The following is a 72089-nucleotide window of genomic DNA, read 5'->3' as shown; positions in this document are numbered from 1 at the left end:
CTGAAAATAATATTTCTGATTGTAAGTAATTTATAAATAATGTTTACACATTATAGAAAAATTGCCAAAATATAGAATTAAGAAAAAAAGGATTTACATATCTTAAATAATCACTGTTAATATTTTTGTGCATTCACTTTATATTCTTCTTTTTATTTTGCTAGCATTTTTGAATAATTAAACTAATACTTTTATCTAATTTGTAACCTTTTCTTTTTACTTAACTGAACATAGAAGTTTTCAATCACATTAAAATCATAAGTTTAAGTTAGTGCTTGATTTTCTAATAGGTCTATAAGACTTCAATATCTAAATATACCTTAATTGTGGACATGTGAAACATTTTTTCTAAATAATATTATAGTAAATATCTTTGTCTATACAATATTTTCTCTTTTTCACTGTCTTTCCCTTGTATAATTTCTATGCATGTAATTTTTGAGGCCAAAGGCAAGAACACTTTGGCTTATATTACCAATTGCACCAATGTATACAGCATTGCATGGGAGGCAATCCTTACTCTGTGATTGAGCTGGTATTGGTTATAATTTTAATTTTTTAATAATATGTAAGGCTTTAAAAGTTTCTATTCAATTTTTGTTCATTCTTGATTATATTGAAATTGACAATTTCATGTGTAATGTATTTTTTTGCATAATGTCAACTATTTTCTTTTGATGATTTACTCTTTTTTGTTATCTGTTGTGCTTTTTATATAGGAAGGCTAATGATTTTTGTCACTTTTTAAACTTTATTTCTTTATCTGATAGTAAGTATGTTATTCTAACCATGCACATATTATCTCTTTGTTTAGATTATTTTTTAGCTGTTAAAAATTGAAAGTGATCTATTTAAGTTTCCATCCACGGGTCTGTTTTTATTACTCATAGCATTGATAATAATGCTGCTGCTGATGGCTGGCATGTATGTAGCACTTTCTGTGTGTTTAATACTGTTTGACATACTTACTATATTAGATATTTGATCCTCACAAAAATCCAATGAGGAAGGCTCTACTATTAAATCCACTTTTCAGATGAGAAAATAGAGGCACTTGCTCAGTGTTACTCATCAGAATTCTAACCCAGGCAGTATTGCCCTAGAGTCCATGTTTTTGCTTATGGAATTTTAATACTATTACATTCAGTATCTAAAGGTTTATTAGTCCATTTTCATTATATATGGAATCTTGAATCAATTTAACTTTACTCTATATTACAGTTGAAACCAGTTTAGGGTGATGAAACAGGCTAAACTCTGTGAAGTACTAATAAGTACATATTCCATTTTCTCCTATCATTGACTTCAGCCATGCTCTATTGAATCTCCCCTTTTCTTTTCTTGCTGACACTTAATATTATTATCTCAAATGGATCCCATAGCAGTCCCAGAAAGATTACTTCTGGTTATTGTGATATTAAAAAGCCCACCCACTGCACAGGCTATTGATATAAGAGAGGTGTATTAACTCAAATTCTTCCAAATCTCCCTCCTCTCTCTACTGTCCTCTCTCAGTATATCCCACGGACTCTTGCTGCTGAGCTCTGTAGCCCAGTAGATGGCTCAGTCCGTGCTACCTCTGTTCTGTCCATTGGACTTGCTGCAAACTCACACATTCTTTCTCCAGACACCAGGTGGATGTGCAGGGCTGTTCTGTTGCATCTCCCTGTTCTGCTCTCTGCCTCCGAGTTTCTTTCAATCAAATTCTTTCCCCTTTGTTCTATGTCTGTCTGACTCTTGCTCTCTCACCCTCCTTCCCTCACTTCCTCTCTGGCTTTTGTTTTTACAGACTGACAAACTGAGGAATGGACCAGGTTGGATAATAGTTGAGGACAGCAAATCAGTTTCACTGCCTCTCATAATAAGCCCTAGAAATAATGTCTGTCTGAAGCTATTCACTTTGCTCTTTTTGGAATGTGATATATGTATTATCTCTCTGCTTTGGCTTTGGGTTCTAATTGTCAGTTTTGGGTTAACCAGAGAAGTCCTGTTACACATTTACTCATTTTTTGTCAGAAGCCTAGTTTGATTTTATTTTTTGCCAGCCCCGAATATTTCTGTATTTTATTAGTGTGGTTCATTGGTATATGCCCAAATTTTACTTAACTTTTTAAAGGTATGTTTCTTATAAACAAGTAAGGTTTATTTTGTAAGTCAGCTGAAACACTTTGCCTTTTATGGATCAACAAGGTAAATGACATGCCTAGAGTAATACCATTAGTGAGAAAAGATATTGGCATTCTATTCTAGGCATCCTCTAATCACTACATTTCTTATTTTTCTCCAGTAATGTGGAAAATATCATCTGGATCTCAATTTCACTGATTATTGTAATGTTTTTCAAAATTCACTGCTGAAGCTTTAATTATCTAATTTGAGGATAATACCATACGTTTTGATTAGATGAGAATACTAATATACTTCATTTCCTGCCAATTCTGCCCACACCGTTCCCAGGCTCTCTTGATCTTTGCTTTGCTAATTGGTTTAGTGGTTAAACTCATGAGTCTTAGAGTCAAAGAAGCTCCGGTTTAAATTTCAGATGTGACACAATGTCATCTGAAAATGAGGATTAAAGACCAAAACCACCAAAGTAGAAATTATAGTGTGTCTTGTATTGGCCAATTGATGGAATTTAAACACTTTTGCCATGCCTGGAAAACTGGTAACACAAGTCTAATGAAAGTCTATTTGCATTTTGAGGCTAAAGATGCTTCTGGGAAAGAACTTGACCTGCACCACTGGGGTTTACCCTTACCTGGATATCTAATAGTGATATTTATAGTTGGTGATTGAGTCTAACACATTTTTATCTACATGCATGGGACATGTTGTTTACCTCTTTGGGGAACAGCTGGAGTTGACCTAAAATAAGGCCCAATGATTGTGATGTTGAGTATAGGCTGGTGCTCTTATTCATACCTTGTTTTAGCTCAGTCTGCTGAGAATATTTGATCCTGGAGAAAGGGCTGAGGAGCTGTTTTGGGAAACTGAATTTTGGAGCACAAGGAACACTATTTTTGATCTCTTAAAATATACCTCTTGTGTTCTTGATGATAGCCATTATGAATGTTTTAAAGTGAAAGTCAGCTCATGTCCTTCCTCTATCCAAATCCTCCAGATGGTTCCCAATCTCATTCAGAGTAATTGACAGTTCTTACAATGAGTTATAAGACTTTATATGATTTGCTTTCTCTTCATAATCTCTCTGACCTCACCACTTATGATTATATTAATATATAATATGCAACATGTCACATGTAATAGTTACTATATATTATGATGCAGACCACATGCAAGATATACCTAATAGGGTTGTTAAGAGTATTATATAAATTAATACATATAAAATGCTTAGAAGAGTATCTGATACACAGTAAATGCTCAATAAGTTTAACTTATACCTACTACTGCATCCTTTTAGTAACCAGGAAAGTGGAATCATTGCAAAAAAAAAAAAAGGTCCCCTAATTAGGGATTAATAATAGCTCAAGAAAATTGAGAAACTTGCTGAGAGCCATTGCTAGAATGTGGTAGACCAGAGAGCCTATCTCACATCTCTTGACTAACTCAGCTCCCCCTCTCTCTTTTCAAAAAATAATTATTAATATCCACTTTAGAAAATGATGCACCAACTTCATCTTTTATTTCACATTTTCACTTTCCAGAATAAGGATATTGAAATAGTCCTTAATTGCATTTACCCAATATTTCTTACTGTTATATACCTGTGCTCATATATTTGTAAATAAATGCTTCCATGTCTCCTAAATATTAGACTCTTTGAGACAAAGTACTAGGAAATTGTAATTTTTGATTCCATAAGATTATAAATTCAGGTCCAAGAAAATAAATCAACAGATACAGAGCATTGTTGATGAGTATTAATATATACAGGTATTGATCTATGAATATTGTTTTAAATATACTGACCAATAACCTAACTTGAAATCAGTTTCCTATAATTTGTCTTTTGTCATTATTTCTCTTTGTTTCCCTGCAGGTTGTTTGTGGATCTTTTTGAGTTGTGATTCACATTTAGTTATACTATAACACCGTATCAAACAAATTCCTGGACTTTACATTAAAATTTGCATCTCACAAAAGTGTAGTTATTTCTTTCACAGCTTGACATTCATATGAGTAAAAAAAACTTAAAACCACTAACTCAGTTTAAGAGCTGTGTTCAAACTAATAAAAACAAGATTTATATACTTTTTGGCTCAAACTGTTTCTCAACTGCTAGAAATTAGAATAAAACACCACTAGCAAATAGAACCAAAGTGATCAACTCAATGTAAGCAACTCTTAGGAGCAAGTCTATTTAGAAAGTCCACTCCAGTTACCTATATACCTTTGAGTGTGCTGCAGTATTAAGCAGGCATTTGCATTAATTTAAAAACACTGGTGTGCTGGTAGGTTGGGATTACAGTATTACAGTGCCCCTTTCTCCTCAGTTTTAAATTTGCTATATTCAGTGACCTAGCTATAAGGGATAATGATTATGTTAGTTAAGGTGAGTGACTATTTTTCAAGGGATGAACGTTTGCATTTTTTTCACTGAGAGCATCACAGATTAAACTGTAAAGGCCTTTGCTGGCTGCTCCTGATTGCCAGTCAGAGGCACTGTGACAGAGCATGGATGACGAGAAGGAGAACAGGTATAGGTTGGTGCTGTGTTTTTCTCCGGGGTTCCTCCATGCCAACACAAGTAGTTATAGCCTCAGGTTTCAAGAGATTAGAATATTATTATACTTTCATTTGTTTGCTTAAGTCCAGACAATGCTTTATTTCTGTCCTGCCTAAATGGCAGAGAAGAATTTTTACCTCCAGAATCTTAAATGGTAGGGGAAGGTTTTGCCTAAGATTGTCTCATGTCTGAAGATCTGAATAGCATGGGAGATTTTATGATTTTAAATTATTAGAAATATCTTCCATCAAGAACACATCAGACAGTTATACCATGGTAAGTCTAAAGTAGCAGATTTTTTTTTTTTGTAAAAATATTTTCATTTGTGTAAAAATAAAATTATTTTCAGTTGCTTATCTTCCACCAGCATTTACCCTAAAACATTAAAAATCACTTTTCTCCATTATGTTTTCCACCCAATTTTGAGACATCCCACAATCTCTATCTATCATTGCCTCTAACTTTTCTTTCCATGGTCTATTTATCACATATCATTAGTTAGTATCAATTATTTCTCAGACCTTCTATGCTTTGGTCTCTATCTCTTCCAGTACCCAAATTATTAATTTGCTGTGATTTTTAATGTATTCCTAACTGCCAAAAGGGTAAGAAAAATATCCAGCCTCAATTTTTGAAGGTTAAAAATTTACACCATCTCCCATTAGAGGCTCCTTTAGAGTAACCAAGTAGACAAATGATCTCTGTGGAAAATCCCAGGTTTTTTATTTTATGGTTTTTGCTATAAGTTCCTTGAAGTTTCTTGAAGTATGTGCCCATTTGACTGTAGTGATTAAAATCAGTTTGCATTTATCACTTCGGAATTGATGTGACATTGGGAAGGAGGCAATGGTGAGCAAAAATATGCTGCTTCATCAATTTCATGTTGAAACAATGTGACAGCTACTTTCCCAGAGACTTGCAGGTACTTGTGGGTGGAGTATGCCTTAAATGTGTGACAGACTGATATTGGGAAGGGCTTTACAAATTTAAATATGGAAATTGTAGCCAAACTAACCTGTTGGGAAGTTTACACGTATATCTATCCTAGAAGTTAATTTTATAAGGCTAGGTTTTACTTTTTTTTTCTGCTTACCATCATCCTGAAGGCATATTTTCTTCCTCTTATTATAATGTTTGGAAAAGTAGTCCTTGATATTTTTGTTAAAGTTAAAATAAATATATTTATGAATATAATGTAATATAATATAATCTATAATAATAAAAGGGGTAATATGCTAATTAGACCAGACATCTTCTGGACATCATTCCAGACATCTTTCCTGACAAAGCTGAGGCTGGAGGGAAGCCAGCCCAGGTCCCGGGTGCGTGTGGGCGGCCGGAAGAGGGAAGCAGCCTGGGTCCCAGGTGCTGGAGGGAAGCCGGTGCTGGCAGCCAGAGGAAGGAAGGCCTACTCTTGCATGAATTATTGTGCACCAGGCCTCTAGTCCTATATAATAAAAGGGTAATATGCAAATAGACCAAATGGCAGAACAACCAAACAACCAATCAAAGCATAATATGCTAATGATATGCTAAGGCTGCTCAACCACTCACTATGACGTGCACTGACCACCAGGGGGCAGATGCTCTGACTGGTAGGTTAGTTTGCTGCTGGGGTCCGGCCGATCAGGACTTAGTGAGATGAGCCAGACATGCCCTGGAGCCCTCCCGCTGTCCCTCCCTGGCCTGATAGTGCACCGGTGGGATCCCTCAACCTGGCCTGCACCCTCTCACAATCAGGGACCCCTCGGGGAATGTCAGAGAGCTGGTTTCAGCATGATCCTACAGGCCACTCCCCTTGGGAGGGCGCCAGACGCAGGGCTCATGGCTGGCGAGCACTGCTGTGGCAGCATGACCCTCTACCAATCGGGACTGATTGGGTGTGAGCCCGCAGCAGGTACAGTGGGGCCGGGATGAGCAGGAGTGGCAGGTAGGAGCTGCAGGTGGCATTGGACTGCAGGTTTTGGCCTGATCCTTGCAGGCCACCCAGAGGGACCCCTCCCATGCACGAATTTGTGCACTGGGCCTCTAGTATAATATGATATGATATGATATGATATGATATGATATGATATGATATGATATGATATATTGTGATATCAGGAACCCAGAATTCTAAACAATTGATTCTATTCTGTGACTGTCACTCACACCCTCATGACACTTGAGAGACAGAAGTAGGTTAGGTCACATTTTATTACTATTATGCTTCAAACTTGATCTTAGACAAGGCCAGTGGAAGGGCTCAATTAAACTAACATGTGGAAAGTTTTACTCTATTATTTTTCCCCAAGTTCATATTTAAGACTGGGGTTTAACATTTCAATTGTGATAAAAAATAAGCTTAGACAGCTGGCAAGAAGAGGAGTTCAAAAGCATTAGAGCTGGATGAAAACAGATGGTAGACCTCATTTAATGACAACTTAGCCCAGTGATGGCGAACCTATGACACGCGTGTCAGCACTGACACGCGTAGCCATTTCTGATGCTGAGGATGAAACATTTGCTGCTCCTGAGGATGAAACATTTGCGAAATAATGTTTTTTCCTCAAAGTGACACACTACCCTAGTTATGCTCAGTTTTTTGGCGAAGTTTGACACACCAAGCTCAAAAGGTTGACCATCACTGACCTAGCCTATACCCAGTCTTCCTTCTGTAGCTTTATGGAAGGAGGTATATACAAAGAGAATGTCAGCCATGTAGAGTCTGACCTTCACTTGGTATCATCAAAATTTCCTTTCTCACCCACCCTTGCCCCTTGGAATTGTGATCCAATAAAATATCAGCATATGTTACCTATTTCTCATATCTCTCCCCATCTGTGTGAGCAAAAGAGTGAATTTAAAAAACTCCTGTTTAGGCTAATGAGGTATATTGAATTAGTCAGTATAGAGTTTCTTTTATTTTATCTTGGGTACAACTTAAAAAAATTAACTCTTAAAACAAATTTCTCAAAATTCAAGCAACTGATAGGAATCCTAGGATTTGACCTTTAGAACTAATGATCAGGACAGATTTTGGGAGATAATTACCAATGATATAATTTCATTAGGAGAATTAGACAGAGCTTGGTTGTCTATTAATATTGGGAAGCTTCTTTTTCTCAGATTTACAATCTTAAGCAATCACTTCTAACCTTGTAGATACTATGTTCATTTTAGGCAGGGATCAGTAACTCTTTTTTTCCTAACTCATCTGAAAAATACAGCTGAACTTATAAAAAATGAATTAGGTTAAGACCATTGTCCACTGATTTTGATTGATGATCTCTAATTATAGTAAACTGCTTTACTTAGTATTTCCAAGTATATTCTTTTTGGAATGGACTGAAACTTGAAAGTGCTTTATTTTTATAAAGGTCAAATCTTTATTGCATCAAAATTACAGACCTGTTTCTGATTATTTTTAAACTAGTAGAATTTGTGCACCAGTGGGGTCCCTCTGCCTGGCCTGCGGGATTGGGCTGAAACTGGCTCTCTGACATCCCCCAAGGGGTCCCGGATTGCAAGAAAGCACAGGCCCGGCCGAGGGACCCCACCAGTGGACAGTCGGGGCCAGGGAGAGACCACAGGAGGGCTCCAGGGTGTGTCAGGTCAGTCTCACTCAGTCCTGATCAGCGGGACCCCAGCAGCAAGCTAACCTACTGGTCAGAGTGTCTGCCCCCTGGTGGCCAGTGCACGTCATAGTGAGCAGTTGAGCAACCTTACCATATCATTAGTATACTAGAGGCCTGGTGCATGAAATTCATGCACGGGGGTGTGTGTCCCTCCGCCCAGCCTGCACCCTCTCCAATCTGGGACCCCTCGAGGGATGTCTGACTGCCCGTTTACACCTGATCCTGGTAGGATTGGGCCTAAATGGCAGTCGGACATCCCTCTCACAATCCAGGACTGCTGGCTCCCTCCTGCTCGCCTGCCTGCCTTCTTGATTGCCCCTAACTGTTTCTGTCTGCCAGCTAGTTTGCCCCTAAGTGCCCTCTCCTGCAGGCCTGGTCACCCCTACCTACCCTCCCCTGCAGGCCTGGTCACCCCTAACTGCCCTCCACTGCAGGCCTGGTCACCCCCAACTGCTCTCCCCTGCAGGCCTGGGTACCCCCCAACTGCCCTTCCCTTCAGGCCCAGTTGCCTCCAACTTCCCTCCTCTGCTGGCCTGGTCACCCCTAACTGCCCTCCCCTGCAGGCTTGATCGCCCCCAACTGCCCTCCCTTACAGGCCTGGTTCCTCCCAACTGCCCTCTCCTGTTGGCCTGGTCCCTCACAACTGCCCTCCCTTGCAGGCCTGGTCCCTCCCAATTGCCTTCCCCTGCTGGCCATCTTGTGGTGGCCATCTTGTGTCCACATGGGGGCAGCCATCTTTGAACACATGGGGGCAGCCATCTTGTGTGTGGAGTGATGGTCAATTTGCATATTACTCTTTTATTAGATAGGATAGAGGCCTGGTGCGTGGGTGGGGGCCAGCTGTTTTGCCTTGAAGGGTGTCCCAGATCAGGGTGAGGGTTCCCTTGGGGCATGGTGCAGCCTGGGTGAGGGGCCTGTGGTGGTTTGAAGGCCAGCCACACCCCCGGTGACCCAAGCAGAGGCCCTGGTATATGGGATTTATTTATCTTCTATAATTGATACTTTGTAGCCTTGAGCAGAGGAGGCCAAGGCAGGCCAGGGCTGCGGGAGTTTGGCTTCCTCCATCACCTGGGGCAACCCAAGGCTCCTGCTCTCTCCAGTTCCATGGCTGCCGCCATTTTTGTTGGGATTTATTTATCTTCTATAATTGAAACTTTGTAGCCTTGAGTGGAGGCCTGGGCCCACCAGGGTGTGTTGAAAGCTTGGCTCCTTCTATTGCTGGGGAAACCCAAGCCTCCTGCTAGCTCCATGGCCGCAGCCATCTTGGTTGGGTTAATTTGCATACTTGTTCCTGATTGGCTGATGGGTGTGGCTTGTGGATGTAACGGAGTGACGGTTAATTTGCATATTACTCTTTTATTAGATAGGATTACACTTTGATTGGTTGAATGGCCAACCAGTCAACCTGACACAGCATATTAGGTTTTTATTATATAGAATAATACCTGGGAATTTCAAATCTGGATGATTTGATAGAAAATCAAGTGAAGGGTATGCAATCCATCTGCTCTTATTGGGATTCCAAATTCTGTTGTTAAGCTGGAGCACCAGGATATGCATCCATGTACTATGTAAGCTTAGCTCATCATAGAATAATATTTACCAATTTGCATTTTATCATTATACTGCTGGCCTTTACAAAACATTGCATATAGGCTACAGCCCAATTTGTGTGTTCACCAGGTGCTACTTCCTTTTCTTCCTGGAACACAGCTGGCCTTTTCTACTTATTTTCTATTTAGTTGGTTATCTGACTGGATTCTGGCTAAATAGAGTATGGGCAAAAGTGATGTGTTCCTAGGCCTGGTCCAATCTCAGGCTTTTCCTCTCCCCTTCTCTGCCAGTCATATGTAGGGGATTCCATGGAAACCCTAGGGATCCTTGAATAGGTAGACAGAAGTAGCTGATGCCCCTAATGATTGTGTGGAACACAAAGTATCCCAAGCTCTACAACATTTTTTTAGACAGTTACATAAGTGAGAAATAAAATGGGAGGAGTGAAAACAAGAGAAAGTCATGAATATAAGAGCAGTTCACGAAATAAAAGCCAACGTTCCTGTGATGTGAGACCAAAAGCTATATAAGAAACATGATCTGAACTAGCTAGCCACTAAAAATATATCTAAATCAGGAGTGTAAAAGAAAAAAAAAACCTCAAATAAGATATTTTTTAATTGTTAGTTTTGAGGGGAGAGATAGAAGTGAGAGATGTTGGAATAAAGGTGGTATTTCTGAAGCTTTGGTTTGAGACTGGTAATATTCTGTTAGGGAGGAAGGTACCGAGGGGCAAATGGGTTATATCAGAGTGGCTGGCTAGGTTTTGCTTTGTAGAATTCAGTATGTAGTTATCTTGGATAGCAGAGTTAAAGCTGTATAATAAGGTGGCCAACTAATTTGTTATCCAAATGGTAACCTTTGAGAGTAAAAAAACTTACTAAATTATCCTGGGAAATTCAACATAAAACTGTCCCAGGCAAACAAAATGGGTGTATTAGAGTTTTCCAGAGAAATAGAACCAATAGAAGGTATATCTATGTCTATGTCTATGTATATGTCTATGTCTATGTCTATGTCTATGTCTATGTCTATGTCTATATCCATGTGTGTATCTATACATTCAAAAAATGCAGAAATAGAAAAATTAAAAACCACCATATCAGTAAATGGTATTTAGTAAGATTTTATTGTATATATAAGAGTAAGAGTTTATTGTATATAGAATAGTTTATTGTGTATGTAACTACTTCATCTGCTCCAGGGAGTTCGCAGCTATTTTAGAGGGGGACCCATGTTCCTAACACAAGTATTTAGAATAAGTAACCTACTACACTGAACACTTAATTTACCTGGGAGACTTTGACAATAAAAGCAATAAAAGGGAAGTCTTTCTTTTTGTAGTGTTCATTGTCCAAGGAAAGCCATCTTATTTGTTTATCTTGCCTGTAGCTATACTTCTATAGCAATTTTAATGGACTATATAATAGAAGCTCTAAGATAACTCATCTGGAAAAATAAAAGTATTGACTAGTTCTCTTTTAAATTGGCATTCATTTTTTTTTTATTCTAATGGAGACCTTTATAAGAAAGGTGAATGGAAATGCATCTGTGTGTTATAGGGAAAATATGGCTGCTAACGTTTTGACAGTCTAAAATTTCTTAATAATGAGATTCACAATTGATCTGTGGTGCATTTCCTTAGCCATATATGTGAGCAAATATGAACTTATTTTTATGGGCCACTGCTTTCTGTGACCCTGTTCTAACACCCTTTTAAGAAGGTTCTTTTGGATTGGCAGAAAATATAAAGTACTTTAGAAATGCATACAAGAGATTGTGTTCGGATATTAGCTATTCGGTTGAGCTAAATGTATGACTTTCTACCTGTCAAAAGCTTCCAGGGGAGAATGCCTTATATGGGAGATATTTCTAAGGTCTAGCGAAGTTGGGCTCTTTCATTTTCCTATTCATTATTTTCTGTTCTCTTGGGATTTAGTACAAAATCCATTTCTTCTTAACAGCTTGTGGTTGATTAACTCCCAAGCAAGAAGGAATGCAACAGTAGTAGGGAAAGATAGTAGAGACTTCAGGGAAGCCCCATGTCTCTTGGGTGTCTTTCAGTGGAAAGCCCACAGAATGGTGTGAGTAGATAAGCATGGCGTCTTTTGTGCCCTTAACTTAAGGACGAAACGAGAGACAGGAGGTGTGTGCAGCATGAGAGGGCACAATGGTACAACAACTGGGCCTCAGCTTGGCCTCAGCCTAGGTCTGATTGCTACAGAAAAGAAGGCATTCTTCTCATTTTAGGCATGGAACACTGGCTTCAACATAAGTGATGACTAAAACACCATAGAGTTTAGAATTTTGGCATTGGCAGATATTTTCTGCTTTAGGGTGCACTAGAAGAATATGAACCCCAAATGTGGAGTGTTTGAATCTGAGTTCATTGTCTCGTGAAACTGAAGAATGAAGTTGCAGAAAAAAATATGGACTGAAACTTGAGAGTGCAGATTTATTGAGAGTAGCCAGTCCTGGAAAAGGTGCAGCTGGGGTTCTAAAAGCAGGCCATTGTCCTGAGCTTCCATTCCATTTTGCAGTCAGGTGTAGTTCAGCATCCCAGTTAAAGTCCATTAGTATATGTGTAGAGTCCTACATGGCGATAAGGCACATGGACACTGGGGAGTGCATCATCCGCTACAGGAACATCTCTCCCTGGCCCACAAATCTCACTGTGGGCCAGGGAGAGAGACAGAGAGGAAGCATGCATTTTTAAATCTAGGGGTGGATAGATACATGTCTGCTAGCAGCTCCTGATTGGTTCTTTCAAAGAATTCTGCCTTGCCCTAGCCGGCTTGGCTCAGTGGATAGAGCATCGGCCTGCTGACTGAAGGGTGGCAGGTTTGATTCTGGTCAGGGGCATATGCTTGGGTTGCAGGCTCAATCCCCAGTGGGGGGTGTGTAGGAGGCAGCTGATCAATGATTCTCCTCATCATTGATGTTTCTATCTCTCTCCCTCTCCCTTCCTATCTGAAATCAATAAAACTATATTTTTTTTAAAAAAGAATTCTGCCTTAATAACATTCTTGAGTTTGGTTTATATGCCTCACTGCCTTGTTATTGGTTATTTGCAAGCTGCCTGTCTTAGCAACACCCATCTATTTTAAAGCTCTCTTCTCCCATGCACATCCTTTTTTTCCTGTCCAGGTTGGGTTGTCTTAGTAACTCTGCCTAGTTGGGTTCCCCAATTCTACTTCCTCCTCCCTCATGGTCGTGTCCCTGTCTACCTTGCTTCCTTCTGTCTCCTCAAAAGTCCTGGCCAGGGGGGCAATGAGAGTGGCCTTGACGCCTTATGCCACTGATGGTGTAAGTCAGTTGGCCAAAACAGATGCTAAATAGAGGCTTCCTGGGAGTGGTCCACTTGTGATGTGTGTGTGTGTGTGTGGTGTATGTGTGTGTGTGTGTGTGTGTGTGTGTGTGTGTGTGTGTACACGCGCACTTGTGTGTGTGTTGGTGAGGGCAATTGGGGAGCACTTTATAAGAAACCTAATTTCTGTAATTAAATAAGATGTAAAGCAGGATCAGGATAATTTGGGTTCCAGAAGACTACTTTTATTTTGACAAGATTGTTGACTTAAAAAATCTAATTTCCCAATAGTACACTAATTTCCTCATCACTACACTAATTCTGATCATCTCTGAATCAAAGAAGTTTTCACAATCACTCAGTACATGGCTGAAATTTTACCACCAAATAAAAATTATTTCAAGTACTCTACTTTCACTTTATATATGGTATTTAATTTTTATTTCATATACAGTAAAATTTTCTCTTTTTTAGGTGTTAACAAATATATATACTAATATATATAAATATATATGTAAATATACATATATATATAAATATATATGTAAATATACATATATATATATATTATACATATGTATAAATATATATATATAGAGGCCCAATGCATGAATTCGTGATGGGTGGGGTCCCTTGGCCTGGCCATCAATCAGGGCCGATCTGGGCTGACTGGCTGGGGAAGTAGGGGCTGTGGGAGGTTGTCCAACCACAGGAGGTTGACTGTGGGAGCGCACTGATCACCAGGGGGCAGCTCCTGCATTGAATGTCTGCCCCCTGGTGGTCAGTGAGCGTCATAGCAACTGGTCAACTGGTCATTCCGGTCGTTCTGGTCATTCAGTCATAATGGTTGCTTAGGCCATTTTTAACATAATTAACAAGCAGAACCCCCAAATTTTCTGGAGTTTCCTCTTTGTAGACACCCATCCCCCACTGCTTCCCCTCTGAATTACAAATGAAACAGTTCTCCAGATTTTCTGAAAAGTAACTTCTTAACTAAGAGAAATAATAAAATAATAGTCTTCTGGCTGATTACCTCTGATTCCTTTGCTATGACTCTTTTGTTTAATAAGCAAGAGTCTTTTGCATTTTTAACACAAACTGGCCAGAGTTCTAAGAGTAATTTCACCTTTAAAAAGCTCAGTCACTGCTCTTCAGGAAGAGGAAGTTTAACTTTAGATATATATGTAAATATATATATAGAGTGTAAATGAAGGTTTCTTAAAGCTTTGTGAATCTCTGCTCAAACAACCATACATATCTCTTCTTAATTAATAAGACTTTCAGTGGGTAGGTATTTAGATGCTGTGCTGCTTCTTAAGCCATTTAGGAGTTATTATAACAAGCTCTGCCTCCTTTTTTGTGCCTCAGACTACACCATTGTAAAATCCTTCAGAAAAAGAAAAACAGCTGACACTTCTGCAGGAGTCCTTGGTATTATTCTTATTAGCATAACTGGATTCAAAGCTTTTACTTATTTTCTTTTTTTAAAGTTAAGTCAAAATAGTGTATTCTTTCATTTTTTAAAATTACTTCTCCCTATTCTTCTCCTTGTTGTTGTTGTTCTTCTTTTCTTTCTTCTTCTTCTGTTCTTTTTTCTTTTCTTTCCCAGACATCTTTCCAGTTTCCAATGAAATGATGTTTTACCCTTTGGATATAAAATATTAAATAAATTGGAAGTTTCAGGCAGATTATTTATTCTTTTTTCTTTCTTGACTTGGGTCTTAAAAGCTTGCTGTGGAACTTACTCGTAGGATTGCCTTTCTTATAGTAAAGTATCACAGTATAGTTAGCCAGATTTTTGCTTTTCTAGGAAATTGTTCAGCTATATAGTGAATAACAACTTCGTAGTTGTAACTTATGAAAAGAATTAATAGAAATTGACCATTTTTTGCAAGCTATTTAAAATTTTCTTCTCCATCTTATCTTATGTTTTAAAATTGTTTCCTCATGAGGGTGCCTTTTTCTTCACATCCCTGCCAGCACTTGTCCTTTGTTGATGACAGCTATTCTGACAGGTGTGAGATGGTACCTCATTGTTCTTTTGATTTGCATCTCTCAGATGATTAGTGACTTTGAGCATGTTTTCATAGTCTCTCAGCCTTCTGTATGTCCTCTTTTGAAAAGTGTCTATTTAGGTCCTTTGCCCATTTTTTGATTGGATTGTTTATCTTCCCTTTGTTAAGTTGTATAAGTTCCCTATAAATTTTGGAGATTAAACCCTTATCTGCGATAGCATTGACAAATATGTTCTCCATGCGGTGGGCTTTCTTGTTGTTTTGTTGATGGTTTCTTTTGCTGTGCAGAAGCACACTGCTGGTGGGAATGCAGACTGGTGCAGGCACTGTGGAAAACAGTATGGAGATTCCTCAAAAAATTAAAAATGAAACTCCCATTTGACCCAGTAATCCCACTTCTGGTAATATATCCCAAGAACCAGAAACACCAATCAGAAAGTACATATGCACCCCTATGTTCATAGCAGCAGCCTTTATATATAATAGCTAAGATTTGGAAACAGCCTAAGTGCCCATCAGCAGATGAATAGATTAAAAAACTGTGGTATATCTACACAATGGAATACTATGCTGCTCAAAAAAAGAAGGAACTTTTACCGATTGCAACAGCATGGATGGACCTGGAGAGCATTATGCTAAGCAAAATAAGCCAGTTGGAGAAAGATAAATATCACATGATCTCACTCATCTGTGGGATATAATGAACAACATATAGTGATGAACAAAAAGAGATCCAGAGACAAAGAAACACTGAACAGGCTGTCCAACCTCAGAGAGAAGGCAGGGGAGGGGGGTAAGAGATGAACCAAAGAACTTGTATGCATGCATATTTGCATAACCAATGGACATGGACACTGGGGTGATGGGGGCTTGTCCAGGGGGGCTGGTGTCGTGGGGAGGGGTCAATTGGGGGGAAAAAACATATGTAATACTTTAAACAATAAAGAAAAGTAAAAAATAAAATTGTTTCCTCAAAGAGAATAACTTTTTTAAAAATAACGATTTATCTGTTTATCCTTGGAGATGTTTTCTAACTATGCTATGCTTAAGCAATTTTGGAGGTGGGGCAGTTATGCCAGTGCACTGTACTTATAGGTAATAGCATTTTACATATTGTCAAAGCATTTTGCTGTATATTAAATCCCTTGAAAATAAAAATTTAAATTTTGGCCTTAAATATAAACACAGATTTTTCAAGATCTCCTAATTTAGAAATTTAGATTCTATTGATATCAATTGCTAAAGACCCTGCTTATCTGTTCACACTTGCACATAGATAAAATAACTGAGAATTATAGTAAAAACTGTACATTTCACTTTTCATGGAGTAATTCTCTGTGTAGGAAAGATGAACTGAATCAGAGGCAATGAGAACCAATAGGAATCTTCTGCTAAGAGATTAAATAAGAAACCTGATTATGGATTGAAAATGCTGAATTCATCTCCATAACATTTATATTTCAGCCACCTACCTGGGAAAAGGAAAATAGGGAGAGCTTTGTATTATGCTGCATTTTTGTGAATTATGTCTATTCTAGAAAGAACTTGTACTAAGCTACAGGTTAGTAATAATAAAGCTATAATAATAATGATTTCAATTTTCCAAAGTGGAGATTGAATTCATATAACCCCATAAAGAAAAGTCCTCCACAGGTATTGTGTAGAGGGAGAGATTAATAAACACATTTTATGGGTATGAGAAGCATTTAATGCAGTTGCTCTATTCCCAATGGGAGTAGTCACAAGATGGAGCCTCGGGGAATTTTCTTCATAGCTGATGTAAATCTGTGCTTTCTATTTCTGTACTTGTTCCAAAACTGGATCCATTTTTTTCTGTTCATCTTTAGATCCATGTTTCAGCAAATGACCCCACTGTCTGTCCATTTTTCTCCTCTTTTCATATCTAATCTCTCCTTTGTTTTTCTACTCAAATATTCATTCAGAACCTCAGCATTTCTTGCCCCAATTGTTTTCCTCAAATATTTTCTTAATATTCCCCTCCCCTCACTGCAATTTGGGTACATTTCCAAATTATAAATATAATCATGGCATAACTTTCATTCATTTTTGGTTCATTTATTCCATAAATATTTGCACCTATTATTTATTATTTCATAAATATATAATATTCAATACATAGTGTTCACTTATATATACCATTCTGTGTGCAGCGAATAGAATTGTGAACAAAGGAGCTAAGTTGCCTGTTCCCAAAAATCTTTCTGTGAGAGAGTATCCTATATAGTAAAACCCTAATATGCAAATTGATTGAATGGCAGAATGACTGGCGAAACCATCAGTCACTGTGATGCGTACTGACCACCAGGTGGCAGATGCTCAATGCAGGAGCTGCCCCCTGGTGGTCAGTGCACTCCCACAGGGGCTGCACCTCTCAGCCAGAAGCTGGGCTCACAGCTGGTGAGTGTAGCGGCAGTGGTGGGAGCCTCTTCCACCTCGGCGGTAGTGGTAAGGAGCGAGCTGAGCGGTCAGGAGCAACGAGAAGGTGGGCGGTAAGGAGAGAGGGGTCCTGGACTGTGAGAGGGATGTCTGACTGCTGGCTTCGGCCTGCCAAAGGGGTCCTGGACTGCAAGAGGGTGCAGGCCATACTGAGGGACCCCCTCCCCCAGTGCATGAATTTTATGCACCGGCCCTCTAGTAGAAAATAAATGCACATAAATATAAATAAATGTAATTTTTCAGGTACTGAAAAGGCTATGTAAAGGAAATAGAATGGAGTAATATGACCCCCAGTAATGGCTATAGGCCACATTAGATAAATTGAACAGGAAGGGCCTCTTTGATGACAGGACATTGCGTCCATATGAGCAAGCCATGCAAGTGAAGGTCATGAGCAGACTATGTTAGACATAGGAAACAGCAAGAACTAAGTCCCTGAGGCAGTAACAAAAATGTATTTGAGAAACAGAAGAAAATTAGGCTGCATTAAGCTTAGTGAGCAAGGGAGAGGATAGAAGGAGATAAGGTCAAAATCAAAGAAAAAGGGAGAGGCCAAGACATCCGGAGCTTAAAGGCCAAGGTAGTAGTTCCCACTTAACTCATCTATCACTATTGCTCCCTTGATCTCTTTATGTCCTCACACAGTGAGATCCCATCGCATTGCTTTAAACATGTTCTATCCACTCTGCATCACTCACTGCTCAGTCTCTGGGACTCAACTTTGATGTTGAGTCTAGTGGGAATAATGGGTCATCTCCATCAGAAATATGTTCCTCATTATGCGCTCTTGTGATACCTTGTGCATGTTATCTCACAACGTCACAGCACTGAATTGTCATGTTATTCACTTATTCCTTTTATTTATTTTTAAATGCATTTTTGGATTGGTTATAAAAATTAGATTGTGAACTTCTTGGAAGCAGAAATCATATCTTAAATGTATTCCCTTGTACCTAATCCCTGGCATGGCATCTGTCATGTAGTAGACATTCAACAAATAATTGTTAAAATATCAATAAACAAAAGATTAAAAATTGCAGTTCAAATAGCAGTAACTAAATTGAACTTCAAATTGAGTAACATACTTGGTTTGAGCCTAGACATGCTTTCAGTGGGACCAAGGATAAAATATTTCTAGCTTCTTTATTGCCATCATATAAATCCAGACCCCTTTCCTTTGCATTGAAGGCTTGTCAAAATCTGCCCCAATCACAGTCCCATCTCATAGAATGTTTTGCCATCATCAGGAACTGATTTCTATCCTTTCACAGCATGCCCTTTTATGCCTGCTGGTCTTTTGTATTTACAGTTCAGTTTCTTTATAATTAATATCCCACATTGGCCTTTTGATCATCTCCAACTTATTTTCAATGACGTGGATCAAATGTTTCCCTTCTAGTTAGTGAGAGACTCCCATGAAGGGTTAGTTTTTCTTTCTTTTTTTAAAGAAAGTATTTATGATTTTATTTGAGCCAAAATTTTGAAAACGTGCCCAGAAGCAAAATCTCAGTGGATTGAGAACATGTTCTGGAGAATGGTAGTTTTAAAGCTGATTTTATACATTTAGAATCAAAGGAGAAAATATAAGAAATGTTACATTATCTATTGGAGGTAGGAAAAAGCAAAGTGAGGAAATGTCTAGGATTAGATATAATGCAAAATGGAGAAACCCATACTACTCTTCCATTGGTGACAACAGGGAATACCTGAGTATCATGTTGAAAACACTCTATATCCTTCAAAGGCATAACCACTGGCACCAGAGAATAAGACCACCAGAGCACGAGACCATGAAACTCATCATTGTTACCTTGTTGCCCATTTCTATGTACTGTAATTATTAAATAAGAGCTAGTTTTTCTTTCCATTGTGTTCAGTAGCTTTCTGTCTGTATCATTGTTATAGCACTTGCTATATCACTATTATAGTGCATAATAATTATTTAAGAGTATGTCTCCCCCCCTAAAATTGGCATCGCTGAAGTCAGTAATGGTGGCTTAACTGTTTTAAGTGCTTAGCCTAGCATCTGCATAAATGCAATGTTCAATGAATCTTCGTTAAAACAAATTTGAATAAAAACAATTAAGTAATTCTGGAATAAGATTTAAATTTGTTTTATTTTATTTTAAGGTTAGTACTTTTCCTGGTAGACTAAGGTGTCCCAAAGGATTTCATTTTTTTAAAAATGGAATGTGTCTGAGGATTCTCAGAGGGAAGGGGCCGGGGGGAGGGAAGAGATCAACCAAAGAACTTATATGCATATATGCATAACCCATGGACACAGACAATAGTGAGATGAAGGCTGGAGAGGGGATGAGAGTGGAGAGGAGAGGGGTCAATGGGGAAAAAAAGCATAATACTTTCAATAATAAATATAAATTAAAAAACAAACAAACATTGGAAACCACAGCTACATGTAGAGAAAGAAGGATTGTAGCTAAGGTCCCCCCAAACTGACATTATGGAGGATCTATATCCTTTCTGTGCTGGGAATTGACATGCTTAAATGATCAGCCTTCCAGAAATGGGACAGAATAAAAATACCAAAAGAACTTTATCATGATTGTGCTTTTGAAAAACAGAACAAGCTGCCATGGGACAACTCAGCAGAGGCAAGTTGACCATTGGTGAGGCAGGCTGTGGAGGAATGGGAGGACCCTATGATTTGAGAGAAGGTTGATCACAGGACTCTCAAGAGCTTTGTGATTCTAAACATCCCTGTATGCATAAAGAATGAGCTGTGAACTTGGAATTATGATTTTTTTTTGCGGGGGCCTGATGCGGTGGGGGCCAGACATGGCGGGGATCTCCCTTTTCCGTGTCCCACGCAGAAAGAGAGATGAACGAACCGGTTCTAAATGGAGACGGCCAGGGATTGAGAAAATAATAGAAATAAAGAAAACAAGACGCAGAAATAGATTCATGAAGCTGGGAGCCTGGATGGATCTTTCTGTGCCTGGCTGAGGCCACAGAACCGATCCAGACTGCAAAGCTGAGGCTTTATTTATAATCAGGGACAAACAAGGCAATTGACAATGTTCTTATAAGTTTCACTTGTTTTGGCAGCACTTGCTGCCCCTCCCACAGCCCACTAGCTACCCAGGAAAGATCTAGGGATCAGTTACAGGATCAAGCTTAATTATGCTTAGAGGACTGTGCCCTTCCAAACTTGGGACTTATTTGTGACTTTGCCAGCAGGTCAGTCCGAGGCTTAACCCTATAACCGCTTTCTACAATTTTTTATGCAAGAAGTTGGATAGAGGAAGAGTGACTCAGCCTTGCACGTACAAATAGAAGGCCAATGGTGTGACCAGATTATAGGAAATGGAGAGTTGGAGAATGTGTCAGAGTTTCCACCTGGAGCAGATGTGAACACTTTGCTGTCTGTGGTTGGTATTTTCCTATAGTGGAGAAGACTCACTCACTAGGTCTCCATAGCCTGATGAAAATCACCCCAGAGAGGCAGTTCAAAATAGTGTAAAATTACTCTGTGTATCATTCATTGTCTCTAGTGTTTATGGGTAAGGACACTAAAGTTCAGAGAGGCTAAGTAAGTAACTCAGAAGTCACCCATCTGATAAATGGTGGAGCTTGAATCAAAACCGGGGCTATCTAATGTAACCTCCCCACCCCCAATTTTTAAAAAAAAATGTGTCTTTAAGCATATCCATATATGTGCCTTTCCCATTTGGTCACCTCAGCATCATCACATGGATAACATGTTTTTCCTAGATGATCTTTTTCTGCCTAAGCTTGCTCCAAGGATTAGTTTGCTTTATTATTTTAAGTGCTGGGGCAATGACATAAAATTTCAGTGCAAAGTTTATTTATAAATAATTGTGTTCAAGCCATATAACAGAATGATATATATATATATATGCCTAAGTGACCATTATGACCAAACGACCAGAATGACCAGTTGACTACTCACTATGATGCGCACTGACCAAGGGGCAGACGCTCAATGCAGGAGCTGCCCCTTGGTGGTCAGGGCACTCCCACAGCCAAACTCCCATGGCTGGCCAATCTCCCACGGTCCCTCTCCCCGCCATCCGGTCAACCTTCCACAGTCCCTCCTCCCAGTTGTCCCTCCAGCTGGCAAGCCCTGATCTGCCCAACCCTGATCGGCCCAGCCCTGATCAGGACTGGGTGAGATGGCCCCGATCGGCCCTGATCACTGGCCAGGCCTAGAGACCTGATTGCCGGCCAGGCCTAGGGATTCCACCTGTGCACAAATTCATGCACCGGGCCTTTAGTATTACATAAAGCTTGATATTAGTTATATAGAATCTGATTTTTTCTCCTTTGAAAGTCTGTCTGCCACAATGCTCATACTTTTGAATGCCCCAATTTTGCAACTACTTCTACTTTACTTTCATGGAGATAGTTAGAATATGGGTTCTTTGGATGTGTATTAAGCAGGGTAATAATATACCATATTTTCTGGCGTATAAGACGACTTTTTAACCCAGGAAAATCTTCTATACACCCAGTCATCTTATACGCCGGAAAATAAGGTAATATTAAGTTTTAGGATATAGTTCCAGATAGTCAAGATGTTAATAACTCATTAGCTATAGCCTGCTCAAGTTAGCTTAAGTAACTTACTTGAGAAATATTTAATTATATGGATTTATTTTGGACAAAATTCTCCATAGGTCTCTTCTGTTTTCATACATCTTGCAAAATTATTACTATTGCTTGTTCCAAATCATGTTTTCAAATATGTGTGTATTACCATCAACAATGGAAGATGGAGATAGTGTTTCTCTCTAGAGCTAAGGTCAGGCTGCTTACTCCCATTATAAAGGATTTGACTTCTCTGAGCTCATGCTTTCTCTCCATTTAACACACTGTACTGCAGGAATCACTGATCCCATGAGATTTGAGACTCTGGGAACTGACAAAAATGGTGATATTCTGTGTAATAAATTATAATTTGTCTCTAATCTAGGAGTCTCATGTCTTTCACTAACATCTATAAAAAATATGTCAGGCTAACCTATTCGTTTGCAAACTGTAAAAATTTCAACCTAAAACCCTTCACAGTTTTTGACAAGTGGTTTGTCGGGCCTTCATGGGAATATAGCTACATGTTATTTTCCACCCTCTCTTAGTTTTGTGTGGCTATGTGACTGAATTCTGACCAATGAGTTGTAGGCATATGCACCAACCTCCTGGACTGACCCTTAAAATACTCCAGGTACTTTCTCTTCTGGCTAGATATAGAAAATCTAGTTGGTAATTCTAAGGACCCAGAAGGTTATAGAGTCATTAGTTGGAAGATCCTGGATTCCTAAGTGACTGTATGAATTAGATACCTCTGTGACCCTCATTGGACTATGTGAAAGTATAATAAAAAAACAAACCTTCATTATATTAGACATATCAGATTTTGAGGTAGTTTTTTATAGTAGAGTGCCTTTCTTGATCAATACACACACTATGGTCAACTTCATATTTAAAGTCTCTTTAAACTGTTAAAATACAGACAATAGCTGTTTAGAACTTTATTATATTAATGTGATTTTTAACTTTGACCTCTTTCACAGGGAGTTGGTAATATTTCCCTACCCAATTAGGACTGATTATTTCCATGTCTTGGTCATGCTGTTTTAATCACTTACTCTCTTACTTTTTCTCTTTTTTCCCTTATGTCCTTTTTTCTCAATTTCTTTCATCACTTTGTATGTTACTTCAGGGGATTATGCATTCCTCTAAATCACTGTGCATTCAATTTTTATATAACCAAGGCTTTTCCAGCCAGCCTGCAGAGCCATAAAAGTGCATTCTCTCTTCCATCCACACATATTTTTTTGTATTTTCTCTAAAATACCTGCACTTTATTGGAATTGTACACAGTGTTGACACAAAATCAGTGGTTTTTTTGTTGTTGTTTGATGAAGTTGTTGTTTCATACTAAATCATTCCTTGTATTCATTATATTCGTAACTATGTTACGAAAAGTCTCACTGAAAAGGGGCATTTGAATGGAGACCCACAAGAGGTGAAAGAGTGAACCATGCCAGGATCTAAGGGAAAAGTATTGTATTTACAGAGCAGAGCAAATGCAAAGACCTGGAAGCATGATTATCTTGACTTATTAATGGAGCAAGAGAGAGGCTAATGTGGCTAAAATAGGAGAGAATGATAGGAGAGAATATACAAAAGATAAGGGGGCCAGACTGGCTAGGCCTTTTATTCTCTACTATAATACTGCCTTTAAACCTGAGGGAGTTGGGGAGACTATGAAAGGCTTGAGCATGGTAATGACATTATCTGATGCAAGTCTTAAGAAAACCAGTTTGGCTGTTTTGATAATAAACCACAGAAGGCAAAGGTAGAAGCTAGAGGGAAAGGTTGGAAGGCTTTTGTAATAATTCAAGTATAGCTTGGAATAGGGCATTATGAGTGAAGGTGATAACAAATGGGAATATTTGGAGTATATCTTGAAGGTGTCACAGAATGTGCTGATGGATTGGCTATGAAATGTGAGAAAAAAAAGAGGCAAATATGATTTCAAATGTTGTGTCTTGAGCAATAGAAGGCTAGTGTAACCATTAACAGATTTGGAAGCTGGCAAGATGGAGGAGATATAAGAAATTTAATTTTATAAATGTAAAATTTAAGATGCTCAAGTGGACATGTTAAGTAATCAGGTAGTGTGAGCATGAAGTCCAGATAAGAGAATCCGGCTGAGGAAATATACTTTTGGGAGTTGTCAGTTCAAAGCATAAGGCTAGAATAATAGAACCTGCCAACAGAGTAGGTGTAGGAGAGAAGAGGTTCATCTGATAGGTACACTTTCACATTAAGAGATTAGAGAAGTAAGAGAAAATTAGTAAAGATAGCTGTATTAGGATTCTCCAGAGCACAGAACCAGTATGAATACACATGTGCATATTCTCTCTCTCTCTGGATTAGAAATCCTATAATCTGCTATCTGCAACTTGGAGATCCCAGGAAAACCAGCAGTGTAATGAAAAAGTCTGAGATCTGGAGAGCCCATAGTGTAGATTTCATTTTGGGGCTGAAGTCCTGAGAACTGAAGGCAGAGAGAGATTCATGTTCCAGCTTGCACAACCAGGAAGAAAGTGAATTTAATCTTCCTTCTTCTTTGTGTTCTCTTCAGCTCCTCAAGAGATTAGATAATGCTCAACCACATTGTGGGGTCGGGGGAGACTTATGCTTTACTCAGTTCACCACTTCAAATGTTAATTTCTTCTGGAAACAACCTCACAGACATACCCAGAAATCATGTTTAACCAGCTATCTGGGCATCCTTTATCCCCAGCCCAGTTGACACATAAAATTAATAGTCACAGTGGCTGAGAAATAGAAGCCAGTATGGCAGGAGAAGCTGGTGTTTTCCTAGAGGCCAAGTAAAAAACATGTTTGAAGAGGAGAAAGGGATTGACTGTATCAAATGCTGCTGACAAAACAAATAAGGGCTGAGAATTGATCTTTGGCTTTACAATGTGGAAGTTAGTAGTGACATTCACAAGAGCAGTTTCAGTGGAGTTGGAAAGGTTTATAATGAATTGAAGGAGAATAAATCAAGACAAAAAGCATACATAATTCAAGAAGTTTTACTGCAAAGGGGGGTAGAAAAATAAGATAATAGCTAGAGAAGTATATGAGATTAAAGATACATTTTTTTAAGCAGAAAGATTTTACAAAATATACACTTATAGGGATAATTTACTTGGGATGAAAAAACAGATGTTGGAAGAGTTCCAGGGAAGGGACTTGATGGAGCAGTGCACTTGAGTAGGTTGGAGAGGGTGGGATCAACTACACTATACAATTTGAATGTGCAATACTAGTACTACATACCAAATACAGAGGCAGCATTAAGGGGAGGGATGTGACAAAGTAGCTGGAGGGTCAGGGAAGGCTTTTTAGGGGAGGATGGTTTAACTGAACTTTGAGTGGTAAGGGAGAATTTCTCAGTGAGATAATTGTACTGTGGGCTTTTATATGGAGATAGGTGAGAGCATAGCATATTGAGAATTGGAAGAGGAAAGGCTGAAAGGATGGATAAAAACCAGATTATGATAAACCTTATGTGCAATTAAAGAGTTTGAATTTTATCCTACATATTCTGTAGAGTCTTTAAGGATTTTAGGCAGGAAAGCAATAACATAGTTTATTTGGTTTAAAAAATGGTGTGGAAGATGGATTGAATGTGAGTAAGTTCAGGTGAGAGATGATGAGCACTGAACTAGTGGTGTGGCAGAGTAGAGGAGGAAATGGTTTTGATATTATTGGAAATTAATCTAATTAAATATAACCAAATAGCTGTCAGATGTTAACTGAACTCATTGTGGTGATCATTTCACAAATAAAAGCAAAACCATATATATATATGTTTAGCAATACATCTCCTAGGACAGTGGTCGGCAAACTCATTAGTCAACAGAGCCAAATATCAACAGTACAACAATTGCAATTTCTTTTGAGAGCCAAATTTTTTAAACTTAAACTTCTTTTAACGCCACTTCTTCAAAATAGACTCACCCAGGCCGTAGTATTTTGTGGAAGAGCCACACTCAAGGGGCCAAAGAGCCGCATGTGGCTTGCAAGCCGCAGTTTGCCGACCACGGTCCTAGGACAATGGAAACTAAGAAGAAAATAAACAAATGGGACTACATCAAAATAAAAAACTTCTGCACAGCAAAAGAAACCATGAACAAAATAACAAGAGCCCACTGCATGGGAGAACATACTTGCCAATCATATATCTGATAAGAGGTTAATCTCCAAAATTTATAGGGAAGTCATACAACTTAACAAAAGGAAGATAATCCAATTAAAAAATGGGCAAAGGACTTAAATTGACACTTTTCAAAAGCAGACATACAGAAGGCCAAGAGACATATGAAAACATGCTCAAAGTCACTAATCATCTGAGAGATACAAATCAAAAAGACAATGAGGTACCATCTCACACCTGTGAGAATGGCTATCATCAACAAATCAATAAACGGCAAGTGCTGGCGAGGATGCGGAGAAAAAGGAACCCTCATGCATTGCTGGTGTGAATGCAGACTGGTGCAGCCACTGTGGAAAATAGTATGGAGTGTCATAAAAAAATTAAAAATGGAACTCCCATTTGACCCAGTGATCCCACTTCTAGGAATATATCCTAAGAAATCAGAAACACCCAATCAGAAAGAATATATGCACCCCCGTGTTCATAGTAGCACAATTTACAATATATACACCTCTAATTTGGTTTAGCTAAGATTTGGAAACAGCCTAAGTGCCCATCAGCAGATGAGTGGATTAAAAACTTTGGTACACCTACACAATGGAACACTATGCAGTTTTTAAAAAGAAAGAACTCTTACCATTTGCAACAGCATGGATGGACCTGGAGAGCATCATGCTAAGTGAAATAAGCCAGTCAGAGAAAGATAAGTATCATATGATCTCAGTCATATGTGGAATCTAATGAACAACATAAAGTGATGAATGAAAATAGACCCAGAAATATAGAAGTATTGAACAGACTGTCAAACATCAGAGGGAAGGCAAGGGAGTAGCTGGGGGTGGGAAGATATCAACCATTGAATTCATATGTGTATATGCATAACCCATGGACACAGACAATAGGGTGGTGAAGGCCAGAAGTGGGGGACAGAGGCGTGGTGGGAGAGGTCAATGTGGGAAAAGGGAACATATGTAATACTTTCAACAATAAAGATTAAAAAAAAAAAAATAAAGATCAAATCATTATGTTGTACACCTGAAACTAATATAATTTATAGGTCAATTATATAATAATAAATAAAATCAATGTGAATATATATATGACCAAATAGTCAATTAAATGACTAATTCAATATGGAAAGCAATGGAAAGAGGCATAATCTAGGGTGATTTCTAGATTTCTGACATATAGGTAGAGGAGAGGTTTAGGAGGGGAAATGTCTGGTTTAGCCTTGTGTACCATATATTGTAAGAGGAACCTGTGGGATATCAATGTGGGAATGGCTATCACACAGTTAGAAATGTGGCTCTGGAGCTTAGAAGTGAGATCTGGCCTGGAGATACAAATTTGGAACTTCCTGGTATATTTCTGATGGTTGAGATTTGGAAGTAAACAGGATAACACAATGATGCTGTAAGCAGAGAATGAGGCTAAAACCACCATATATTGCTAGGAATATCCCAGTAGAATAATATTTGGTTATCTAGAAGCCAATTATTTAGCACTATAGTTCATGAGAATCCTTTTTTTGTTGCATGAAGGAAAAATAGATTTTAAGGGGAATGACACTGCCAATCAGCCTTAATGATTTAAAAATAAAAGCAACAGTCTGTATATCTGCAAATAAGTCCAAATCTATGTTGTTTTTTCCATCCTTATGACAAACAGCACAATGAAAAAAAATCTTCTGACTGATAAATCGAAAGCATTTTAAGATTTTAGTTATCAAAGAGTGATGAGATTAATCTAACATATTTTACTTACAAATGCATGATACTGCATATAAAATTTTAGAAAAATTATTACTAAGGGTAATAAAATATATTTTCAGTTAATTATGTCAGTTACTCATTTGTTTATTCAATGAATTGGTTCTCAACTTCTAAAGATTTAGTCCAAATTTTCGAGTATACGTTATTTTTTATATTATATTATATTATATTATATTATATTATATTATATTATATTATATTATACTAGAGGCCCAGTGCAGGAATTTGTGCACCAGTGGGGTCCCTTGGTCTGACCTGCAGGATCAGGCTGAAAACTGCTCTCTGACATCTCCTGAGGGGTTCTAGATTGCAACAGGGCACAGACCAGGCCGAGGGACCTCACCAGTGCAGTTCGGGGTCAGGGAGGGATGCGGGAGGTTGGACAGCCAGAGAGGGACCACAGGAGGGCTCCAGGGTGTGTCGGCCTGTCTTGCTCAGTCCTGATAGGGCAGAACCCAGCATCAAGCTAACCTACTGGTTGGAGCATCTGCCCCCTAGTGGTCAGTGCACATCATAGCGAGCAGTTGAGCAGCCTTAACATATTATTAGCATATTACACTATGATTGGTTGAACGGCTGACTGGATGACCAGACACTTAGCATATTAGGCTTTTATTATATACTAGAGGCCCGGTGCACGAAATTCGTGCACAGGGGTCCCTCAGCCCAACCTGCACCCTCTACAATCCAGGAGCTCTCAGGGGATGTCCTACTGATGGCTTAGGCCCACTCCCCATGGTTCTCTGCTCTCTGCAGGGCCTGGAGGTTTCCCTGCAGCCATGGAGATGAAGCCCCCATGCCCTGCTGTCTCTCTCTGCCTGCTGCCGCCATGTGCCATGTGAAGGAAGCTCCAATGCCCTGCAGTGTGCTCTGTCTGCTGGGCCTAGGGGCTTCCCAGATACGGACATACTAAGGAAGCCCCCATGACCTGTTGTCCAGGCTCTGACTGCGGGGCCTGGGGGTGTTTCCACCACCACTGCCCACTAAGGAAGCCCCCATGCCCTGCTGTCTGGGCTCTGTCTGCCATGTCTGGGGACTTCCCTGCCACTGCCCCAATAAGGAAGCTGCCATGCCCAGCATGCAGGGCCTGGCGGCTTCCCAACTGCAGAGATCAGGAAGCTGCCATGCCCTGCTCTGCTGGCACTGGAGTCTTCCCTATCGCCCACCGGCTCCGTGTGCGCAGGGCCTGGCATCCTCCTGATCGCCGTGGCGACCATCAGGAAGGCCCCAGGCCCCGCTCCTCCACCGGCTCAGTGTGCACGTGTGCGCAGGGCCTGGCGTCCTCCTGATTGCCATGGCGACCACCAAGAAGGCCCCAGGCCCCACTCCGCCGAATCCGTGTGCACGTGTGCGCAGGGCCTGACGTCCTCCCGATCGCCACGGCGAGCACCAGGAAGGCCCCACGCCCCGCTCCTCCGCCGGCTCTGTGTGCGCAGGGCCTGGCGGCTTCCCGCTACCGCAGCACTAAGGAAGCCACCATGCCCTGCTCTCAGTGCTCTGTTTGCTGGTGGGACAGGCCAGACACTTCAGCAGCAGGGCTGAGGGGACTGGGCGTCGCCATCTTGTGGGTATGGGGGCCGCCATTTTTGTCGTGGAGTGACACCTAATTTGCATATTACGCTATTATTAGATAGGACTAGAGACCTGGTGCATGAAATTCGTGCATGGGGGTGGTGGTCCCTCAGCCTGGCCTGCACCCTTTCCAATCTGGGACCCCTCAGGGGATGTCAGACTGCTGGTTTAGGCCCAATCCCTGTGGGCCTAACTGATAGTTGGACATCCCTCTCACAATCAGGACCACTGGCTCCTAACAGCTCACCTGCCTGCCAGCCTGATCCCCATAACTGCTCTCCCCTGCCGACCTGCTCCCCCTGACTGCTCTCCCCTGCCAGCCTGATCATCCCTAACCACCTCAGCCTCAGGCCCGCCACCATGGCTTTGTCCAGAAGGATGTCCGGAAGGTTGTCCAGAAAATGTCCAGTCTAATTAGCATATTACCCTTTTTTTTATATAGAAGATTATATTATATTCACACACATCTAAAAACAAATAGCATTTACATCACATCTGGCAAAATTATATTTAATGGAGGCACTATATAGTTCTTTTTCTGAGAAAACAGAGAGCACACTAATTTTCTACCTTTCTGACAGGAACACTGATTTGGCAGCACCTCTCAAAACTTTCCTAGTATTCCAAAGGTTAAACAGACTTTAAGAAACAGCATTAATTTTGTGCTGTACAATTTTCCACTATATCACAATTCTTACCTATTTATTGCCATGTTCCTAGATTTTTAAAAATGAAAGAAGTGACACATTTCACAGGCAACAAGAAAGCAGAGATTCTGGGAAATCGCTATCCTGCCTGCTTTTCAGTTCCTTCCAGCATGACATGTGCTCCCTTGACTTGCTCAGCAGTCAGGATTCAGGCTTCTGTGGATGTTGTAAGAAGCCTCAAGATCAGTCCTGACATTGAGAGCATGAGAGTACCTTGAAAATGTCCCTTTGTTCAGAAAAATCTACTGTTTTGGAATGGCCCTGGTCTTGGCCCACTCTCTGTAAATAGGATTTTGCTAGCCTTATAACAAGTGATTTTAGAAAAAATTAGGTTCATATGATGCTAATGCAGTAGAGACTTCGGGCATTTATTCCTTTAGTGACAAAGCAACAAAGACTGGGCTTAATCTTTTCTTGCATTTCCTGCCTTGGTGTTGGTGCTGCTTCCTTCTTTGCTACAGCGCTGGCAAGCTGAGGAATTTCTTCAGTTTCTTCCAGGATGTTGCAAATCTATGCGCAGAGGCTGTTCTCCAGGATGGCTTCTTAATTTAGAGTGTATAGCAATGTCTCTTCTATACTGAGAAACTCACCCTTCAGCCTTCTATTTTTCATTCTACTTGCCTTCCTCCTCCCTGTAAATAATTTCCAGTGTTCTCCAAGACTGTGCTACTATTGGACATGCCTGTGATTCAATGTGTAATATAGGACCATGGCCTTTTAGAGCCAGCAGGAAACATAGAGACATGCAGTAGAGGTGCCTCGTTTTACAGATGGAGGAACTGAGGCTCAGAGAGTAAGGGATGTGGCTCAAGTCATGCAGCCTGCTTCGTTGCAGAGATTGGATTGGAATCCTTGTTGATTTTATTTTCAGTCCAATGTTCTGTATACAGTCCTACCTAAGCAAAGCCATAACTTTGCATGCTGTATGTCCATGGGTGAAAAGTTTACTTTAAATGGCTCTTACTGATCATTCTTTCTTTCTTTTTGATCTTTTGCCTTTCTGAGAAAGGTGATGGGCAAACTACTTGGCCTTTTCCCACCCAGGCCTTTCAGAGGTGTGTTAGCTTTTATCATGAGTGTGGGCTCCCCAGATGTGACATTTGGTGGTGGGAAGGAAGGATGTGGAGAGGCAGTGCGAAGAGAAGTGCCAAATGTGATTTTGAAAAGCAAACAAACAACAATAAATGATTTCTTAAATATTCCTCTCAACATGAACAGCACATAGGTGTCTGTATGCCATCAGGTACAGATAACTTTTCTGAACTAGCAGAAGGCAGACAAAGCTGAAATGGTTGCTTGAAGAATTGGTTATAAGTTCCTAAGATATTTGGACATAAATGTATGCATCCATAAACGTAAACTAAGAAGTGTTCCATTTTAAAAAAATTACTTTCCGAAGAAGTTGAGATTTAGCCATCACATGGAGGATCCGAGGCATTAAGAGTCAAAATACTAAGTTTGGGCCCTAGTTCGGTTTCAGGTATGCAAACTTGCACAGGTCAGATAGCCTCCACAGCTTATATTCTCATAAAAAAACTGGCACTAATACCTGTGCTGCACATATTTCAAATCACTGGAGAGAAAATCAGAGTAATGCAAAAGACACTGAATCTCAAGAAAGGGAACAAGTAATAGTGTCAAAACTAATACAAGATAATGAGATACATTCAAAAGTATTCAAAATAAGATAAAATATCCAAAGAAGATAATTTCTTTTTGTACACATCAAAGGATACATTTTTCTGCCTTTCTCTCTCAAAAAACCTAGTACATTAAAAAAACCTAACCTGATATCCTGGCAGCCTGGGATCATCAAGGTTTTGTGAGGGCTGAAACATATACAATTTCAGGGGCCATACTTAAGGAAAACAATACAAAATTTAGCAAAAAAGGGAATGAATATTCATTTATAATGAGAAATCACAACATCATAAAATATCTTGAAGCTAACAGATATAAGAAACATTATAAAATTAAAAAATAACATGTTTTTAATAGTTTATATTACCTGACACAACTCTATAATCATGTTTATTAGATACACTTTTTGGCTGCATGCTTTTTGATCACTTCTTCATATGACAACACGTTTATAGTAGAAATTTCTGCAAAGCTAGCTGACATATAAAGGTTGTTTCCTAGCATGGTTGACTAATTCCTTTTTCATTGTTGAGAGTTGGGTTGTGGAAGCCATGTGACTTCATACATAGATGTTCCTGCTGTTCGCAGGACTATTATGGTTTAGTGCCCTACAACATGGAAGCTAATGTATTCCAACCCTTGTGGCTTCCATCAAAATTGGGTAGGGTGTATTTGTAATCATATATGCTGCATTATCAGAAGAGAAATTTCATTTTGCTGAGGCATTGCTGAGGATTGAGCTTTCAATTTTGTACAACTGATGACCAGAAGAATTATTTTCAGGCTAGCTCCTGGCTTTATACATTCCCAGCCTTGTTTTTCCTCTTCCACCCATGTACTTCTGATGTCTGAGGTTTCATGATGTGACCCTATCATGATGCTGTGTCTGTTCCTACATTTTGGGGTTAACTCAGCAGCTCCTTTGTCAGTAGAGAGTGTTCTTAGAAATCATTTCTATAGCAGAAACATTAACACTAACTTCAACATGCAAATAAACAAGAATCATATAAATATAATCTAATACACACAAATAAAATGTATATTTTTTCTCAACCAACCATTAGCTGGACCCCTAAATCATCTGGGGACATCCAGTCCACCAAAATAATGGGAAATGGGCATGGAAGAGAAATTGAAGTGGAAAAAGAAAGCAACCTTAACTAAATGTGATTAAAATATCTTATCTAAATGGTACAAAACTTTGTATTAAAACATTACTGGTACTCCCTTTTCAGAAAAAGCTTATGTAAGGGAAACTCCTGAAGCTTAAGTATCTTTAACTTCTCAGTGACCTTGCACCTCCCTGACAGAATCCCTTATTACAAAGTATGTGCTTGCCTTTCAGGTGCTGTGTCTTCATTAGGATTTGCCTATATTTGTTTCCCAGGGCAACCATAACAAATTTCCACAAACTTGGTGGCTTGAAGCAATAGATATTTATTCTCCCACAGTTGTGAATCCAGAACATCTTAAATAAAGGTGTTGGCAGAGCCTTGCTCCCTCCGAAGGCCGCAGGGGGAGAAGCCTTCCTTGTCCCATCCAGCTTCTGGTGGCTCCAGGAGGTCCTTGGCTTATGTCTGCATAACTCTGCCTCTGTTTTCATATGGCCTCCTTTGTGTCTGTCCTTTCCCATCTTGTGTGATGACACCTGTCATTGGATTTAGGCCTCACCCAGATAATCCAGGATGATACCATCTCAAGGTCCTTAACTTAATTACATCTGAAAAGACCCTTTTTTCAAAATAAGGTTATATTCATGGGCTTTAGGGGATAAGAAATGGGCAAATCTTTTAAGGGGCCACCATACAACCCACTTCACTGCCCTTAACATATATCATTTGGGGATAGTCAGACTATCAGTCCTAACTAACTTATTTGAGAGAGACCACCATTGTTTATCGTATTTTCTTCTAGTTTCCTGAAATTTCACATTCATCTATTTTTCAGATTTAAAGCGAGTGAGACTTCCCAAAACAATTAACAAATATGTTATACCCAATCCTTCTAAATCATTCAAAGTATAAGCACACTTTATTTTAATGTTTCACTATGTCATGATCTGTGAATCTAGGGCATACAAGGACAATAGAAAACCTAATGTGTATCAGGAATGTCTAATACAATTACAAAGGCAATAGGCACATGGCCAGCCAGTGTCTTTGTAATGTTATATATTTTTGTGCAGCAGAATGTGGTTCCCTGTGGAAGCATTTATTAGTAGGAGATGTAAGTGCAGATGTGATCTCTAATGGACGTTACACGGTAGTACTATCTGTCTGGTTCCACAGAATCTGTGACTTAAGGCTACACTAAAACAAGTTTATGAGACCTTCAGGCAAGCTCAGTGGCAAGATTACAGTCAAATCTAGGGATATATTACCAGGATGTGGACACTCATGAAAAATAACAATTGAGAAATAGTATTAGGATGTGCACTGAAACATTCCCTTCTGACATCCTCTGAGCAATTCATCTGCAGCATGTTTTTATGGGAACAATCTTCACAGCCAGGTAGAAAGGTAGAATGAGGATTATGTGTGGGCAGGTGCAGTAAAGAAGCAGTAAGCTCCTTCATGCTTGCCTTTCATTAACTCTGTACTAATTGGCAACTGTTGATACCTCATTTTCATAAAGCCAATTGTTCACAAAAGTCTCCCAGGTTTTTACAATTAAAAAAAAAAAGATGTTTGTTAATCTTTGGCGAACTAGTTTCTCTGTAATTGTCAGGTTTTAAATTGTAAGCACTGTGTGCAATCATTTGTGGGTTCTATGTACAATGAACATAATTTGCTAAAAGTTACAGTAATCTTAGAACACGGGAAATTGTCAAGTCAGTTCCTTTAGTGTTATTTTTTTCTTCAGCTTTTGCACCTGTACTTTATTATTTATAAAGATCATCAAGAATACATTAATTTTCTTTTGCAATAATATTATATCCTCACTTCTACTCTTAAGATTAGAAGCTTGAGAGCAAAAAGAGTATGTGGGGCATTTATATTTCATTTATATATTCATACATTTCTTACAAAAATATTTATAGAGCTCCTAATGCATGGTAGGTATTATGCAGAATTTCATTTGGGGAAAAACAAGCTTAAACACATTTATATACCTTGAGTAATGAACCTTTCTGAAGTGGAGAAAAAGAAAATAAGATTTACTTGCCTTTATTCATTAAATATGTATTAAGTGCCTATTGCATACGAGGCACTGTGCTGAGGCTACAACCCAAAATAAGTTGAAATACTTGCTCTTAGATTATTCTCTGCTGGGGGAGAACGAGACAGTCAATCTTTAAGGTACAGCATGGGAAGCCCCCTCAGAGAGGAGTGCCCAGGGTGATAGGAGAGCACAGGAAAGAGCACAACATCTGCCTGTGAACGAAAGCTGTCATATTGGAGGAGGCAGAACTGAAGATGAGTTTGGAAGAAGGAACTTGAGTTAGATCTATGGAAGAGTAAAGACAGGACCTAGGCTGTGGAAACTTCTCAGTTAAAGCATAACATTTTGACAAGTTATTACCATGTAGAAAAAAAAACTGAATGCAGGGAATTTCATAATGAATTTCTGTAGCACTTTCCAATATAAACCTCACAAACTTGGCTTGGTAAAGTCCAGGCATAAGATTTTATGCCAAAAGAAATAATTAAGAGCTTTGAAGATAGAGCGATACATAGGAACAACCTGCTAGGTGATGCAATGAGAGTATGGATGAGAATTAGCTCTGAGAGCTATTTACTTTATAATCATCACAATTTCTCCTTATGGTGTGTAGCCAGACAGTGATGTTGGAGTCACCGTACGATGAACTTTCAAAAAGATGCACACATCAATATACACAGCTCAATAAAATTGTCGGCTAAATGGGCAATGTTGGCCAAAACACAAATAGAATGAAGTTTCTTAATGGTGTTTTTTTTTCAGGGAAGCAAGTTTTTCTTAGCATCATATTTGGAAAACATCTAGTAGAGGAGAAAGAAGGATCAAATTGTGTTGTGGACCTGAGATTGGAATATATAAAAAATAATCCTAACATTGTGAGATGCACAGATATGAGAAAATACAATTGTGAAAAGATCATAACAATGTTTTGCTTTAATAAATGGCAGAATATAAAGAAGGAAAGGAAAAAATGACCCCTAAAATCAAGATAAATGTAATTATCAGCATACATTTGTGTCTGAGTGCTCAATTAGCTAGTATCTGAGAAGGTTGTATTATGACTGCAACTGAGTAGTTTGGAACATAAATTCTTCAGCTGTCATTTATGACCACTTACTTCATAGGGCTATTGGGAGGTGCAGTAAATATCAAAGAAATTTCACCCTGCTGTATAGCCTGGCAAAATTAGGTGGTTTAATAGGTTAAGTGAGTCAGTGCTAAATCAATACTAAAAATAGATGATTTGGGTTCATAGGCTGGTCAGCCAAGTTTATTTCCTAGGCATAAATCTCCTTACAAAGAAAACAATTAATATAATATGTTCACCAAATCAGGATGGTACCTTCATAGGTAACAAGGAGTACTAAAAACAAACGTCTTATAGATTTCTATAGATCTCATCTGATAGGTACTATCACCTGCACTTAAGACCAGATATAATCTATACTATGATTTGTTCAACACCAAATAAAGATTAGCTTCTCATATGAACTGTAGGGATCACACAGTGTTATATTAAAACCATTGTTATGGTTCATTATATTCCACAAATGAGTGATGAACCACATAAACTGATGAACAAAAACAGATCCAGAGACAGAGAAACATCAATCAGAACGTCAAACCTCAGGGAAGGTAGGGGACGGTGCAGGTAAGGGGGAGAGATCAACCAAAGGATTTATATGCATGCATATAAGCCTAATCAATGGACACAGACAACAGGGGTGTAAGGGCATGAATGGAGGGGTGGGGGCTAATGGGGGAATAAGGACACATATGTAATACCTTAATCAATAAAGACATTAAATAATAATTAAAAAGAACATTGTGAAATTTCCAGAGAAGCATAAAGGGACACAAGCACAAATTATTTGGTCAATAATAGTGTTATCTTGGGCTATTAGGACATATCCAATTTTGCAGGTCACAGGTTTTAAGAGATTCTTCCCTGCCTTAATTCAACTGCATTTTATAATCATCTGCAGACCAATCAAATTGGACCTGACTTAAAAGCCTCAGGACACACAAAATGAATGTCTCGTACTTGGAATACAATGATCAAATAGTACAAGATCATATCTGATCTGTGCCCTGAAGTCACAGAGAAAGTGGCACAGAGCTAGTAACTTTTAGCAGTCTTAAAGAACAAAAGAGGAGAGGATGTTCTAGAAAGCAGGAAAAGCACCTGCAAAGACCCTGAGTGTGGATGGACTATGGGGTGTTCATGGGAGGGAAGAGAAGGTGAGGTTGGAAAATTGTCCATAAACCACATGATGAATGGATTGCCTGCCATGTTTAAGTTCAGATTTTATCCTTGTAGCAGGAGAATGATGGGAATTATTTTGATCCATCAAAGCTTGCCGTCTCTGGAGAGAACTTGGATTGGCCTCAATGAATTAACTCTTGAAAAACATGACTAATCATGTACAACAGGAGCTTTGTAAAGATCATAATTCAAATTTCATAGACTTGTAATGAGCTACCTTTAATATACTCTCATTTAGTATCTAATAATATTCCTCTTAATAATTCTAAAGGGAGTAAGTATATTATGACTCCCTCCTTACTGGTGAGAAAACTGAGAATCAAAGTGGTTATTTTTCTTGTGTGAGGTCACAGAATCAGTCAGTCACATTGTAGAGATTGGGATTTTGATTTGATTGGGCTGGCTTAAGGGTTTAATTACTAACAATAGCGTTGTCCTGATTCTCTGCAGAAGTTCACCAAACCCTACAACTAGATACTTTCAGATGTTGAATATCCAGCTGTAACTTTATAAGCTACTTCTTATTTTCAGTAAAGGAACATAGAGTGTGCAAATATTTTATTTATATTTTAATTTCTATAGGATCATTAGAGAAAATAAGTATCATTTTAGAAGTTGTTCAGACTTTGATAATTGTCTGTAGTAAACTCTATAGTGTAGAAACTCTACAGTGAACTCTAAAAAAAAATATAGAAAAGCAAAGGACCAAGAGGAGCTTAAGTAAGATATGTGAAGAAGAATGAGGCTGACATATCTTTTTGGGCAAGGGAAACAAAAGAAAAATAAATGTGGCTACATCAAATTAAAAAGATTTTGCACAGCAAGAGAAACAATCAGCAAAATGAAAAGACAACCTACTGAATGGGAGAACATATTTGCCAATGATATAGCCAATAAGGGGTTAATATCCAAAATTTATAAAGAACTCAGACAACCAGTAAAACAAATAACCCAATTAAAAAGCAGGCAGAAGACCTGAATAGACATTTAAGCAATGAAGACCTACAGATGGTCAGAAGACTTGAAAATTTGCTCAACATCACTAATCATCAGAGAAATGCAAATCAAAACCAAAATTCCATCTCACACCTGTCAGAATGACTACCATCGATATTTCAACAAACAAAAAGTATTGATGAGGGTATGGAGAAAAGAGAATCCTCATGCACTATTGATGGAAATGCAGATTGGTACAACCAATGGAATTGTCTTCTGACTCAGCAATTTCATTTCTGGGTATGTACTCAAAGAAACTCAAAACACTAACTTGAAAGAATATATGCATCCTCATGTTCATTGCAACATTATTTACAATAGCCAAGATATGGAAGCAACCCAAGTGCCCATCAATAGAAAAGTGGATAAAAAAGCCATGGTACATATACACAATGAAATACTACTGGGCCATAAAAAAGAACAAAATCTTTCCATTTGCAATAGCATGGATGGACCTAGAAGGTATTATGCTGAGTGAAATAAGTTAGACAGAGAAATACATACCATATGATTTCACTTATATGTGGAATCTAAAGAGCAAAATAAACGAGCAAACAAAATAGAAATAGACTCAGATTCAGAGAACAGACTGATGGTTGACTAAGGAAGGGTGGTAGGGGGCTGGATGAAAAAGGTGAAGGGATTAAGCGGTACAAATTGATAGTTACAGAATAGTCACAAATATGTAAATTATGGCATTGGAAATTTAGTCAATAATATCATAATAACTATGTATAGGGCCAGGTGGGTACTTGAAATATTGAGGGGACCACTCTGTAAAATACATGATTGTCTAACCATTATACTGTATATCTGACACTAATACAGTATAATGTTGAATGCAAACTGTATTTGAAAAATAAGAATGAGGTTGTATTTCTAGAAAACTTCAAACACTTGTAAAGTCTATAAAAATATTTGGAAATAATAAATGGCAAGCAGAATCTTGGCACTGAATTTCCCTCTGAGTATGTTCTTTGCCCTGGCTATCTGAAAGACACTCTCCTGTACCTTCTTCAGATACCTGTTCAAATGGTAAATTTCTTTTATGTAAAATGGTAGCTTTCTGACCCCTGGCACTTCCTATCTTCATGCCAGGTTTTACTTAGTTTTTCCATAGCAGTTTTTAGCTCATTATAATTAGCAATGTCTGTAATTTGTTATTGTCCATCTCTTCAACTACAACAGAAGTTATCTGAGGGTGCAGGATTTGTTTCCTTGGTTTTCTGATTAATTTACAGCCCTTAGAAAAGTTTTTAACACATAGTGTATGTAAAATCAATTACTTATTGATTTTAGGAATGAATGAAAATAGGAAAGGGGGTTGAGACAGACATAGGCAATTCTTATATAGTGATAGCAATGCAGTGCAAACTGGTCACAGGATAAACACCAGGTCAAAGAAACAAAATAGAGAACTGAGAAGCACACCCATGCTTGCTTGGAAACTCAACAAAACAGTGTCACTGCACATTTTTGGAGGAAAAAAAGTGGACTATTCAGTATATGGTAGTGTGGAAACTGATTGTATGTATAGAAAAAAATATTTCCATCACACTAGACCCCAAATGAGTTCTCACTGGATTAGATAGGCAGGCAGCAGCATGAGCTGAATGACAGCAGGGAATGTTGAATGGTCGTCCTAGCCTTAGGGCTAACTTTACTAGTCATGAAAAGTGTGAGCAAGGAATTTCATCTATCTGTATAAAATTTATTTTATGATACAATGAGGGGACAGGACTTAATATGTTTCTAATGAACTTTCCTGTGCTAAAGACAGCCTGTCTAATATAGGCAGTCTAACTATAATCCTTCCCACATTGCAATCAGCAATTCAATAAAATGTGACTCTTTTGGGGAATGCCAATGAACAGTTAGCAGGTTAAAGGGATTCGTATATGGTTGACTCAATTGCTTTATTTTTAGGGCAGGTAATAAAGAAACAATAAGAATTTTTCAGCCTAGCTAGCATGGCTCAGTGGTTGAGCATCAGCCTATGAACCAGGAAGTCAAGGTTCACTTTCCAGTCAGGGCATATGCCCGGGTTGTGGGCTCAATCCCCAGTGTGGGGAGTGCAGGAGGCAGCCAATCAATGATTCTCTCTCATCATTGATGTTTCTATCTCTCACTCCCTCTCCCTTCCTCTCTGAAATAAATTAGAAAAAAAAAAATAAATGTATATGTATATGTATATGTATATATATTTAAATTTTCAGTTACATGCGCACATTTCTATGTAGCAGGTTTCAAAATTTCTGGAATCTTTTTTCCATTTCATACTTCCTAAACACTTTAAACTTTATTTTTCTCCAACCACAATGCATCATGAACATACTTATTTTGCTTACTTTTAGATTCCTTCCACAAAAGTGTAAACTCAATGAAGGCAGACATTTTTGTCTGTTTTCTTACTGTTGCATTCCCAAGACTTAAAACAGAACCTGACATATAGTATATTCATCAAGTATTCTTTGAATGAATAAATACATGACAAACTCATGGAGACTTCAGAATCAGCAGGAGAATTTTCAACAATGTGTTTTGCAGTTGGGAGGTGAAGATGTATTTGAGAACAGTAAGCTGAGTTTTGCATTGCTTTTCTAACTCATGAGAAATAAATCAGGCCTGGGGAAAGGCTTACCCTGTTTGGGGCAATTTTTTGTAAATCTGAAACTTTTTACACCTCATCTGGCGTTTCTTAAAATTGTTATAAAAGGTGGATGACATCACATGAAATTATTTCAATAAGGACTATTTTAATAATATTCAAATGGGAGTTTAACTGAGTTTTGTTTAAGTTTCAGGTGGAATTTTCATGAGGATTCTAACGCAATTCAAAAGTGGCAAATACGCACAATTCTTAATTCACTCTGTAGAAAGTAAAGTAAGAGTACCACACAAGTTTTCCACAACCCATACTTCAAATAAACATCTAATTATCAATGGTTACATATACTTCCAACTTCTCATTTATCTAATTCTAGACCATCATTTAATCATGATGGATTGTGGTAGCAGCATCATTTGTGGTGCAGGCTATGATCTGCTATGATTCCTCTGCAAAATTATTATGATGAATCACACTTGTCAATGATTTTTGAATGAGACAAATCCAAAACTAATTTGCTCTCTACAATCCAGATGTAATTGCCTATGTATCATAAATCTTCCATGAAAACATTCTTCAGTTCCATTTCTGTCAACAAACAAAAGTGTTCTTCATAGTTCACTCCCCAAGAAAAACAATGGAGTATAATTAGAAGGGAGGGAGGACGTGTAGAGTTGACTTGAATATAAAAAACAAAAATGCCTGGATTAAATTGGCTGAACAAATGAATCCTTGTTGTCAAAATCATTGTAAATTGCATCTCTCCATTTTTGGTCCAGTTACCTTAAGATAACTCTAAAATATTTAATCTTCATGCTAAATGGTGGAAATGAAACAATGCTTATAGAGTAGTGAATTTAAAAATTACTTACACTTATTTATTTTGAAATAGATGAAAGTTCAGTTACATAATATTGAGGAGGCAAAAATGAAATTTATTATTGCAGGACATTGAACATGAAATTTAAAAAAATGGCTTTATTCACTAGAGGAAATCTTGGCTATTAGTTAACTATGGTACAAGTAAAATATAGACTATGGTTTCAAACCACATAGGATCCAGGAAATTTACCAGGGCATGCCACCTACAGCACTGGTTTTGGGAAGGTGTGTGTGTGTGTGTGTGTGTGTGTGTGTGTGTGTGATCTATAAAACGGATACACTTCTTTGAAATGAGTAGTAGTTGAGTAATTCTGCATGAGTATAAACCTAGCATTCCTTTTTTTAATAAAAAAAATCCTCACTGGAGGATATGTGTTTTATTGATTTTGAAAGAGAGGAAAGGAGGAAGGGAGGGAGAGAGAGAGAAAGAGAGAGAGAGAGAGAGAGAGTATTGGTGGTTGTCTCCCATACATGCCCTGACCAGGGATTGAATGTTCACCCTGGGTATGTGCCCTGACCATACCCTGCAATGACACTCTAACCAACTGAGTGACACTGGCACCGGCCAGGGCCATTTCTATCTTTAATAAATGATTTAAAATGCTTCTTTTCTCAGTGGTGGCTCAGTAACCTCTTCCTTCTGTGTATGAAACATAGCACGCTTCATTATGCAAACTTCCAGTATCAGTAACCTTTCTGAGTATATGAAAGAAGGTATTTTGACCAATCAAAGCTCAGAAAGTATAAATAGACACTTTCTCAGAAGAAAACCAAATCTTTTCTGAGATGAAATGTGTCTAATCACAAATTTCATTTCTTTTTTCCATAGTACATTCCTTTGTGCTATTTTCATCAAACCCACGCTTCCAAACTAACCTCACATAATATCACTAGTAATAGTTAGCACTTGCATAGTGCATTCTATCTTCAAAGTACCGAACAAACATTAAATAATTAATGTGCATTGAAAGAAGTTAGCAAAAATACAGAACTTCCAAATGTGTGTGAAATGAGCAAATATATTTTATTATTAATTTTTTGGATGATGTGATTTGTTAATCTGTTTTTGAAAGTATTTTTTTTACCTGTCATATAAGAGGGATAATGTTCACTGTGGGGAAGTATATGAGCCTATAACTGGCTTTTACAGATGATTAAATGCTGGGGTTGAGGCTGAGCCTTTGATAACTGCTTGAGCCATTTATGACATCATTTACTACCCTGCTGTGGAACATTAGGCCTTAAATAATATCAGCCATGTGCTTTTACTGAAAAGAAGAGAAATAAAAATAAAATTCCCTTTCAGATGTAGAAAAAATACATGTTCAATGTATAGAGCCTTATGGAAATGTCATAAATATACATGAGTAAAATTATATTTAGTGAATGTTCTGTAATAGATTTGGGATCCAGGTTACCAGTTGACACCTGTCTGGGTAGCCTTTTGGATAGAAAACTTACGAAGGGAAATTTCTTTTATCTTTGGGCATAGAAAGTACACTGGGTTTATAATAGGCCATGGCATTTAGTCACTGCTATACAGGGGACTGTAATGCCACACAAAGTGACTTCATGCTTTCAGTGTTCATCTACTTAAACTGAACATGCTCTCTCTAAGTGGGCACCTGTGACTGATGAAGAGCCGGGGAACTAACAAAAGCAAACCATGTACAATGCTTTAAAATATATCTAGCAAAATGCAAAGACTATTGCTTCTCAGGTTGTCACTTAAAATATGCTCATTGGATTCTTAATCCTTCCTGTATTTTTCCTGACCTTGAAGCATTTACTGCTGAATGATATTTTTTTTTTCTGAAAAAAAAAAAAAAAAGAAACCTAAAATGAAGATCTACTTGAGAATGTGAATAAAGAATCCATGACAGGTAATAAATAGCTATAGGATAGGAACATATTTATAATAATAACAATAGTAATAGTAATAATAGATACTACTACTACTAAACTTTCCACACAGTGTCTCATTCACTTATCATAATATTCATATCAAGAAAAATCCATTATTATTTTTTTTCAGATGAAGAAACTGAGATTTAAAACCTTTATTGAGCTGTGTCTCAGTTAGTGGAGCATGGTACCATGCACTGAAACGTCACATGTTCTATTCCTGGTGAGGGCACATGCCCAGGTTGCTCTCACTGGTGTTTCTCTCTCTCTCTTCTCTCTCTCTCTCTTACTCTCTCTCTTTCTCTCTCTCTCTCATCAATAAGAAAGGGAGAAAGAGAGAGAGAGAGAGAGAGAGAGAGAGAGAGAGAGAGAGAGAGAGAGAGAGAAAGAACTTTATGAGAGAGCCGAGATCTAAACCCAGTAGGTCTGATTCCAGAGCTCACACCTTTATCACCATGACATACCTCAGCAATCATGTTCTGTGCTCTTATGCACGGCTCATTGCACACACTTTACATATATCAGTCATTACAAAAGGCTTATATATTTACCCTAAAAAAGGAGTCCCAGAGAGCAAGGAGCAGAATGAGAATTCACATTTAGATTTGTCTGATACCAAAACCTGTGCTTGTTCTACATACATGTAAGCAGTTTCATTATGTTAGCTTTGGAAGAGACATCTGCAGTCTCCAATACAGACCCGGACCCCTCATTTCACATCTACTGAAGGAAAGATAAGTGATCTGCAAAAAGTTCTACAGTAAAGTAGTGTCAGAGCCTAGATGATAACTTCTATATTTTTGTAGTGAGAGTACCTTGTTCCCACAGCTGGTAGTGTTTTCCTCAACACCCACAATAGAAGGGTTCCTGGAGATAAAGCGATAACAATTTGGGATGCTTTAGTCCCTATTATCTTTGCAGTGAGATATAGGACAAAAAATACCCTTGAATTTAATGTGAGGGAATTAATGACTAAAAGCCAGTACTGCTAATCTCACATCTAAATGTTCTAATATATAATCAAAGATGGTCAAGCAACTGAACTGTATGATTACAGTTAGATATGCTAATGGCTCCCATTTTTTGAGTCTTTATCATATGCTAAGCATTGTATTAATTCAGTTAATCCACATAGCATTTATATGGCATGGGCACAATTATTATTTGTATTTTATAAATGGTGAAAATGAGGCACAAAGGGGTTAAGTAACTTGCTTAATGTTATCCAGTGGGTTAATGTTTGAGCCATGAACCCTGGCTATCTGAGAGTACACTCTCTCATCCATTTGTCTGAAACTGCTTGTTGACTATATTTCAAATTATTTTAAACTGCAATTTGAAATTTAATGCCAATGGATTTCTCCTGGACCCCAGGGAATATGCAAATGTTTTAAAAAGTTATACATGGGATTAGGTATACATCGATGAAGATAATTTAGATGGTCTGAGGTTACTTCTTGGTGCCTAATTTAATCACTGTTCTTTGATACAGATGGATGTTCCAAACTAGGAATAATGTGCCTGCCTAGAGTAACACTGAATTATTCTAATATCTCTCTGTATAGGAGAATTAACATCCTAAGGTGATTTCCATTCTCTTCATTCAGATATTTCTTGATATTGTAAAACCACTTCTTCAGCTTCTCTGATATATCTACATTATGAGGAACAATGGTGTGTATTATTATTAGCTAGTAACATATACATAGTAATTTTTATAGACTTATAGCCAAATGTGCATCTATAGATGGTGCTCATCTGTGACCAGTAAAGTAAGTTTTATTTTTTATATAGTCCCTTTCATTGCAAAGTGCCCCATTGGTCTCTTATTTTTAAGTAATAAACTTCTTGCAGTAAAATGATAGGGATGTAAATTTGATTCCCCAGGCAGATGTGTAAAAATTATTGATATTCTAGTTAACATTAATTCCATTCTACAGCTAATCTGTTGCGTGGCTCTGCTTAACAGTGGAAATGGCAGCCTCATATACAGATGCTCACCGCTTCTCTGTAGCTCAGTAATAAGTGAGTGTGATTTGTGTACATATAAGTATTTCCCCCTGAATAGTGTGTTTATGCTTTTCAAACATATGCCCAATAAATATAATGCATGGGATGAATTTGGCCAAGTAGAAAGTTAATTACCCCTGTTGTGCCTTCCTGATATAACAGTGGAGTACAGAATAATCTGAGAGTAGCATTCATTTTAATCTTTTGACAGACATTATTTGGTACCTGATACGGGTATATCAGTTTATTTTCTTGGCACAAAAGTTTCATAACACAGAACCTCATTGGCCCATAACAATAAGCCCTTGTTAAATTCACACTCTGATGTGGTCACTGGTGGCTCTGCTAATTTTGTTGGAAATTATAGTCATTTCTGGGGGATCACAGGCTGTTAAATGATCTGGAAGTCTTCAGCGGGAATGACTGGGTCATCTTGGCACTGTTCCAAATCTCTCATTTTTTTGCAGATAGTTCTGAGCATGTCCTTCTGATGTTGATGACATAGGGCAATGACAAGGGCAAGTATAGTTGTACCAGATCTTTCCAAGCTCCTATTTGCATCACGCCTGCTAAAAACCCATTGGCCAAAGATGAGACATGGCCAGGCCAAAGTAAGGAGAGAGATCCATCTCTCCTAGACCTGTCCTAGGAAATTTTTGAAAAGTTATATGGCAGAGTATTGTAGATACAGGGAAAGATAAACAATTTGGTCTGTTGGTATGAGTTAATATTGTCTTCACTGATAGTGGCAATTATTTAATAACTTCTAAAATGTAAAATTTGCTCATGTCTATTTCACTAAACTCTCACTGTCTCCCAAATATCATCCATTCATAGCATCAGTACCACATTGTCCAAAAGTTTATGCTTTTCAACAGGTTTGGATGTGGGGGGGAGGTCTCTTGATCTAGAGAACTATAAAATGAAAAGACAAATTATCGGTGCCCAAACACACAAACTGTGTGGCATATTATATCTTTAAAAGTAGTCTATTTAATACTTCTGGTGGAACTCAACCATTATATTGTGGGTAAGCCAAGTTGGCCTAGGAAGACCATGTGAGGATATTATACCCACCAGATCTAGCTAAGGTCACCACCAGCATCTATCATCAGGCATTTTGGTAAACAAACCTTCAGAGCATTATAGTCTTGGCCTTCATGTTCTCTAGCTGAGATGCCAGAGACTGTTGGACAGAGAAAAGCTATTGCCACTATTTCTACTCCAAAATTCTGCACCACAAAAATCAATGAACTTAAAAGTTTGTTTTGTGCCACTCAGTCAGGGAGAGAATTACAATAAACACTTTCATTTGAATGAAAAAATAAGAGGCACTGTAGCAGTCACTAGGCCATATTAATTTTGAAATACTTCCAGGTAACATTTTACCATGTTCCCCTACCCTGAAATAGAATATGGTCCTTTGTTAAGCCTTGATTCTGTAATCTTGGAATGACTAGTCCTATTTAGAACAAGGTGATAGTACTTTTGCAAGTATAACTACCATGAATACTCTTTGGGTTTTTTATGTATCATATTTGAGTTTATACATGTACCGCAAGCTACATCCCAGTTGGTTTTGGGTCATATCTATCAATCTAGACTGACTTACTGGTATTTTTGACATATAAAACTGTTGAGACAATACCATTAATCCTTAGGAGTCCATTGGTCTGGCTAAGAAGGTCTACTGGCCACCAATTTAATGATTTCAGAGGACTTAACAAAAGGTCTTAAAGATCTCTGGTCCTGAGGCAATCCTACATAATAAAAGGCTAACATGAAAATTATCCCCTAGACTGGGAGTTTGAGTGGGAGTTCAACCAGGAGTTCAACCAGGGGGCAGGGCCAGCTGGCCAACTGCCCATGGCCCCTCCCCCTGGCCAGCCTGACCTGATCATCCCCGATCAAGGCAGGCTGGCTGGAGCCCACCTCTGCATGAATTCATGCACCAGGCCTCTAGGGTATTAATATGGAAATCTGTTACTTATTGGAAAGGCTGGAGATGTGAATGGTTTTCTTTTCTAAACTATTAACTTCCAAAATTCCTGACCTCTCCACATTCCACTAAATTATTTTTAGAAAGTAGCAATTCTGCCGAAACCAGTTTGGCTCAGTGGATAGAGCGTCGATCTGCGGACTAAAGGGTCCCAGGTTCGATTCCAGTCAAGGGCATGTACATTGGTTGCGGGCACATCCCCGGTGGGGGGGGGTGCAGGAGGCAGCTGGTCGATTTATCTCTCTCATCGATGTTTCTAGCTCTCAATCCCTCTCTTTCTCTCTGTGAGAGATTTTGTTTTGGTATTGTGTGAGATTACAATATAGTATGTTGGAAAGTTTCTATTACCTTAGAGCCAGAAGTTCTGCTTCTCTAACTTTGCACAGTCATTTAAGACTCAGGTTTTCCATTTATCAAATTTGAATAACAATTATAGTTTTTTTTCTCTACACCAACAATGGTTTATGAGCATAAAATTAATCACTAATATGTGAATGTCTTCTGTGTACTCTAAGTACATGAGATATGGGAAAAAGAGAAATTTTCTTCTTATAAATTCATCAGATTTATAAACACTATAGCAGGATTTAAAAGACTCTCTGTTGGGGTAGGGTGTGCCACACAAACCACCGTTATTTTAGAGATCATGAGTCATACTAAGGTATGATTAAAAAAACAATGTGGTTCAGTCCTGGTAAACCTTTTATCAACAACAGGTTCCAGAATTTTACTAAAAAGATGAGGAAAATACTAGGAAAAAATACTTGTCCCTCTTGTTATACATTGAGTCACCCCCAAGCCTAGACTGAGGCAATTCCCCAACCCTATCCAATCCTTATATTTTACTTGTGTTAAATAAATAATAAAAAAACATAAAGCACACATGTACATACGTCGAAATGATGGAACTTTTTTTTTATAAATAAATGGGAGATGGCGACGTAACCACGAAACGACGTGCGTGGAGTCTGACGTAACCTGAGGACTGTCTGTATGTGATTTCAGACGTAGATGCTTCAAGATGATTGAAAGTTAAATGATGAGAATGAAGGATCATTTCTTTTATTTCTTTTTTTGTTTTGTTAATTCTCACATGAGGATATGTTTTTCCATTGCATTTTCAAGGAGAGAGTGGAAGGGAGGGAAGGAGGGAGGGAGAGAGAAGGAGAAGGGGAAGAGAGAGAGAGAAACACTGATGTGAGAGAGACACATTGACTGACTGGCTCCTGCACACAGCCCAACCAGGGGCAGGAGTGAACCCACAAACCTGATACATGCCTTAGACCGGGGAATCAAGATCCTTTGGTGTGTGGGCTGAGGCTCTAATCACTGAGATACACTGGTCAGGATGATAATTTCTTTAAATCTTGCTGGGATCTGAGATCATCACTGAATTATTGGAATATAAAGAGCACTCTAAAGGATAAGAGAGAAGCAAAACTACCTTGATTTCTTTTAATGAAAGGACTCCAGACATCTGTCTTTCTGTTATTTTTTACCAGTTTTCTGTGCACCAAAGGCCAAGAAGAGCTGTACTGTCTTATGAAAGTGACTCAGAGAGAAGTCAGTGTGTTATCTACAATGTAGTATTTACCGTTTTTTACCCAATTTCATTTTCTCAACACCACAGAATCAGATATCCATTTCTCTACTTAGCTCCACAGAAATACAGATCACCATGGTACCCAGTAACTTCAGATAGTCCAGCACATAGGGAGGTAATAGAAGCTGTCTGTATATTATTGCAGTCACCACTGGTTAATTTCCTTGCTAACCTATTAGTGTAAAAATAGTGTCAGGCAAGAAAAAATGGCAGGATTTGTTCCTCTAAAATGCAACAATATAAAGCTGCTTCTCCAAATAATAAATTGTATTCACTTTTGTCAATTATTCAACACACATTAATGAAACACTGGCTAAATTCAAGATAATGCAAAGTCCCGCAGGGAAACATAAAGATGAATAAAATAGTTTGTCTTAGGATTTAGTAGTAGAGAAAAAATGCAAGAAAACAACTAGCAATGGCGTTTAAAACTTCAATATCAGGGCATCCTATCCAGTGTAAAGAATGAGATGATGGACAGCAGGTTTGAGTAATTCTTGGAAGTGTAGGCAGGCAGCTTTAAAAAGGTCTGAAAATGGCATAGGGTTTTGGCTATAGTTATTTGAACCAGAAAAATATGCCCAGTCTCTCACTGGGAATGAAGAAAGAAAGAGAACAATGAAGAAAAAGACCAATTATCAGAAGTGGAATTTCAGAACAGAACTCAATTTGGAAGAATTGAAGCACATGCTGTGAGAAATCAGACATTTGGAATAAGGTCCGAGCCCATTCAGTAGAGACACAACACTTTGCCCATTAATAAAAGGCAACCTGATGCTTAGTCAAAAATCCCATTGGTGTGAAGGTTCTTAGAAATTACCCACTTTAGTTCATATTTGGCCTTTGGATCTGAGCCTTCAAGTGGATATTTAGTCTCAGCTATGAAAAAAGAGGAAAACACAAAATCAAGTTACAGCACAGGTCTTGCAGAGGTCAGGGTCCTCAGCCTGAAGAAACTGAACTTCTCTATCCTTCTACCTACAGACCTGCTTCTGCAGTAGAGGAAAAAGAGCAACATCTTTATAGTTGAACTAGGAGCTCAGCGTGCGATTTGAAATCACACGGTGATGCCCACCCTCGAGTCGCCGGTCTGGCTCTGCCTCACTCCCCTGGCCCCGCAGCAGCCACAGCCACTGCTGGTCCGGCCCTGCCTCCCTTTCTGGCCCTTGAAGCAGCCATGGCCGCTGTTGATCAGGCCCTTCCCCAGTGCAGGTGCTTGGAGGCCCCTGCCTCCCTGCCCCGACACTGCGAGCGCAACCTCCTCCTGTCTGGTTGACCCGTTATGACATCCCGGTTAATTAGCATATTTCTCTATTTCATATATGGAGAGAGAGAGAGAGAGAGAGAGAGAGAGAGAGAGAGAGAGAGAGAGGTGGCCATACATGTGTACATGTGTTAGTCTATTCCTGGATTCTATCGTATCTCTCACATATCAATTCAGATACTGGCACATGGCATGGATGTGCATATGCTGTTCATTTGGACCAAATTGAACCAGAATAGAAGGGGAGTGGACCATACAGATAGAGGTAGGAATGGGTTATATTGATCAATGTGGAATGAATTTGTGGATAGGTTCTATGGCCCACAATAGAAACTAAAATTTGCATTTTGAGTCATTCCTGGACATAAAAAAGTTGAAATATAATAGTTGTGGATTTAGAGTTTTTGTAACATTTTTTAAAAGAAAGACCCCTTGGAAAAAACTGATTTTAATGTTCCAATGTTATTTCATTTTAATTCAATTATTTTAATTTATACCTATTACTTAGAGAAAAAAAATGTTATTTTAGAGCATATCTAACTCTGATGTATTCTCACAGGAAAAATATACTAAAGCTATTCAAAATACTATTAAAATGTATTGCAAGTAAGAGCTCTGTTTTCTTTTCCTATTTTTTAAAAAAGAAAATACAAGTTATTTGATGATGGATTCAGTTTGCTTTGAGTAGTCTTTTATCACATGTTTCAAAGGGAGTTATCTTTGAAGCACATCTTTGCTCAGACATAAAAATACAAGTTGGCTGAAGCTGACAAGTTTGCTACAGTGACTTAGTCTAGAATACAGGAAGAAATAGGAGGCTTTCTCAATTGTATTACACCTTTTTTTCTCTTGAGATAGCATTAAAATCGATCATTTTCTTATTAAATTCAAAGAGTTTGTTTCAACAGTATTGCATTTAGCCCCCAAAGAGCAAAACTAGGAGGTTAAATGTGAATCATAAAGCTCTGTTTCTCAATAAAAGTATTGGGTAGGTGGCAAAGGCAATGTCTAATAAGAGTTGATATGTGGTGGTCGTTGATCCTATATAATATTCTGAAGGTTTCTTTGTCACATTTTCTTCTCCAAAAAAAAAAAAAGTAGACAGGATTTCAGTTTGTATTTTAAATAAGTTGTTTATGTTCTTAAGAAAAGATATTCAGCAGAATAGTTCAGTCTTCATAAAATAAATCATTATCAATGTTGTAAGGCAACATAGTAATAAAAAACACAGCCAAAATATATCAGTTGGCCTGGTAACTGATAGCTGTTATACTGGCCTAAATTATCTAATAGGTTTATAAAGACATACATGAGAAGACCCTCTGTTGTTCATTTCAGTATAGTGAATTTTGTCACCTTTGTAATTGTTATTTTCACCAATTGATCCTACTTTAGCATATTGCAGATATGTGTTTTGATGCAATTCGTTTGTTATGAATATAGCTATTTTCCAAATATTTCATGTCTCGGTTATAGAAGATAATACTGAGAATATAATTATCCTTAAAGCATCTCTTACCAGGGAATGTATCTTCTGCAGAACGCTTTACTCTGCAGTCCACAAACACTGCAGGTGAAGCACACATTTCACAGTAGTGTCTTGTGGAATCTTGATTTTTTTTTAAAAAAAGAATCCTTTTTATTTCTAGACAAGTAAGTTTTAATCTTCACTAAGGAATCACAAAAGACTTTTATCAACCATAAATTTAATCTGTTAGGTGCTAGCAGAAAACAGAAGACACACTCAAAAGAGTTAACTAATTGAGTTAAAAGAAGGGACTAATGGAGATGTGGGCAGAATGAAGAGGTGGCAAAAAGGGATGGTAAAGCATTCAAGAGCCCACAACAATGGAAAGCCATTACTGCTCCAATGTCTGATGGGAGAAGAGTAGGAATTGAGAGTATCAGAACCCAGTGACAGCTGTAGCTGTGGGAGATGGGCTGCCCAATAGTAGTGGACACATGTAGAGGGAACACAGCCACTGTCAAAATCATGGGTTGGGAGGAGGGAGCTGAAGCAGAAATTGGTATCTGATAACTGTATCTTACTCTTTTTCTCCTGGTAGTGCCTCCTATTGGTTGAAACCAATGAGATGCCAGCAGGCAAGAGAGCCCAGGTGATATAGTTCTGGGACAAAGGTCTATCTATATATATAGTCAGGGCAAAGAATGGGTGCAGAAGGGTAAAAATAAATGCAAAGTAACTGGCACAGGCCATCCCCTTTTTGCACTTAGCATTTATTCCTGTTCTTCATTTAGACAGACAAATCTGAAACACAAAGGAAAAATCCCTGAACACAGAGGAAACACAAAATTTATTAACTACATTATCACCTTGGAGAGATGTCAGTGCAGCTAGAATCTCACCAGGATCTTTAATTGTAACATTACTGAGAATCGGTGCCCTTCGCATAAAGTATCAAGTATAAAGGGTGAATAGAAAGGGGAAAACAATGATTAATGTAAAACATACCTGCTCATAGTTCTCACTTCTATAGCTAAGGCTTACGTTACAAGGCTTGTTGAAAATTATAGCTTCATTCCTTAATAACCAGTTTCATGTTCTCTTTATTCTCTGCCAGCATATGTTGGTGTTTTGTTTTTGTTTTTTTCCTGATGGGGTGACCCAGATCTCTACTCTTATAGAACCCAAGTCTCTAGGTTTCTGTCTTGATTATGTTGCCCCAATTTTCCATTGGTAACAAATAAAAGAATGGCATATTTCTATTTTATTCTTTTAGTTACCAATCTTCATTTTTGTTGATTATAGAAAGTAATATATACAATGTCTTTTGACATTGAGATACTGTAAACTTTGCTGATTTACTGCCATTGCAATATAGGCATCATGAGGGTGAAGGATTCCCTGCTGTAATCCTGTATGTATGAGTTTGCTAGTGCTGCTGTACCAAAGGACCATGAACTACTCGCTTAAACAAAATATATTTATTGTTTCACATTTCTGAAGGCTACAAGACTTGGATCTAGGTGTTAGCAGGGTTGATTCCTTCTGAGGGCCCAGGGACAATCTGTGCTATGCCTCTCCCTAATCTCTGGTGTCCCTTGACTTGGAGATGCATGATCCCAATCTCTACCTTCATCTTCCCACAGTGTTCTCCTTGTGTATGTCTGTGTCCAAATTTCTCCTTTTTACAAGGCCACCAGTTACATTGGGTTAGGAGCCCACCCTTCTCCAGTACGATTTCATCTTAACTAATTATATCTACAATGACTGTATTTCCAAATAAAGTCACATTCTGAAGTGCTGGAGGTTAAGGGTTCAGCATACAAATTTTTGTGGGGACACAATTCAAACCATAACAAATCCTAATGCCGAATACAGTGTGTGGCCCAGATTAGGTGCCCGTTAATATATTTGAATACATGTATGAGTAGTAAGAAATAAGAAGAGAACCCATTTATCTATTTTTTTTTAAATTTGGGGGGATGTTAAATCTTATTCCTTATCTGTTAATCTAATCTTATGCTCCTGAAAACTATTAATTTAAGTTAAAATATTTGAGCTGGTATCAGACAGGCTCTTCTGTTTGGCCCTAGTGATTAATGAGTGATATAAGAACTGTGTGCTGCACTGGCTAATAAATCCTTCTAGTTAAGTTCTACCTCTGGCAGTGCCCACTCAGCCAGTTTCAGAAACAGATAGAAAGATCTCAAGCTCATAAATGTCATTCTGACCTCTGAATGATCAGTTTATTTCCTGCATCATGAGGTTTGATTAAAAAATTATTGCTTCAGCTGGTTACCTGCAAGCACTTTTGAAGATCATAAAATAATCCAATCACTTCACAATCTAATTTCAATATTTATCTCAGTGATAACCTGTGCAGAACAATTAAGATAATTTTTGCCAACACCCTCTGAGTCATTTATCCAAGTTAATTTAATTTGCTGTCCTGCTGCCTGTCCTGCTACCTCCTACATTTAAATCTATTTTTACTCTCTAAAGTCACAGGCAGCCTTTTCTTTTCCAACATCTAAAATTCATAGGAAGCTTTTTCTTTTCCAATAAACACTGTTTACACTTTTAAACACAGAAACAAAGATTCTGGTATTTTCAGTTTCCCCGTCTAATTTTCTCTTCTGCCAAACTTTGAATAGCAATAATGTGTTTATAAAGCTTTTCTGCAGAAACCTATCCATAATATCGTACAAAGCCGTGCTGGGTACAGAGTCCTGGAGTTAGAACTCGATTCTTGAGTTGGGAGTTTATCTATATATCACCATGTATACGCAAGGATTAATATTATTTTCTACTAGAGGCCCAGTGCACGAAATACGTGCACTCCGGGAGGGGGAGTCCCTCAGCCTGGCCTGTGCCCTCTCACAATCTGGGAGACCTTGGGGATGTTCAACTGACAGCTTAGGCCCGTTCTCCCATGGGAAATGGGCCTAAGCCGGCAGTTGGACATCCCTAGCACTGCCACGGAGGCGAAAGAGGCTCCCGCTACCACCGCTGCACTCACCAGCAATGAGCCCGACTTCTGACTGAACAGTGTTCCCCTGTGGGAGCGCACTGACCACTGGGGTGGGGAGGCAGCTCCTGCATTGAGTGGGATTGGGGCAAAACCGGCTCTCCGACAACCCCTGAGGGGTCCCGGATTGTGAGAGGGCACGGGCCAGGCTGAGGGAGGTACATGGGAGGTTGGCCAGATGGTGAGGGACCACAGGAGGGCTCCAGCCTGTCTCGCTCAGTCCAAATTGTCCAGACCCCAGCAGCAAGCTAACCTACCGGTCAGAGCGTCTGCCCCCTGGTGGTCAGTGCATGTCATAGTGACTGGTTGACCAGTCGACTGTCTGCCTCCTGGTGGTCAGTGCACATCATAGCAAGCAATTGAGTGGCCTTAGCTTATCATTAGCATATTATGCTTTGATTGGTTGAATGGACGACTGGACACTTAGCATATTAAGCTTTTATTATCCTATATAATAAAAGCCTAATATGCAAATTGACTAAATGGCAGAAATACTGGTAGCTATGATGCACACTGACCACCAGGGGGCAGACGCTCAATGCAGGAGCTCAGCCAGAAGCCGGGCTCTCAGCTGGTGAGCACAGTGGCTGTGGCGGGAGCCTCTCCTGCCTCCACAGCAGTGCTAAGGATGTCCAACTGACGGGTTAGGCCCGCTTCCCCATGGAGGAGCAGCCTAACCCGTCAGTTGGACATCCCCCGAGGGCTCCCAGACTGTGAGAGGGTGCAGGCTGGGCTGAGGGTCCCCCCCCCCCCCGCCCCCCAGTGCATGAATTTTGTGCACCGGATAATTACTTAGTTTTTATCTGACCCTTTCATCTTCACTATATAATCCTTTTATAAACTTCCTTTAACAGGTGAGTACATTTTTAGAGAGATTAATTAATCTGCCTAAAGACATGGCTCAGTAATTGTAACCAATTTAGATTTAGGACTCTGGCTATCTGCTTTCAGAGCTCACCTTCATTTATACCATCACCTACTATTTAAGAGCAATTCAACAAAGTAGGTAGGCTGGACCTTTCTCTAACATCTGCTTTCTCTGCCTCCAAGATAGCTACTAAACTCCTACTCAACTTTTGGGATTCTGCTTTGACATTAATTATGCAATGATACATTTTCTGCTCCCACTTATCATTTCTCCTTGGTGGAATTTATTTCACTCATAATTTCTTGGTAATGTCTGTCTTCTACCTGAGGTGTAAACTCTGTTAGTACAGGGATTGTCTCTGACTTGTTAATCACCATATTTCCAGCACAAAGTACAGTTTCTGATTGATACACAATGAATATAAATGCATATGTCACATACCTGTCTTGCACAGGGCCTAAAAGTCAAAGATAAAATCCTGCAAGTCTTATGCTCAGTAATTCCCAAGGACAATTTAGACAGAAAAGTTAGGGTTTATAAAGAAACTGCCTCTTCTTCTCAAATATTTTGAAAATTTATACACAATGAATGCTTATTTTAGAGGCCATTAAGACTCCATGAGATGCTATAAAAACACATACACACAGATAACACAGAATAACCTTTTCTACCAAGTTATAAAAAATTGATGAATTTGATTAAAATAAGAATTAGTGCTGTGTGAGACACCAGTTTGGGATAATATTTTTAATTTTAATTGGAATTCTTATTGTTCACAGCATATGTTCTTAAAACATTGAATCTATGTTTTGCCTCTTCCACTTTAGAGACAATAGTTACACATTACATTAGATCTATTTAAAACTCACCTTAATAAGGTTTTAATGTGAACATGAATCACATATATGAAATATAATGATATTCATTCAAGCATATCACATTATTTGTTCATATTAGAATGATTAAACATAAGGCAATCTATTAACATTTGATGCCTATTACTATGAGAAACTGATAGGTATTAGCTTTTCAAATTTATGCCCAATAAATTCTAGTCAAGTGTTTCTCAAATCTTTTGAACATAAGAATCATTGGGGGAGTGTTATAGGATAACAAAAATGATGGTACCCCATTTCTGGAGAGTCTTAATATGTTTGGGTTAGAGTCCTGAAATCTGCTCTTTTGGGGAATTCGCCAGTGATTTAAATTTTCAAATGGGTTTGGAAATAACCAAACTTTTCAGTAAATCTGACTTAGCTTCATGCATAAAAAACTTCTTAATGATACATGAATTGTTTTAGACAGCAGTCACTCAAACTTTTACCATTCTTTTTCCATCCATAATATAGGAGCTAGGAACTTTCATTCATCCTTTTTTTTTTTTTTAAATAACATGGGACTTAAAAATAGGCAGTAATCTTGGAGCTAAAATTAATATAATGGCACTTGGCTACAATTATTTCATGCACTGAATTCTGTACTAGAGATTCTATTTCAAGTATAGTAGGAGGCCACATAAAACCCAGTTTGCCTCTTATAGATATCTTCTCAACATGTGCTTTTCTTTTAAAAGTAGAATAAAGATGTCTGACCCAATAATTGAGCTAAAATTGTGTATAAAGAGTATGTACTTTTCAAATCTTAATTTTGCTATTTCTTAACCTAAATCCCAAATTACTTTCAAAAGCATCCATTATGCTTATATTTTATAATGCTTCATTTACAAAGCCAAGTTTTTTTTTGGGGGGGGGAAAGTGTAGGAGAACGCTACTTACAGTCATTATGCAAGAATACCAGGACTACCTTAAGAAATGATTCATTAAGAAATGGAAGTGGGATGGGATGTTTTATTTCTTAAGAATGCTTTTTTTTTTCCATTTGAAATGCTATATTTAGCTGTGAAACCATTTACCAGTTCCCAACAGTATCTTGTGTGAGCTAGAAGCTCAATAAATGTTTTTCTACACCAATCTTCAAAGTGTCTGTTAGAAGTGTTAACAATGACAGCAAAGACAACTTAGAGTGGTGTTTAGCACCATAGAGTGACATTGCAGTCAGAGCCAATCTGGAGGAAGCTACATGCAGATCACATATTACAGTTGGCTTGAGGATGGAAGATTCTTCTCTGTTGAACAAGAATCACAAAATCTGATGGCTCATTTTTGTGTGCCAAGTTGGGTTAATCTCTAAATATTTTCATGCCTCGAGTATGTCTCCTAAAATCCTAGAATTAATAGTTGGTTTGGAAGTTTGGAGAGGTGAGTTTGCAGGTTCATTTCTTAAAGTTTTTCTTTTAAACTTTTATATTGTACGTCCGAGGGAATAATTCATTATAGTCTCTTGGGAAAAAGAAAAAGGACAAAATAGAGATTTTACTTTATCCTGACATTTCCAATTTTCATTTTAATTGAAAAAAAAATTTAGTTCCAGTAATTTGTTTTGTCACATGATTACAGCACAAAGCACATACATACATTAGAGAAGCTTGAATGACTATTTCAAATACTCTTTTGACATTTGTGGATTGAACATTTGAGGTTTCAGGAAACTTCCTGTGACCACAAGTGTTTGTGTCATGCAAAAATTTATTATCTGGACAAAACACAACTTTGAAGTCCATGGTCTGTCACTGAGATAGGTACTTAGCCAACTGGGTCTCAAGTAATCTTTGGGCATCTACTCATTGTCACCCTTGATATAAGTGACTTGATATTCCAAGCACTTTATATACCTCATGAAAAAGTCATCAAAAACAAATTTTATATAATTTGAATAGGTAGTTAAGTTGAAATGTACATATAGTAAAACATACTTTTGCTTGGAAATGAAGTTTGGACAAAAGCTAGGAGTCACATTTCCACATTTGTGAAGGTATCAAGACTTATAATCTCTTAAATGTCAAGATTTAACACTTGAATGTCAAAAGTCTCAGGTTGGAGTCTTAACCTTGGTGAGATGAAATTTATTATTTTTATTATAACTTTGAAGTATAACAAGCTATGTATTGAAATATGCATTTATGTTTTTATACTTGGAAGTATTAAAAGTAAGAATTTATGTTCATGCCAAAGTGAAGTAAAAAGTCAAGAAGCTGGTATGAAAAGGACTGATTGATAAGAGCATGTTACAGTGATGCAGAGGAGAGAACTGAGTTTGGGAGCCACATTCTAGATAAGGTGGAGGAGTAGCATTTATAATAATGATTGACAAGCAAATATCAACAGTTTTAATGGAGGGATCTTATTGGGAAACACATGCATTTGGAAGTAATCTTGAAATAAAAATTACATACCTGTGTTAGAAATCATTACTTCTGGTGAAAATCTTAGGGAGTTGTCACAAAACATATGCAGATTAGCTTCCCAATGTTTTGGAAATGTTTTCCCCTTCTTCCAGCCTTCTAGCCTATTTAACATCCTGTTTGGCATATCTTTAAAATTAAAGTAAATTAATATGAAGTTTTCTTATTCTTGACATAATTAGGATATTAGGATTTCAAAACACCAAAATAACATTTTGGTAAAATATTGGCAAATAGAAAGAAAGGGAATTGAGAAAGGAATGTTAGACATTCCCTTGGAAAGAGTTGCTAAGAGCTATAATAATAATAATAATAATAATAATAATAATAATACAGATATCAGTTAAAGAATAGGATTAGGGAAGGGAAAACAGAAATTTAATAAATGTACATGATTGTATGAAATACATTTTTGTCCAGTTTACCAAGTTATTATTAAGTAGTTAAGGAAATTGGCCACATAATTTGTAGTACTTAGCTGAGAAGCTAAAAGGTGAACTTGGAGAAGGAGCAGAAAATAAATGAAAGAATTCAGAGTGGATTAAAGCAGTCAGATGATAAAATAATTTTAAGTGATTGGCTAAATAAGATATTGAAAAAGAGGACATTGGAAAGTGGCAAGTGCTTCATTAAGTCTGATGGAACAAAGTTACACTTCCCCTGGGATACTGTATGTCAGGATATTTATAGATTCAAAACAAGTCCAAGAAAAGTCAAGAGATACAGAAAAGCCTACAAAATATGAATGGGAGATGTAAGTAGGTGTTATGAGTTTGTACAATGGAGACTAATAAATGCAATGATGAAGCAAGGAAAAAGCAGGTTAGCATGTGTCAGACGTGAAACATAGAATGCTCCTGGATCTGGAACAATTCTAACCAGTGAGGCAACTTGAGAATAGTTAGGTGAATATCTCGTCCAGACTTCACAAAACATGACCTGGGGAATCAATGATGACCTCCAGTTGTTTATAGGACTCAATAAACTATTAAATGCAGTCAAAGTTCTTTGGACTTTTTGTTCTGTCTGTGGCCTCAACTAAGAGTTCAGACAACGTTAGGTGGGAATGAAAAACAGACAACAGAGACTCTGAATTACTCAATTTCACCGTTCTTTTCATCCATGACCTGCTTCCTGTTTTTTTCTAGGGTTCTGTTAATTTAGTGTCAGCTCTTAGATCTAAATGGTGTCTTTCTCATCTTTAAGGGATTAGAGACACACAGAGAAAAATATAGGGATTAGAGACACACAGAGAAAAATATAGGGATTAGAGACACACAGAGAAAAATATCAAATGAATACACAATTTATAGGACTTTAATTAAATATCCTACTCTGTTCCTGAGACATGCACTGGATAATTAGCCTACATGAATTATATCTTCTCTTTTCTACCCAATATCATGCTTATATTATGGCAATAGTGCAATCCCTGAAACTATAACATTAATTAATATAAAATGTAAGAAGCTGTGTAACCATAGTCCTGGCATATCAACTAATTTAAATTAAAATTTTTATGTACAAGCGCATGCAAGTTTAACTTGGATGTAATCACAGTGCAAATCACAAATCTACTCTTCTTCTTTCAAAATGCCTTGTAATAATCATGATACAATGCTGTATAATATAAAATTTACTTTGTAATGTTCACTTAACATTTTATTGACTATTATGAAATGCTCTAAGTAATTAATCTTTGGGGAAATGAAATTAAAACTACATTGAGATATTACTACATAAGCACAAGAATAACTAAAATGAAAAAGATTGGCTATATTAAGCTTTAGCAAGATCAAGGAACAACTGTAATTTTTACATATTGCTAAGGGGATGTAAAATGTCACAAACAAGTTGTAAACTCATTTAGAAATATATTATAGAATTTAAAGTACACTTACTATATGAACCTGAAATCCAACTTCTAGATATTTACCATGAGCAATAATCACATATGTTTACACAGAGAGTTTTACATTTATAAAAGTATAGCACCAAAGTGGAAACATCCCAGATGTCCATCAACTGATAAATGAATGAACATATTTTGGTATAACTATAAAATAGAATGCTACTTAGCAAAAGAAGGAAACAAATTACTGTTATTTACATGGAACAATATATAGAGAGCTCTAAAACATTTTGGTGAACAAAAGAAGCCAAACACAAGACTATATATTTTACTTATATATAATTTATGAATGGCATTAATTTCTTGATTTTAAATTTCAAATTTTGTATGCTAAAAAATAGAAATGCAATCAATTTTAGTATATTGGCCTTATGTTCTACAACCTTGCTACACACATATAACTTTTTATAGTTGTCTTGTAAATTCCTTAGGCTGTCTAATACAGACATGATTATGTTACAAGAGAATGAAGAAAGTTTTATTTTGTTTCCTATCTGGATAATCTTGGAATTTTCTCTGCAGGAAGTTTTAAACATACAAGTTCAAATTTTGTAATACATATAGGCCCATGTATCATATGTAAACCTATTTAAAACATATAAATTGAACTTTGAAAATGCTTATATTTCAAATAATTTATCTATTTTATCTAAATCGTTCAATTTATTGACATAAAGTTGTTTATAGTATTCGCTCACTTCCCCCCTCCACCCCAGTGTCTGTATCTGCAGTGATTTCCTTTCTTTTATTCTGAATATTGGTAACTTGTATTTTTTTAAATCTTGACCTATGATAAATGCTTATCCATTATTTTTCCCATTTTTACAGAAACATTGATTGGCTTCATTGATTTTCTCTATTGCTTTTCTATTTTTTATTTCATTAGTTTCTACTTTTATCTTTCTTATATTTTTCCTTGATATTTACCTTGAAAACTTTCTTTTTAAATATTAAATGCTATAAATTTTCCTCTAAGCAATGCTTTAGCTACAACTCCAAATTTTTATGTATTGTGTTTTATTTTCTTTCAGTTCAAAGTACCTCTATTTTCTCTTGTGATTTTTTTTTTCTTTTACTTCTGGATTATTTATATGTATATCTCTCATGCTCAAATATTTGGAAATTTTCCAGATATATTTTTTGTTGGTTGTTTAATTCTGTTAGAGTTAGAAAACAATCTTTGCATGATTTCATTTTTTTGTAAACTTATAGGGACTTTTGTAATGGAAAAATTTAAGTCTTGTGGAATATTTCATACATGCTTAAAAAAAATGTTTTCTACTGTTGTTGGGTGGAAAGTTCTTCAAATGCCAATTAGGTCAAATTCCTTGATGTTTTTATTAAAATATATGTTCTTACTGCCTTTGAGGGGGCTACTTGTGTTGTTTATTGAATGCAGAATGAGAAATATTGAAGTCCCCACCTCTAATTAAGTATTTGTTTAATTTTCCTTCAATTCCCTCAGCATTTGTTCATGTATTTTGATATTCTGTTAATAGACAAATTGACATTTGGGATTATAATGACTTCTTAATGAATTATATTTTCTTTTCCTAAAGGAGGTACCCTTTTATTCCTAGCATTATTCTTTGTTCACTAGAGGCTTGGTGCACAAAATTCATGCACGGGTAGGGGGAGTCCCTCAGCCCAGCCTGCACCCTCTAGCAATCTGGGACTGCTGGCTCCTAACTGCTTGCCTGCCTACCTGTCTGATCACCCCTAACCACTCTGCCTGCCTGCCTGATCACGCCTAACCACCTTTGCCTCAGCCCCTGTCACTGTGGCTTCATCTGGAAGGATGTCTGGAATGACGTCCAGAAGGTCATTTAGCTGTCCAGGCTAATTAGCATATTATGCTTTTATTATTATAGATAAGTCTACTTTGTCTGACGAATGTAGCTACTCCAACTTTGTATTGGTTGATGCTTCCATGGTACATATTTTCCATCTTTTCACTTTAAAGCAGTTTGAATCTATATTTAATGTGACTTTCTTGTAAGAATATATAGTTAGATTTTACTTTTTAATATACTCTGACTCTTCTTTACTTTTTAAATAACATATTTAGATTATTTAAATTTAATGCAGTTTGGTGTAAATCTTCAATCTTGGTATTTGTTTTCTAGTGTCCATCTTCCTTTTGTTTTCTTTTTTTCTCCTTTTCTGTCTTGCTTTAGATTAAGTATTTTCTTTAAGTTTCTATTTTATCCTTGGCTTATTGACTACATATATTTGTTTAGTGATTTCTCTCATATTTACAATATATTTTTAGCTTATTGCACGCTACATTCAAATGATACTACAACCAGTTTATATATAGTGTAAAAACATTCCATTTATTTCCTCTAAGCTTTTGTAATAATATTGTCAAGTGTTTTACTTCAATCCATGTTATAATCTTGGTAAAAAAAATTAATTGTTTTCTAAATCCCATCAATTATCATATTAAAGGATTAAAATTTGAGAGAAAAATCACCCTAGCTGGTGTGGCTTAGTGGAGAGAGCCTTGGACAATGGACTGAAAGGTCCTGGGTTTGATTCCAGTCAAGGGCCCACAAGCCTGATGTTTCTCTGTCTCTGTCTCTCCCCATCCTTCCAGTCTTTCTAAGAATCAGTGGAAAAAATATCCTCAGGTGAGGATTATCAACAACAAAAATTGAGAGAAACATGCATTATTGTTTATTCTTATAGTTAACCTTTTTGGCACTCATCATTCATTTCCATAGACACAAATTTCTTTCAGAAATTTTGCTTTTGCTTGAATGACTTATTTTAAAAATTTATTTAGGATAATTCTGTTGGTGATGAGTCTGTCAGCTTATTTTGTGTGTAAAAGATAGATTTTTTTGTCTTCACCTTTGAAACATATTTTCTCTCAGTCTAAAATTATCACTGATCTTTTTAACAGTTTATAGATGTAAATAAATTTTCTTGTGGTTTACTTAGACTTTTATAAGACACCAGCTGTCATACTTATCTTTATAACATATCTTTCCTCCCCTGTAGCCATTTTAAAGATTATTTCTATGTCACTGATGTTTCAGTAATTTTATTATGATGTGCCCTTATACTTCCTCTGCTCAAGGTTTGCTGAGCTTCTCCAATCTGTAGGATTAGAGTTTTCATTCAGTTTGACATTATGGTAATTATTTCTTTAATATTTTTCCTTTTCTCACACCCTTATTTTTTCCTGAGACTCCAATTATACCTATTTTTGACAGGTTAATATTGCCACATTGGTTGGACACAGATCACTGATGTGCTGTTCAGATTTTTAGACATTTTTCTCTATAGGCTCTATTTTGAGTAGTTTTATTGCTATGTCTTCAAGTTCATAGATTTTTTATTCCAAAATGTCTAATCTAATGTTAATTTCATAATTATTCAATTTTAATATTGTATTTTTATTTTTAGAAGTTTCATATGCATGCATATAAGCATAACCAGTGGACACAGATACCAGGCGCGTGAGGACACGAACGGGGGTCAGGGGGCAATGGGGGGATAAGAACACATATAAAATACCTTAATAAAAAAAAAAGAAGTTTGACTCTGTTTTATAACTTCTTTTTTTCTCATGTTCTTGTTTCCTTTATATCTCTGAGCATGTTTATTATATTTATACTAGAGGCCTGGTACACAAAATACGTGCAAGAGTAGGCTTTCACAGCTGCTACGACTGCCTTGATCCCTCCCTTGCAGCTGCGGAGGCTGCCTGCATCCCATGGCTGCAGCCCCGACTTCATCCAGAAGGTCGTCTGGAAGGATGTCTGGATGGCCGTTCAGTCGATTTGCATATTACGCTTTTATTATTATAGATTATATTTTTAAAGTCTTTAATCTTTGTCATATCTGGGAATGATTTTATTAATTAATTGTCCTTCTTGTTATGGGGGTCATATTTTCCTGCTTCTTTGCATACCTGACAAGTTTCATTGGATGATGAATATTGTGAATTCACATTGTTGGGTATGGACACAGAACAGCATTTACTTGGGTTTAATTTAGATGAACATTTGAGGTAATTATGCCCTGGTCCCATGAAATTGCAACCCACGCTTCTTCAGATCAGTATTCGTAAAGACTGTGAATCTCTGGGGCTTTTTCTCTGAGTAACTACCTTGCTTCCATTACTCTGCCCACAATTCTAGCTGCCTTGACCTCACTGAATTCATTTCACTTTCTCTTCTCTCCTCAACTTTGTGAGGCCTCTGGGTTCCATTTGTGTTCACCTTTGTGATCTGCAGCCTGGAAGCTGCCTCCAGATAGTAAGATTGGACAATCACATGGTGCACTTCATTAGTTGCCCTCTTCTCAGGATCACAGTCCTTTGATCTCTACTTTCCAAGGCCTGCAAACAGCAATTTTATGTACTTTTTTGAGTCTTGTAGTTGTTTTATTTTTTGTTGTTGTTTGTTTGTTTTTAATGGTGGGGGAAAAAATCTTGATGGCACTTAATTCTTTTTATGTGTAAAAGTAGAAATCCTTTATAGAAATTTCATATGCACCTAATTATTAATCTCTTGATTACAATTGCTAAGTAAAAATTACCATTAATCATAGCAGCTTAGAGTAACCATTTTACTTTGCCCACAGTTTATATGTCATAAATTTGGGGAGCTATGACTAGAAAGTTTTTTCTTGGAGCCTCTTATATGGTTGCATGTAAGAGGTTATATGTCATGAAGTATCAAATAGATTGCATTTCAATATAGCTCATTCAGATGGTCTGCTGTTGATGCTGCTGTGAACTGATCTTTCCAGCATTGTCTTCTTTTTTTTTCTTTATTGATTAAGGTATTACATAGGTGTCCTTATCCACCCATTGCCCTCCCCCAACCCCTGCTCATGCCCTCAACCCCTTAGTGTCTGTGTCCATTGGTTAGGCTTATATTCATGCATAAAAACTCTTTGGTTGATCTCTCCCCCTTTCCCCCACCCTCCCTCCCCTACCTTCCCTCTGAGGTTTGATGGTCTGATCAATGATTCTCTGTCTCTGGATCTGTTTTTGTTCATTAGTTTATGTTGTTCATTATATTCCACAAATGAGTGAGATCATGTGATATTTATCTTTCTCCAACTGACTTATTTTGCTTAGCATAATGCTCTCCAGGTCCATCCATGCTGTTGCAAATGGCAAGAGTTCCTTCTTTTTAAAGCAGCATAGTATTCCATTGTGTAGATATACCACAGGTTTTTAATCCACTCATCTGCTGATGGGCACTTAGGCTGTTTCCAAATCTTAGCTATTATAAATTGTGCTGCTATGAACATAGGGGTGCATATATCCTTTCTGATTGGTGTTTCTAAGTTTCTTGGGATATATTCCTAGAAGTGGGATTACTGGGTCAAATGGGAGTTTCAATTTTAGTTTTTTGAGGAAACTCCATACAGTTTTCCATATTGGCTGCACCAGTCTGCATTCCTACCAGCAGTGCACGAGGGTTCCTTTTTCTCTGCATCCTCGCCAGCACTTGTCCTTTGTTGATTTGTTGATGATAACCATTCTGACAGGTGTGAGATGGTACTTCATTGCTGTTTTGATTTGCATCTCTTGAATGATTAGTGACTTTGGGCATGTTTTCATATGTCTCTTGGCCTTCCTTTTGTCTTCTTTCGAAAAGTATCTATTAGTCTTCCTACATGGTGTCTGGCTTCCCTCAGGGTGACTGTCCCAGTAAACTGTGCATAAAATTCATGGATTTTTTTATATCTAGATTTTAAATTATATGGGGTCACTTGTAGTGTACTCTATTGTGGAATGAGATATAAGCCAATATAGACTCAAGGGGAGGAGATACTGATCTCAACTCTCAATGGGAGGTGTATTTTAAAAACCGCTACATCTCTATTAACTTTCTTTCTGCTTCTGTTTGAAATATCTAGTTATTTGTTTTTCTGACTAAATAAACCCTGACTAAATTCATAAATAATACCATAAGTTATGTGCTACCATAACAATAAAATAGGTGGAGTTCATTTAGCAAATAGGTGGCAAACAGCAATAAAAAAGCTATGTAGTTGGAGGACTGTGGATCCTTCATTATATGTCAACACAATGGGTAAAAGTATCACTTGTGATTACTTGGAAGAGAGAATCCTTCTAGGGGGAAGATTGAAAGAGAGTGACAGGGTGTGCTGGCTACTATTGGTGACTTTTAGCCAGATATTACTAGAAAGAGATTACAAGCAAGAATTGACTTGTTTTCAAGCAGGGATCAAAGGTAATAGAGAACTTTCAGAGCTCAAGTGCCTTGCAAGATTGGATAAGTTGACTGTTTCTGGAAAGCAAATACTGAAGCAACTTTTAGTGGGCCTTAAGTAACCAACATCTAATAAAACTCTTTTTTTAAAAAAGAAAGAGAGTTATTTGCATGGTAAGTATTAGATTAAGAATGTTTTTCTCCTTGTACAAGCCAACTGTTTCAGGAAGCCTGAATAACATCACCAGTTCTTTGGAAAGAGAGAGATGGGGTGAGGAAATAATGAAATAGGTAAGCTTTAAGACATAATCTAGGAAACCACTTTGTATATAGATTTGACCCTTGAACAATATGGGGGTTGGGAGTGCTGACCTCCCTACACAGCTCAAAATCCGTATATACTTTTGGCTTCTCCAAAACTTAACTATTGATAGCATATTGTTGACCCAAAGCCTTATCAGTAACATAAACAGTTGATTAATATATTTTTCATGGCATATGTATTATGTACTATATTCTTACAAAAGTAAGCTAGGGAAAAGAAATTGTTATTTAGAAAATTATAAGTAAGAGAAAATACATCTACAATATGTAGATATTTATTGAAAAAGAATCTCCATGTAAGCGGACCCGTGCAGTTCAAAACCATGTTTTTCAAGGATCAACTGTAGTTATTGGGAACAAAGAACTAACTAGAAACAAATGAAAAGGACCACCAGCCTAGAGGGAAAGAATTTGTTAATATTGGTGATTGTTAAAACAAACAAACAAACAAAGTAAAAAACAGCCACCAAAAAAGCCCTGGGGCCAAAAGTGACTCCATAATGTGTTTTAGCTCCCAAGGAAGGCAGACGTTTCTCACACTTAGCTAAATACTAATAGCTATTCAACAAGGAAATACTTCAAAGAGAGCAAAAATAGGATTCCCTCTCAGAAAATAATTCTTCCCAGAAAGAAGATTTAGGACATAATTAAGAATATTTCCCTATTTTCAGATTTGGAGCCTTCACAATGGCTGCCGAGCAGGTTTCATTCTTTCTATGGGCCAGTGATGTTCAAACAGGTGATTTTATTGGGGGTCTCCTTTTTCTGCTGCACCACTGGGTGTTTTAGGAGTAAGAAGATAACATGTCATTTGGTCCCTAGATTGCTGGATCATGTGAAAATATATCTGAACCTGATAATAGAAATGTGCATCACCTGTTTTCTGTACATTGAATTGAATGCATGAATGGATGAGACTCTGAGGGGAGGGTGAATGAATTCTATGTGTGAAAATAAGACTGACATTTATAAAAGAATATTGATTTGGTATTTATATTACAGTAAGAGGATAGAGATTAGCAGCAAAATTGTGTCTATCAAAATGAGTTACTCCTGGATACATAGCTAGATGAAGTTCTTTCTTACAGTTAGATGTGACATTATGACTAAGTTTTGGTTCATAGAATGAAGTGATATAATAATTTCCTGGCTTGAACTATAAAAATCTCCTACACAGGTCTTCTGATCTTTTCTGTCCCCTGTACTGGTTGAATTTTTAGAATTATCAGAGAATTCCAAGAACTAAATAACAGAAGGGCCTGAGTCAGTTGAATGACCACATGGAAAGCTATTTAACTCCTAGAGGCCTGGTGCATGACATTCGTGCACTGGGGAGGGGTCCCTCAGCCCAGCCTGCACCCTTTCCAATCTGGGACCCCTCAAGGGATGCCCAACTATCCCCCAGGATTGGGCCTAAATGGGCAGTTGGACATCCCTCTCACAATCCAGGACTGCTGGCTCCCAACTGCTCACCTGCCTGCCTGCCTGATTGCCACTAACTGCTTCTGCTTGTCAGGCTGATCACCCCCTAACCACTCCCCTGCCAGCCTGATCAACGCCTAACTGCTCAAATGCCAGCCTGGTCACCCCCAACTGCCCTCCCCTGCAGGCCTGGTCACCCCTAACTGTCCTCCCCAGCAGGCCTGGTCGCCCCTAACTGCCCTCCCCTGCTGGCCCAGTCACCCCTAACTTCCCTCTCTTGCCAACCTGGTTGCTCCTAACTGCCCTCCCCTGCTGGCCTGGTCACCCCCTAACTGCCCTTCCCTGCTGGTTTGGTCCCTCCCAACTGCCCTACCCTGATGGCCTGATCACCCACAACTGCCCTCCCCTGCCGGCCATCTTGTGGTGGCCATCTTGTGTCCACATTGGGGTGACCATATTTTTTCTTTAATATATTTTTATTACTTTTTTACAGAGAGGAAGGGAGAGGGAGAGAGAGTTAGAAACATGGTTGAGAGAGAAACATCGATCAGCTGCCTCCTACGCAACCCAGGTACATGCCCTTGACTGGAATCGAACCTGGGACCTTTCTGTCCGCAGGCCGAAGCTCTATCCACTGGGCCAAACCGGTCAGGGCTGGGGCAACCATCTTTAACCACATGGGGGTGGCCATCGTGTGTGTTGGAGTGATGGTCAATTTGCATATTACTTCTTTGTTATATAGGATAATAATAAAAGTGTAATATGCTAATTAGACCAGACAGCCAAACGACCTTCCGTATGTCCTTCCGGATGAAGCCGTGGTGGCGGTGCCAAGGCAGAGGTGGTTAGGGGTGATCAGGCAGGCTGGCGAGTGGTCAGGCCAGATCAGGCAGGTAGGCGAGTGGTTAGGTGTGATGAGGCAGGCAGGCAGAGTGGTTGGGGCAATCAGGCTGTGGGATCGGGCCTAAACCTGCAGTCGGTCATCCCCCAAGGGGTCCTGGATTACCAGAGGGTGCAGGCTGGGCTGAGGGACTCCTTCCCTCCATGCACGAATTTCTTGCACCAGGCCTCTAGTATAGGATAAGCTTTTATGGAACTGGATGTGAAAAAAAACACACACACAATAAAAAACTTTTATTATTTTGAGTCACTGAGAATTTGGAAGTACTTTTATTATAGCAATTAGAGTTACATTAAGAAATACATAATTATTATAGGAAATGGTAACTTTTTAAAAAAACATATATTTATTGATTTCAGAGAGCAAGGGAGAGGGAGAGAAAGAAAAATCAAAGGTGAGAGAGAATCATTGATAAGCCACCTTCTGCATGCCCCCCGGCAACTTGGGCATGTGCCCTGATCAGGAATCCAACCATGACCTCCTGATTCATAGGTCGACCCTCAACCACTGAGCCACACCAGCCAGGTGGGATGGCAGCTTTTCACTGAACCAGAGAACCTACAGATCAAAAGGGAAATTAAGATTTAGATTCTAAACTCAAGGCACAGATATTTTTAAAGAAAACCTTAAAATAATGTCTTATCTTTTATAACCATAGGGCCAATGGAGTACTATAACCTGACTCAAGCTTATCCTCTGGGAAGCAGAATTACAACATGGTTAAATTCACTTGACTAGTCAAGTCTCATAAAGGAATTGATTGAGGAAGGATGGGACTCTTAAGAATTAATATAGGGAAAAAAATATATATATCTATATAAAAGCCCAAGTGACCGAACGACTGAATGGCCACTGGAGCAGTGCAAGCTTCTCCTGGGGACACTCCCCTTGTGTGCCAGAGTGGCAGCAGCGGCAGGTGCTACAGGCCTGGGATGAGCGGAAGTGGCGCAGTGTCCAGCCCAGGCTGTGAGAGATCGACAGGGACAGAGGGCTGGAGTCCCACGAGCTGGCAGATAAGGCCAGACTGTGGTGGCATGGAGGTTCACTGATCCCCACAGGCCAGGCTGAGGGACCCCACTGGTGCAGAATCCATGTACCGGGCCTCTAGTGTATATATATTCAGATAACCTTGACAACTCAGATTTCATTGAACCTCTCTTGACACCAGGAATAATCTGTAATAACCTCAACCTAAGGCAAGCTACTTAACACCTAAGGATATTAATACTCCTTAAGATACCCTACTGATCCTGCCAGTTTTCAAATGGACTAGTATAATGTGTGATCTGGGGGAAGATAAATCTCAATTCTAAATGATTGCAAAATTTTGTTCATTTATATAAATAGAATCCCAGAGAGTATATATGGGAAATGATGGTCAAGGTATTTAACCAAAGGGAGAAAAGCATAACATTAGACTGGGCTGAACTTACTTATATGGGTTCACGTTTCATAGATTTCATTCAAGGTTTTAGGTGAAGGAACTAGTAATGAATCATATTTCTTTCTGGTTTGGTTGACTGAGACCTGGAGTAAATGATAACCTACATTAAATTAACTTGAGGTTTCACAATTTTCTTGGTAAAATATAAAGAGAGGAATCCAAGGAGTTAGAGATATAGCAATATTGGACTGAATTTACCATATACAATCCATTCACTTTCTCCCTCTTTGTATCCCACAAAAGATCAGAAAGTTTACAACAGAATTGAGAAATATATTTGTGAGTGAGTACCAGAATACTTCAAAATTTCTGTAGTAGCTTTTTCAGAAAACTGGGGATGACCAGTGGGGTTATCTAGCACAACTGAAGTGGCTAATGGGCTTGATGGGATCCTGGAATGGCAGGACTCAACCATGTCAAAAAAGGGTGTGGTTCCAAGTGAGTAACAAGACTAGAGAATCAAGCACAGTGGCCTGAC

Source organism: Eptesicus fuscus, chromosome 2 (genome assembly GCF_027574615.1).
Source record: "Eptesicus fuscus isolate TK198812 chromosome 2, DD_ASM_mEF_20220401, whole genome shotgun sequence".
Classification (NCBI taxonomy): Eukaryota; Metazoa; Chordata; class Mammalia; order Chiroptera; family Vespertilionidae; genus Eptesicus; species Eptesicus fuscus.
Note: the sequence above shows the minus strand (reverse complement) of the source record.